The sequence below is a fragment of the Xenopus laevis genome, chromosome 7L (assembly GCF_017654675.1).
Source record: "Xenopus laevis strain J_2021 chromosome 7L, Xenopus_laevis_v10.1, whole genome shotgun sequence".
Lineage (NCBI taxonomy): Eukaryota > Metazoa > Chordata > Amphibia > Anura > Pipidae > Xenopus > Xenopus laevis.
The window spans coordinates 79443480-79515568 of NC_054383.1; the positions used below are offsets into that span (position 1 = coordinate 79443480).

At 37.2% G+C, this 72089-nt stretch overlaps 3 protein-coding genes across 6 annotated transcripts in view; 2 read left to right on the plus strand and 1 right to left on the minus strand.

Moving 5' to 3' along the window:
• Positions 1-365: 365 nt before the first annotated feature.
• Positions 366-46164, minus strand: XB5896631.L (glucuronokinase 1 L homeolog). 3 transcript variants are annotated; one of them, XR_001932259.2, is made up of 24 exons: positions 45817-46047; positions 38383-38489; positions 34660-34704; positions 33503-33656; positions 30465-30536; positions 29860-29948; positions 26999-27155; positions 25504-25581; positions 24572-24663; positions 22831-22936; positions 18427-18506; positions 17031-17099; positions 16145-16205; positions 14347-14363; positions 12198-12255; positions 11286-11378; positions 10428-10488; positions 8628-8741; positions 6112-6169; positions 4490-4558; positions 1702-1765; positions 1466-1524; positions 911-982; positions 366-826 (listed from the first exon to the last, which is right to left on the minus strand). XR_001932259.2 is itself a non-coding variant. In XM_018225754.2 (23 exons), exons 2-23 carry the CDS (start codon positions 38418-38420, stop codon positions 737-739), a joined length of 1737 nt encoding a protein of 578 aa, XP_018081243.1. In that variant the 5' UTR covers positions 38421-38489; positions 46075-46164; the 3' UTR covers positions 366-736. The 3 variants fall into 3 exon arrangements, 2 of the variants coding, with proteins under 2 accessions (XP_018081243.1, XP_018081242.1); XM_018225754.2 differs by lacking the exons at positions 1466-1524; positions 45817-46047 and adding an exon at positions 46075-46164; XM_018225753.2 differs by lacking the exon at positions 1466-1524.
• Positions 46165-53909: 7745 nt separating this feature from the next.
• On the plus strand, positions 53910-54953 carry LOC108696418 (methylosome subunit pICln-like). The gene has a single exon (XM_018225755.2). It carries the CDS (start codon positions 53954-53956, stop codon positions 54683-54685), a length of 732 nt encoding a protein of 243 aa, XP_018081244.1. The 5' UTR covers positions 53910-53953; the 3' UTR covers positions 54686-54953.
• Positions 54954-55220: 267 nt separating this feature from the next.
• The window catches only part of crtam.L (cytotoxic and regulatory T cell molecule L homeolog), a 25754-nt gene continuing 8885 nt past the window's right edge, over positions 55221-72089 (plus strand). Inside the window, exons 1-8 of one of the 2 annotated variants that reach the window (XM_041568522.1) lie at positions 55221-55462; positions 58926-59063; positions 59665-59817; positions 60251-60394; positions 60491-60652; positions 62748-62816; positions 68911-68991; positions 69695-69796. In XM_041568522.1, the coding sequence (XP_041424456.1) occupies positions 55414-55462; positions 58926-59063; positions 59665-59817; positions 60251-60394; positions 60491-60652; positions 62748-62816; positions 68911-68991; positions 69695-69796 (898 nt within the window). In that variant the 5' untranslated portion in view covers positions 55221-55413. The remainder of the gene's footprint in view (positions 55463-58925; positions 59064-59664; positions 59818-60250; positions 60395-60490; positions 60653-62747; positions 62817-68910; positions 68992-69694; positions 69797-72089) is intronic. The other variant, NM_001093302.1, reaches the window with a different exon arrangement.

The window sequence follows — 72089 nt, forward strand, 5'->3', positions numbered from 1 at the left end:
CAGCCTATCACCCTGAAAAAAGGAAAAGACTTCAGCGTTTTTTGGGACTTCGCCTGGTCTGAGGTGGCAAAGGCAAGTCTGGCGTAACGTTCAGTAAAATCCACATCTTAGTGAATTTGTGGAGTTACGTCCGTTCACCAGAGCGAAAATTCGCCTGGCATTAAGAGTGTGAAGCAACGCTAGCGTCTCCTTCACTAGCGAAGTGACGCCTACGCCTGCTACGTAGTTACGAAATGACGTCACTCTGGTGAAGTTTTGCTAGCGTTAGTCACTTCACCCTTTAGGGAATCTGCCCCCAGGAATCCAACAAACAGGAAAATGTTTGATTTCACTCTTTGATTAAATCCCCATTTTGTACACAAGAAAGCTTTTATTAGCTCCAGGACAATGACAAATGCGATGTTTTATAGCAGCACCAAAAAACCCAAGACTTCCTTTCCATTGTGGGTAATGAGAATCACCACAGGTAAAACACAGAGAAATTGTGTAAGAAGTTTTTACTTTATAATATTGACTAAAAACTAATTCAGATTATTTATAGACAATGCATGCAAAAATTTATATTTTATTTACACATTTACAGTTGTCTCTTAACTGTTTTAATCTTAAAAGACTGAAACATTTATAAGGACAAAGCCATACAACTGTCAGAGCATATCTGTCAGTGTCGTGGAAATGCTGTAAGATAATAAAGACAATGCTATGCCAGAAGATCTTTTTTTGTGCTGGAAGCTCTTCACTTCTGCTCACTTGTGCTTCCTGGGCAATAGGGAACAATCTGACAGAATACAAAGCCAGCTTCTTGAAATGCTTTCTTCAGCTCACTCTAAAATTCAAAGAGAAGTGTATTATTTTCACAAAACAGACAATTAACTAACCTTTACTGGATGTAAAAATGAAAATCCTGTACCATTTTTTTCTGATCAAAACATAATCCAATAACTGCCCCGCCACTGCCAGGAAGCTTTACAGCTGAACCATGCTAGAAAAGGAGAGTAAACATTTCAAATTAACAGATTAATCTATCATATATCAAAGAAACAGTCAGATTGTTATGGCTACCACTTTTAGAATACAACCTACAACTTGTTTGATATACAGTAAATGAGATCTCTTTGGATAACCACCAGGTGGCAACAAAACATTAGATAAGCCATTATATATACTGTTTATATAGAGACTGCTGCTACAGCTACAATGGCAACCTTTGTTGAGCTCATATAATGCACAGTCATGGCCATGGGGGTGGCCATATACAACAGGAATAATATCTGGAGGTTTGTGTTTCAAGTTTGGCACTTGATAAAGAGGGAAAACCCTGAAACAATTATAAATCCCTTTTTGCTGAGTACTAATAATCACCTTTTTTGTTACCTGCCCCATGTTGTGCCCAGTAGTCTTTATTTTATGCATTCACCTAACATATAATACAAAAATATCTTAAGGTACTTGAATAAAATGGTACCTATGAGTGCTGTAGATCAGTTGTGTGTTTAGATTTAGTGTTGGAAGATCTTGGCGATTCTGTATGTATAAAAGACGTATTAATGTGTTGGTTTATAGTTTACAGAGGTTCAATGTCCACCTGTTTCTGTAATGGGACCAATTTAATGTATTAATGACTTTGAAACCAGTATGAAGACCTTTTCAACTGGCACCTGTGGCGTGAGTATGTGTAAGTTAAAACCCAACGGCTGTTACCTGTTTTGCAATTTCAATCATTTTCAGATTTCCCGGACCTAAGCATGCATCTGTAAAAATAGATCTGAACACAGAAACATAGTTAATGAAAGAAATCTTGATAGTGACTTAAAAAACACAAACTGATACATTTCTGGAAGTCATGAGAGAACAGACTCTTACAAAGTCCCACAGGATATTATTTCTATCCCTGGTACTGTGTGACAAGGTATCTGGAAAGAACATATTTAATACTGCCCGAGTAAAAGACATTCTATTGAAGACTTTGCCTTAATGCAAAAATATGAACAAGATTATGCTTTTAGGCTACAAACAGGCCACATATCCCTTTTCAAAGGCTAATATGGAACTATGAGGATTATGCACTGGTATACAGCCTCTGTTCCACATTACCATGCTACCTGATGTGTCCCCTCTGATTAGTGTTCCCAGTGTTGGGATGTGGAGGCCTATCCTAGCAACTTGTTTGTATAGCATCACTGGTTGAACAGCTAGGAACAGTGTGGTCACAGGAACAATCATGCAGGAATAAAGGGAAGACAATGAGCCTTACAAGGATCTTCTTTAGTCATGGAGAAAGGGGCAGAAACATGCAAGATATATAAAAGCAACAGATCAGTGGCCCAGGTAGGGCTAAAGAGGCTTTGTGAAGATCGGAGAGAAGGTGCAGGAAGTGGGGAAAGGACCTTCTGAAGCTATGAATGCAATCTGGGCCATGGAAGAAGTGATTATAGACCCCTAATCCCTGGGATGGTACTGCTGCCTCTAGTCAGACAATGGCCACCCTGTTTAGGTAGATGTTGTCTTTAGAACTGTTCTTTTCACATTGCTTTAGTTCAAGCTCTCCAAAATTTAGTTAGGGTCTTAGATCCTCATAACACTACCTTGTAGTATTACGCATAGTTCCCAGAATATCTATGACAGCAACAAGAGTCCCATGTTAGTCATATTTCTTATCAATAGGGCTCTCTTGGTTACTATAAATATACTTTTTCCTGCAGAGTAGTATTTATTTACATTATTTGTTTGTATCGGCTATGAACCAGTATAGGGTGGTTGTTTCTGTTATTATGTATAATTAAATCCTGAGCTGATTCTGACTTGAGACCCCTAAAGTAGCATTGTAACTCACTCATCTGGCCACTAGACACCCCTTCCCCCCAAAGGCATTTCAAACTGGTATTTAAACATAACAATGAACTAAAGGACATAATAAGAAGGCTGTAGCAAGCTAGTCTCAGACATTGGTACCTTAGGAAAGTCTAAAACTTTGAATGAGTGTTTAACACGTTCACAGTGGAAATAATGGAAATAGTGACGTATTCACCTCTTGATCCTTTCAAATGAAAAGAAAAAACAAAAGTGTCTGCTGTATTTCTATATAGTCACATAGGGGATCTCTGGTGTCTTTAAAGAAAACATAATGTTTAACATAAATCAACACATGTGCAGAATATCTACTTACACTACGATTGGAGAAGTGGGACGAGGGGCAGTCAGCATTCTGGTACCTAGGGCAGTTATGGATTGAAATACATCCCTGGGTGTTCCTTAGGGGTAGGTTACTGGGTTTCCTGGCAGGGCAGTGGTGAATATATCTATATATCAAACATTACAAGCTAGGAAAGTGGTACGAGTATAGAATGATGGAAGTCCCTAATGTTAATTCCAAACTCAAGATAGGGTTATTTACTAAGAAAATTATTATTGTTTTAATTAGAAAGGGAAAGAACTGTGAAATGTTAATGATAATGGAATAATCTTTAGAGATATTTGTCATTATATATTTTTATAGTGAAAACAGGTTCACATTTAACATTAACAATAGTATAAAAAGATACACCTGGGGCATGTTCTGTACCAGACACAAAACAGATCTGGTTGTGCAGTTTTAAAGCAGCACTGGCTGGACACAAATGATATAAATGTCTTTTCCTTCTCTATGCAGTATGAGGAGACATACAGCCCTGCAACCTTCTCTAATAAGCATTGATTCTCTTATTTCAAAACAGCACAGAGGCTGCTGGGAAAACTATTAGAGGAGTAAATAGCAACTTTAGGGTGGAACACTATTAGGGGCACAATCCTTTTACAGGCATTAAAACTGAGAGTTAGAAAAAGGGCTGGAGGAGATAAGACTTAAAATCCATGAAGGCAGAATTAAATTCAGGTCAATGAAAAGATGGTTTAAATTGTTTGGTTGCAGGACATCTTGAAACAAAACAAGAGCAAAACAAGAAAAACATCCAACCCCTGATAATTTTCTTTACCGAACATATGGAAAATGTGCTGAGCCTGGGAACCGGGAAAGTATCCAAACAGCAATTATTTTTATTGGTTCAACTCAAACTGCCGCTTAATGCTAATGCCTGCAGCTTAGACTGTTCTCCATGATAGCACATTACTCTTCTATTGTCACACAGGGTGCTTTTGCCTTTGTAGTTGGTTTTCTGAATTTTGAAGATTCAAATGCACCAGTTGGCATCAGGCTGGAATAGCTCTGCCCACTTCAAACTCCAAATCCTTGTGGTTCAGTAGTTACTTATCATAATGAAAACTATTTTCCATAAATAATAATAATAATTTTCCATAAAACACTGGTTTTACCCAAATTTTTTTCTACATGCATCATGCAGAACATATTTAGAGTGTGCTTGGTTGGTAACTATTAAGTATTACTTTGTATACTGTACTTTAACCCGACCCCCAAGTTTTATAGCTGAAAACAACATATTTTTCTTGCTTTTCACCTTTTCCAGAATACAGTTGTATACATTGTACATTTTACCTCCTTAATTGTAAGTTCTTATTCATTAATTCTGCTAATTCGTGCCAATTCTTCTGCTCCATAGCATCTCTGATAACAAAACACAAAAGTGGTCTTACATTGCAGAGCCATACTAAAACAGAAATAGTATTGAAGGAGGGCACTCCAATTGTAAACGTTTAGCCAAATATCTTAATAAACTTATTAGTGCAAGAGTAACGGCTCCTACCAACAGAGCCAGGTATATTCAAATAAACATTTCTGCACACTATATTATTGACCAAGACACATGCGGGATGCCAAAAATTACTTTATACTACATATTGAATCAATACCCATAATTTACATAGCAAATAGTGCATAATGATACTTAACAAACAAAGGGCCAGATTAATTTGAATTTGGGTGTCACAAATTTTTCAAAAGGAGGCATAGAGGCTTACAATGAAGATACAATGGCGTGTGGAAGCATACCTTAAAGTGATACTGACACTAAAAAATTATTATTCAAAATATTAATCTACATGAAAAGTTACCTATAGGTCATGTTGATCGTTTTTTACTAATAGTTCTGCTTTTGTAAGTAATTGTTACTTGAAGTTCCTAAACCTGACTGTTTTGTCAACCTGACTGTCCCTTCTCAACATGTCAGAGTTTCTAATGCTAACAGACTACTGAAGCTCAAATATGGCATCCCCATCATAGAGGAACATGGGGGATCAGATGGATAATGTAAAAGCATCTGCAAATATTTTTATGGCAAAATTATAGATAGCATGCGAAGACAATATTATGATAGATGAAAAAAAGGTTTAATTTCTAGTGTTAGTATCTCTTTAAGGGGCAGATTTATTAAGGGTCAAATTGAAAATTCAATTTTTCTAAAAAAAATTATTTGGTCAAAACTCTCAAATTCGAACTGTGAATTACCCAAACTCGATTTATCATACTCTGGCCCGAATTTGACTATTCGCCACCTAAAACCTGTTCGTGTACAAGTCAAAGGGAGAGGTAAATAAATAACCCCCCAGTCGAATTTCGAGTATATTCGAATTTAATAGATAATAGTTAATAGATAGTGCCTCCAAGTGTCTGGGTCAGTAATATAGTATGCTGTGTGTATTGGAGGCAAAACAATCCTATTGGGTTTATTTAATGTTCAAGTGATTTTTTTAGTACACTAAAGGTATGGAGATCCAAATTACGGAAAGATCCTTTGTCCAGAAAACCCCAGGTTCAGAACATTCTGGATAACAGGTCCCATACCTGTAATTATAATAGGTGCTCACAGTCCGGTGGTGTGAGCCAAAAACATAAACGAGGGCATGTAAAAAAGTTGTAAATGGAAAAATATGTGCAATGTGAAAATAACTGCTTAGTGCAAACAATTTTACCTTGTGTGTGAATTCAATAGAGCATTTGCAAATGCTACAAACATGTTCAAATTGGTCACTAGAAAATTCATTTTGAGTATAGATAATTCACTAGTCGAATTTGACAGTTTAGAGTTGTAGACCATAAAAAAAATTCGAAAATTCGAATTTTCAATTCTGTCCCTTTATGTTGAAAACACAAAAGGATGTCACCTTTTACTACATTCATTACATTTTTCCCAGAACTGATAGCGCCTAAAATGTGCTTACTTAGCTTTATCTGTCAGCTCTGCAAATAACTGCATTGCCTCAATAACATCTGGATCCCCTGAAAGCAAACCACAGAAATATGAATTACGCATATTTTTTAAAACCAAAGTGATAAAGTGGTGTATAATAATATAATTCCCTTGAGCAAACACAAGTCTCCCCAGCACACAGGAGTTATTTTTCTGGTTGGGCTTTTTGGGGCAAAAACTAAAATTTTCAAGATTTATTTTTACCCAATGCTGCAAAAACCCTGAATGTGAAAATCTCAAACCTGTCAAGGTCATGTAAAAGTCAATGGTCCCTCAGAAATATGATCTAGTGTGGCGGGACTGGCTGGAGGCCACTGAGGAGCCTTAATGTTAGAGATGGCAAGATATCAATGGCATTTATATCTATATCACCTACTTAAGTGCCCTAGGGGCATTAGATCCAGAATTATACCCGAATTAAAGTATATACAAATGTACAGGATTCAAATATTTCAAATGCTGATATACTGTGTGATATGTTTACAATAAGATGGAACCATGCATAATACAATATTTGTTTGTTTGTTTATTGTTTGAAAATGCAAAATAAAAACCTTTTAAAAAAAGTCAATGGTAGATATCTCTATCCCAATTTGAAGATATTGTGGTTTGCGCTGGGTTTAGCCCGATAATTAGTGATGGGCGAATTAATTTGCCAGGTGCGAATTTGTGCAAAAATGGGCGCGATAATTCGCTGGTGTAAAAAAAAAAAAATGGACGGTGGCGTCAAAAAACGGCCACCGGCGTTGAAAAAATGGACACAGGCGCAGTTTCGCAAATTTTGCATGCAAATTTTTCAGCCAAGCGAAACGGCGCAAATTCGCCCATCACTACCGATAATCTGAAAAATTTGGGGTTTTTGAAAGAAAAAAACTGATTTGGGGGAGGAAGTCCTAAAAACTAGTACCGGTACAATTCTGGTTTTCGCTTGATTTTATTATCCCAATCTGATTTATTTGAGTTAGTTTAATAATAAATAAGGCAAAATCGTGGATGGGAGTTTGGTCTAGCTTTTTTTATTTAAAAAATTCGATAGAATTGTTTTTTAGTAAATAACCCCCTATGTCTCACAAATGTGCTCAAATTAGTCCACTGCTGTCCACCATCAAAAAAACTCATACTTATATCAACAATGATAGCAAAAAGAGCACATTCCACAGGACCCTGCAAGACTTGAATCATGTTGTTTGAATAAAGAAGCTGCATTGCAGCATAGGTGACATGTGCAGGGACGGTTGTAAAATCAACTCCTATTCTCATCCCAGGATAAAAGCTTGAGATGTAATCTGCTAACATAGTATGGTTAGGAACATTGCTTTTTCTTAGAAATGTAGATGGTGTGGGAAGGAGGGGACACAGAGGGGATCTATTTGATTTTTATGGAAGGACTGAAAGAATTTCTCTTCCCAATGCAAATCCGTAGAGGCGTATTTAACATCAAAGTATAGAAGGCAAGGTTACAGGATGAATCATATTAGAACAAAAATGAGCCATAAGTTTACCTACAGATCTTTGCTTTTGTTTTCTAACTTGTATGTGACTATTGACATCTAATTGCTGATTGGTTGCCATGGACAACATCACTGGTGATGTTTTTCACCAATGTTTTACACAGCATGATAAATCGGCCCATAGTTTGTTTACACTTTGTATACACATAGATACATTATATACATTATTAGAAATTATCCAAATTCTATTACAGGCTCCAGCAACATCTGCTAATAATTCTTCAACTTTGAACCTAAAGTAATTTTTTGGATACTTCGACCATTGAATAGGATACTACGACTTTGAATTTACTTCAATTTCGATTCAAAGTAAAAATCCGTCGATTGATCGCTTAAATCGTTCGATTTTTATTCGACCGCAGGATTGCCAAATTTGTTGAAAAAAACTTTGAATTCGATATTCAAATTCGAAGTTTTTTAATTCGATGGTCGAATTCCGACGTTTTTTGTATTTCGAAATTCGACCCTTGATAAATCTGCCCCTAAATGGCAAACGAAATCATATATTTTTTCGAAAGAAAAAGTGCCGAGATTCTTCTTCATGAGTGACAACAGAACAGGTCCCAGCATGGGTCTATAAACCTCAAATTAACAGCATGCCTTGCCTTCCGCTGCCTGTCATTTCGCATAGAAAGCACTAACCTATCAAATATTTTGTCACATAGCCTCTCCTAAATGGGAAATTTAATACAGAGACCCACCTCCCAAATATTTTCAGAATGAATCAGCCTTACAATTAATTCATTTTATCTATGCTGTGAATAGCTGTAAATTAGGGTTAAAGAAAATGACAATTTCAGAGGTACAACACTTTATGCTTTATTTTGACATTTTCTGTGCTATTAGTTAAGAGATTTCAAGAAGTGTTTTTCAATAGAACTTCTGAAAGTGCAGTAACAAAAGATGTCTGGCACTTTTTATTGACATCTCATATATTTAGACGCACACAATAACAAGCAGAGTAAATGCAACTTACCGTTTAGCCACCTCTGACGGACATTGCTATGAATCACTCCTGAATCACTTGGATCTCTCAAGTAAGCAAGCCAGAATGGAGGTGCACATTGAATATCCATTTGCACATAGTTTCCTGTATGGCACAATAATATTAAAACACATGGTAGACAGTGATCAGTGCAACTGTTTTACAAATACAATGGACCTTTCCTAAGGTAAGACCTTATAACATCTGGAAAATGTTCAAAGTATTTGGTTTTGCAAAAAGGCTTCAGCATTTTGTCTAAAATACCTATTAACTTTTTAACATATCTGACCCGAATATTTGAAGATTATTAACAAACAATTCATGGAATACAGTCTTTGACTTATGCAACAATACTTTTTTTTTTTTTTAACATGAGTTCAATAAATAGGGCTTGTGCTAAACATACTTTTTGCCAATTGTTTTAATCACAAAATGTCTATGCTTTTTGTTGTTTCTTGAGCTAAACAGGGCAAACCAAACAGGAAGTAAGGCTACTCCATCTTTGGTCCTTGTGAGCTAAACGATTACATAAAAGCCAATTATAAAGGGGGATTGTCTGTGCACTAATAATTTAATTAAAGGGGACCTGTCACCCTAAGAGGTAATTCCAAATTATTTTCTATTTTGTGTTACGTAAAATAAACTTTATTGACAGTTTTTTTTTTTTTTTTAACAATGTTTTATTGAGTTTTCATAAACACAACAGATTATGGTTTACAACATATGAAGTATGTCAAGATAAGCATAGAAAAAGAATATACAATGCTGCATGACATACCAAGGAATTAAACAAATGAGTACATATACTTAAAGTCAAAGAATCCAAAGGGAAATAGATAACAAAGCATAAAATAAAAGGGAAAGAAATAAAAATAATTAAATAAATAAATAAACCAAAACCTCACTCAGTGGTTTTACAGATATAAACTTTATAAGTAGCACTATCAGATTTGCAATATCTCTAAGATTTCAATTTCATGACTAGGATCAATTTGTTGGAAGAAAAGAGACCAGTTATCTAAAAATCTGCACTTTAAATGAGGGTTATTTATTTTTATCCATAGCGCTTCCTGCCAACATAATTGATGCATCTGTGATAGAACATCTGTCATGGAGGGGGAAGCTTCTGAGAGCCAATATAGAAGAAGAGATTTCTTCGTGGCAGCAACGAAACGAAGGATCAAATTATTGAAATCTTTAGTATTGGATTTATATTGGTTTATTCCAGAGGTAAAAGAGGAGCCTATATTTAAGAGAGCAAAGACTGGAGACAATGTAATATGTATCTTTAACTTCAAACAAAGAAAATCCTTTAGTCTTTGCCAGACCAACTTGACTTGGGGACAACTCCATAAGTAATGGAACAAATCCACATCTTCATGTTTACATTTCGGACAGTATGAGATGTGACCTGAACCATTACCCTTACAAAATAACTTCCCATAACCCAAATGGATCAGTCTGTAGTGCTGAACTCTCCAGTTTTCTGAGGAAAAATTTTTGTTAAATTTAATAATGGAAGAAGACAACTGGGAAGGAGTGATTACGTAGTGTAAGTATTTTGTATTGACAGTATTTAACAATATATAAATTATATATTGACTGCCTATATTATCTCTACTTTTTTAGCACCCCTTTTCTATTATATTTCCTTTTTTCTTTTTTTTCCTGTTTTGATTGTCTATTTGTTATCTTATGGATATGTATGACATAGTGTATACCTTTATAAAAGGTTCAACAAAAATATAGCATTTCTCTTTTATAGTGAAAAATAAAACAAACAGTACTTACCAAACCCATGTTCATCCATTAAAGATCTGTTGAAATCCATATAAACAAGACCCTCGTAGACCTTTGAAAAAAAATGGGGGTTATGTTAAACCTTAATGGGGTTCCCCATACAAAAAACAGTTTTTGGCATAACTAAAGAAATATTTAAAACAAATTTTGTTATTTGTAAATGTCATTGCAGGTGAAAGCAGTGTTTGTTTATCCCTTTCTTTTCTCTAGGCCTGAGTTTTAAAACTGTATCAGGAGTCAGTTCTCTTCGTCTTTTTATCTTCTGGCATGCAACATAATTTTGAGTCAGAGCCAGGAGTGCAGAGAAAGTGAACAGCTACAATGCTACCGCTTGCAATAGCAATTACATTTAAAATAACTTAAAAACATTGAAAATTGTTAATGACTGTATACTGGATACTATCTCATCTAGTATACAAGAACAATATTTGACCAGACTAAAAATATATCAATAACTTTATACAAACTCATTTGACTTAATTCACTGTTTCAGTGTCAGAGACAAGAACAACAATTTATTAAAAATCTTCACGAATGTTACTGATTTTATAAAAAAATAAAATAAAAATAAAAGATTTTACAATTGACAAAATTCTGAAGATCCACTTCCCGCTGGCATCTATGGCATTTTTTCAATACTTTTTAAAATAAAAAAAAACAAAAAACCATCACAGAATCACGTGTTTTTGAGGTTGCAACTGCATGTAACTTTTGATAAATTCTATAATTAAAATTTAAAAAAATGAGATTTGATAGTGTGTTCATTGTTTATTTTTTTTCCATTAATGAAGCTTAATGAAGAGATGTATTTATGTATAGAAAGAACTATTATCCACATTTTATAATTACCTGAACAACTCGATCCTGCAGGCCAGCAGTTATAAAAAGTTCTTCTTTTTCAACTTCCAGGATGAAATTTGGTCTTATTGATTTCGGCATATCCTACATGAGGTATATATATATAAGATATTAGTTACATAATATCATTGTAAAGCATAGGGTATCAGACTGGGACTCTTAAGGAGGATACCCAGCAATATATCAAGGGTAGAAGGATGCTACGTTCAACTTGATGTACAGAATATGTCCACAATATCCGAACACCTGGCTGTCTCACATCTCATTTTCCAAACCAAGAGTATTAATATGAAGTTGGGCCTCCCTATTATTGTTTAACAGTCCCATAAGGCTCTCCACTAAATTTTGGAACAGTGACAGTGAGATTTACTTCTCTTCAGCCGCAAAAGCATTAGGGAGGTTTTACTCTTTTATTTTTTATTCAGGCCTTGCAGTCACCATTTCAGGGTTCTGTGAAGTCCAGACATGTTCTACAATTTTCATCTCACCACACACACTTCACCTTGTATATCACATTCTGAAACATCAAATAGCCTTCCCCAAACTGTTGGCATAAAGCTGGAAACACTGAATTATCACTGTGCACTTTTAATCGAACCAGGGCCCCCCAAAACAGAAAAGGAGGTAGCTCTATGACTGACTGTTCACTGTGGACACTGGAGTCCAATGTGTTGTACAGTGTAATAAACCCACAAACCCCCTTGGCTTAAACCCTAGGGAGAAACTGTGACTGGCTTATTAGGTTTCATTTTAAAGACTTATCTTCCACAGTGTTCCAAGTTTGACTAGTGACTTTATTTCAGCTTTTCAACAAAGTAAAAGCTCCGACATTACATTTACTGACTAAATGAAAAATAGGATGTATTGAGGTAGCCATGACAATGAATACATATCGAGACTTACATCATCAGTTAAATTATAAAATTTCATGAGGCATTTCAGTGTTGCGGAAACAATTGCACTGAAAAAGACAAATAAATATTTCATGAAACAGTAATACTAAAAACAACACAGCATATGTAAACAAGAAAATGTATTATTTCTCTAAATATTCCTGTTTACATACAGAACATTCACAGTAAGTGGTTCCATTCATCTCCTGAAACGATCTAATAAGACTTCTATTAAAATAAAATACCCTTTGACAGCAAAACCAGTTATGAATGTATTACTAACATTTGCAGAGGAATCAGTAAATCATTATGTATGTCTTTCAATGGCCACTGAAGGGCTCCTAAAAGTGCCAGCTTTACAGTGGAGAATATTTTCTGAGAAAAAGAGCAATCTGTATGAGGAAAAACCCTTATCAGCACTCCTTTAACCTACATTCATCTGGACACCTGCAGCAACAAGAGACAGACATCATTCGTAATTTTCTATAAAATTCTCATATAAATGAGGACTTGCTGCACATGAGCTTTTAAGGAGAACAACAGCATCCATGATATCAGGGTAAATTGTAATGAGAACAGATGTTTAGATCATTTTATGAAAAGGATGATGCCGGTAAGCCATCTGCAGTCTGTGAAAACAGAGAGGAAATGCGGTTTTCCCTGATCTCAAAATAAGGGCGTTTAATCTCAGAAATAAAATAGCTAATAATAATAGGAAATGATAGTTTCAGTGATATACATTGAGCAAAAGTGGAAGAATATTTACTGTAAATAAATCTTGCTCACATTAACAGATTAACTATAGTCCATACTGTGTTAATTATGGGATTAAACACTACTAAATAATTAAATTGGAATACAGGAGAGCAGAGGAATAAAGAAAGAGAGAGAAGGTGAATGATGTGACAGAATATTGGGGATAAACATTGGAAAGAGGAGGTCAGAAAATGTAAAAAAGAATATGGGAAGGGGAATAAAAGAATGGCTGTTAACTGAGGTAAGAAGGGAGAGCTGAAGAGTAGAAGAGAAAGGATGAGGATAAAAAGTAAAGTGGATAAAAAGAATTGAAGTGTAAAAAGAAAACTGAAGACAAGGGTATGGAGAACCAAAATATAGGACAAAATAGGTCAAGAGTGTAAGAAGAGAGCAAATTAGGAATGGAGGGAAGTAGATAAAGAAGAGAGGGGAGATAAAATGAACGGGGAAAAAAAAAGAGAACCATAATCAACTGGAAAGGGGGAGGCAGAATAGAAATGTATAGGGTAAAAGAAGAAAAAGCAATAAGCATAACATAAAGTGGAAAATAAATTTAGAAGAACAGAGAAGACAGCACAGATAAAAGACTCAAGAAAAAACAAGAAACGGTGGGGGCTTGTTGTTTTAATCATAGTTTGTGAAGCCTACTTATTTTTGGGGACCTACTTGGCAAAGTATCTTTAAATTCAAGTTATCTGGAGATTCCTAAGCTTAAGTAACAATGATGTGTTCATAATGGAGCTTTGTCCCCAAAAGGGTGAAGATTTGAGAGGATATTTCATTCCCTAGAATAACTGCCTCAGTCAATGTAACACCAAGTTCTTATTATATGAGCATCCCCCTCCCTCCCCCTAACATGAGCATCATTCAGATAAGTGAAATTGGGAGTGACAGGTGTTGCAGGCCACAATGGGGGCACGTTTGCTCCCTGTTCCAAATTAGGAGAAGTTTGCAGCCATTGCCAGGGTGCAAATGCTTTTAGAGGGGTGTGATCCATTAGCACTCATACATAAATGACCCCTATTGTGTTATGAAAAATAATAGACCTTTGTCAGACTTTATTGAATCAAATATGTTCTGGTCATACAGGTTAGGGACCTGTTTCCTGATAAGGGGTCTTTCTGTAATTTGGATCTTCAAACCTTAAATCTGCTAAAATCATATAAACCCAATAGCATTGTTTCCCCACCAATAAGGATTATTTATATTTTAGTTGGAGTCAAGTACAAGGTACTGTTTTGTTAATACAGAGAAAAAGGAAATGTGTTTTAAAAAGTCTGAATTATTTGTTTAAAATGAATTCTACGGCAATCAACTAAATATGTCATGAAATGTCACAATAGCAATATACAAAAATTCATCTGAATACCTTCCCAAATACAAAAAAAAACACAATTTATTACCTGCTTCCAGCCAAACCCTGCAAAGTAAATATAAACATGTAAATATAAAGTCTGGATAATACAGTTAAATATGCTCAGTGCAAATAAAATTTGATCTGTATACAGTAATTATAGCATAAAAATGGTATTATCCTAGCTGGATTGTATGTCCCTTTTGTCATTGTCCTTTTTCATATCCTTCTTTTGAGATTTTTTGAATCAAGTCATAATGTTGAAAAGAAAAAAAATGTAGAGAATGATAACAATGGTGCCACAGACCATTTCATGAGGAGTGTGCTATTAATTAAAGAGCCGAATTTTTAGCTAATGTCCTATCTACATGGAACATTGCTGGCTACTTAGATGCTTTTAGATAACTAGCCCTGCATGTGGACTTGTAAATCTACATGCTTACTGGGGATTAAACTTAAAACCATTTCAAATAGAAGGCTTGCATGCTGAAAATAAATCCTAAAGGAGGCACCACGGTGCTTTAAAAGGGTCTCTTTATCCTGTCAGCAGTGATTGACAGCTACAGAGGAACATACTGAGTATTGATTTATAGACAAGGGGAAGAGACTAGACGGCTAAATGAAAATAGCAATCTTGCTGTGCCTTTATGACACTTGTTTCCTCGAAACCAGTTAAGAACCCTGTAAGTTTGTAACCAACATTAATAACAATATCAGTGAATTATATGAACACAATCTATACTGAAAAGGAAAGTCTAAGAAAAATATTAAAAAGATATATATCAGTTATTTTAGGGATACTTTAATACATATAATAACATTTGCAATGATACTTTTACTATAAACATAATAAGAAATTATTAGCAGTCACTTGTACACAGGCCTTTTTTTGTGAACTTGATACATGGGTTTTAGAATACTTTGGTGCATGAGCTAACTTATTCCATAATATTGTGCCTGGTTGTACCCAGAACAATGTGTAACCAGGTATTTTGCACACTGTTATAATAGCAATATTAAATTTGTTTCTGTACAAGGTACTGAGAAGGTGAGCTCAGATAAGAGAGGAGGGGACCTCCAACTTTTCACCCAGTGCAATGCGGGCAGGGCCGTGATGCGGTGGGGGCGGGGCCATGACATGGCGGAGGCAGGGCAGTGACATCGGGGGTGGGGCTATGACACAGCGACCGGCGATTGGCTGGTCCCCGAGTCAATCATAGGAAATGCTGCCTGGTTTTCGAATTTGGAAAACAGGGCAGGCAGGTTTGACCTGTGCAGCCTTTCAAAAATGGTGCTGTCTGGGTCAAAACCAAGCAGGTGACAACCCTAGAGGTTTTACAAACATGGTTGCCACTAGGTTTGAATTATGAGTCCAATGTGACATGTTATACAAGATAAACAAGAGGTTATAATATCTCCATGATATGAATCTGGAACCTATTTAGGGTCAGAAAGTCTATAAAAATATTGACTCCTGATTGAAGGTGGAAGTTACTTTAATGAGGCTATGTTTTATGTTATAGTATATGCCAGTTTTGCAAACCATTTATGTTATAATATATACCAGTTTAGCACTCCATTTTAAAATATATATTTTCCAACTTTGTCTAAAAATATTTTTTTTCTCAGTGGTGCTTGACAATTTCATCTGTAATACTCATCAAATGCATTTTACAGAAAGTGAGAACTTTTTTACAGGAAGTATGGCACTTGGGATTGCTATTACAACATAGAGGGGATTTTTTAATCCACACCAGGTACATGTAGTATGAGAGGCCTGTAAAAACAATAACAACTATTTAGTGCTTTTTAAACTGAGTTTAGAAAAGGTCAAGCAAAATACTCACCACTTGCCTTGGGATGTTGACATTGTACTTCAAAGTAAAATTCTGTTTAGAAAGGGCAATTCTAAAGAAAAAAAAGAAGGATCCAGAGAACATCAATATCTAGAACCATTAATGTTCCTTTGCTTTGTCTCTACAAATGTGCCCAACCTGCTTGTCATACGAAATTGTGAAACTTTTGTATTTGAATAATAACTATAGATTAGAACACTTTACATTAAATAAGTAAAGTGTGGACAATTATTTGATTACTGTAATTTAACAAGACTTCTAAAAAATATATTTTATTAAAGGTCAGCCATGGGTTGAAATGATTTTTGCAGCAGGCTTAATACAAAATATATGTACAAAGTACAGAGAAAACAATAAACACACATTATATTATAACACAATAAAGTGACCTTTTTACCAAATCCCTTTTGGATTTAGCAGGGAACTTATTTATAATGATAATCAACAAACAAGTAACAATGTAACAGATTGTTTGGTTTTCTTACATACCGGAGATGCTTTATTTTAGATTGTGTACCAAATTATTAAGCAGTTTATGCATATCTCACATAACACAACAAATACTTGGCATCTGGTATCAAGGCCTTACGCTAACTGTTCATCTATAGATCAGCTAAACAGTTTGGAGCTTGATCAAACAAGTAGATTGAAAACACACAAAGAGGCAGTTATTTAATAAAAACTATTTTGATCCCATTACTGCATGTGACATTTCATGTAAAACTAAAGTGACTCCTATAGTGAGACACAAACAATAATTTAATTGACATTCTGTTGGAGCCAAAATATAATTGTGGACTGTGCCACTAAGCTAAGAAACTAATATTATTAAAATATACAACTCTATGCATTACTTCAAACACAGCTTTAATCTTACCCTTTTTCAGAACAGAACTGATAAAACTTCTTGCATGTGGCCTGCAACAACCTCAAGCCCCCCAAGTATCTGAAAGTTAAATAAGAAAACAAACTTTTAATTAAAAATATGGAAAAATTAAGGATTCACAGTACAGGTATGGAACCTGTTATCCAAAATACTCAGGACCTAGGATTTTTATATAATGGATCTTTCCGTAATTTGAATCTTCATACCTTAAAGGGATGCTGTCATGGGAAAAATAGTTTTTTTTAAAACGCATCAGTTAATAGTGCTGCTCCAGCAGAATTTCTGCACTGAAATCCCTTTCTTAAAAGAGCAAACATATATTTTTATATATAATTTTGAAATCTGACATGGTGCTAGACATATTGTCAGTTTCCCAGCTTCCCCAGTCATGTGATTTGTGCTCTGATAAACTCTTTACTGCTGTTCTGCAAGTTGGAGTGATATCACCCCCCCCCCCCAGCAGCCTAACAACAGAACAATGTAAAGGTAACCAGATAACCGCTCTCTAACAAAAAAACAAAAAAAAAAAAACAGCTCCCTGGTAGATATAAGAACAGCACTCAATAGTACAGTTACATTGAGTATGAGAAACAACAGCCTGCCAGAAAGAAGTTCCACCCTAAAGTGCTGGTTCTTTCTAAAAGCACATGGACAAAATGAACGGAGATGGCTGCCTACACACCAATATTACAACTAAAAAAAATACACTTGCTGGTTCAGGAATGAAATTTTATATGGTCGAGTGAATTATTTGAAGTATATACAGTATATCCAATAGGATTGTTTTGCTTCCAATTAGAATTAATTACAGGGTCGGACTGGGCCCTCGTCTCTTGTGGGCCCCACCAGCCCAGATACCTCCCCCCCCAGTCTGACCCTGATTAATTATATCTTAGTGTAAAAGGTACTGTTTTATTATTACAGAGAAAAAGGGAATCATTTTTAAATATTTGGATTATTTAAATAAATAGTCTATGGCAGACAGCATTGCATAATTTAGAGCTTTCTGGATAACATATTTTTGGATAACAGATCCCATACCTATACTATTTATTTGTGAATATTACCCACTATGTTGTAATATGGCTATGATGGGAGATGAGCCACCTGATATCTGCTCTACTACCCTCCACCCTTCAATTAAACGGCATATACAGGCTCACTGCAACTACATTACTTGCATCACTGGTTGTGGTTCTTCATACTTTCGGCAAACTATAGTACAGGTATCTTAGAAATAATTATTACAATAAAATAATTATAATTATTAAAAAGGTTGTTCACCTGTAAATTAATGTTTACGCTTACATGTGAAGGAACAGTCAACCCATTAAAAAATATAACTAGCAAAAACACAATAGATAAATACAATGATGTTACAGCTCACCCTTCCTTTCTGCTTATGTAGTATAAATCCAGTAAACTACCAAATTCAGTTGGATCATTTAATGCATGTGGAACCAGTACCTGTTTTAATGTAAAAAATGAAAAAGGAGTTTTCATACAAAACATGAAACTAAAGCAGGGAGCAATTATACTGTAAGTAAAAATGTTCTTGATGTTCTCATAGTTGAAAGAAATGTGGCTCATTTAATTTCTAACTGGAAAACGTTCAGGCATAAAGAGGCAGGTTCACTGTGAATTGGGGTGGAGGGGGGTTTGCGCCTCGTGAAGCCTATACCATGTTCGCATTAGTAACAGCAGGTTCTGGAATTAGGGTATATTTAATTAACATATTTGACTAACTTCTGCAGTCAAACCAGAATAGGAAGATAATGAAACTTCAAAGGATGGTTTAATTTTTTAACAACTGAAGGCACAATTCACTTACATGGAACTAATGTGGATTAAAGAATAGTGAAAAGAAGGTTTTAACAGATGCTCTAATTAGATTAAGTCTAAATCCCAAATCATCAAATAAATACCTGAATAGTCGTTGATTAACAAGAGAAAGAAGCTGCATGTAAATTCATGCACACTTACAGTCTCAGAATATCAAGTAATGGTCAACAGCATGCATGGCTTACAAATAAGGATTATAACATTATCCACAATTTGTTCACTTTTTTAGGTTTTTAAGAGGTTTATTTCAGTAGAACATTTTATGCTAAATGCACAAACTAGAACTTTTACAATTACTGTTGAAATTATATATATATTTAAAAAAAGGTTGATAAAGGTCCTAATGAGTATGCTGGTCCTACCTGCAAAACGACACATAAAAAAGATTTTTAGTGAAGCAGTATTCAGTTGTATGAAATTAAATCAAATGTGAAAAACTGGTTGTGCAAAAATGTGGGTACCCTTGAAATTATGCTAATTTGAATGCATGCTCAATACTGATTACTGGCAACACCAAATTGGTTGGATTAGCTTTGTTAAGCATTGAACAGGTGTGTCCAATAATGAGAAAATGTATTTAAGGTGGCCAATTGCAAGTTGTGCTTCTGTTTGACTCTCCTCTGAAGAGTGACAGCATGGGATCCTCAAAGCAACGCTCAAAAGATCTGAAAACAAAGACTGTTAAATATCATGGTGTAACACAACTTTGGGCTAAACAGACCAATGGGGTTAATCACCATCTAGTAAACCAGAGCATGGGTTACACTTGACTCTAACACAGACGGTAGGGTCTTCACAAATTGGAAAAAGTCATGGTGCGGTATAGTAAAACTACAACTCCCACAGGCAACGGTGCATAAACCAATGAAGAAATGGGTGCCAGGATCCACAGGGTTTTGTACTTACAAGCCACAGAGGCACCATCAAATAATCATGACTACAACATGTCTATCAAAGATGGCACAGGGGAACTTTCTGAGGCGATAGCGTAACACCTGGATAGATACACCCTCAGGATCACAGCACAGTGACCTGGAACCTCACACAGAGGATCAGGGAACTCGCTAGCCCTAATTCCCTATTAGGTTGTGTACCTACACTACAGGCCAGTTTTGCCTGAGGGGAGAGCTACCTCCTTGTTATCCCTCCTAGTTGGAGCCAGGCTGCTCTTGCTACTAAACCTACCTATCTGACTCTCCTAGAGAGTACTATAACTGGTAGTATTCTCTAGCTGGTCTCATTCACAAGGTCCCTGTCCCCGACTTTACTATCTAGATGTACTGGTCCCACTAGGGCAATGTGGCTTTACTGGGCCTTGTTGTACCCAGGCTTCCTGGAAACATCCAGATGGGTCAGCAACCAGAAGCCAAAGATCCACCCCCTTCTCACTCTCTATCCAAAATTGTGACAGGATGTTGCCACAACATATTGGCCAATAGCATAACTATGCAAATTACAACTAGCTACATATACATCTGCCCAGCAACTAGGGAAATCAGGAAGTGTACAGATTTAAAGCCATAGGAGCACATTAACCCTATGGGTCCCTACAATGGTTTAGGGGAAGGCTACAAAAAGGTATCTCAGAGGTTTAAACTGTCAGTTTCAACTGTAAGGAATGTAATCAGGAAATGGAAGGCCACAGGCACAGTTGCTGTAAAACCTAGGTCTGGCAGGCCTGGCGGCATATGCGGAGGATTGTGAGAATGCTTACAGACAACCCAAAGATCACCTCCAAAGACTGTAAGAACATCTTGCTGCAGATGGTGTATCTGTACATTGTTCTACAATTCAGCTCAATTTGCATAAAGAACATCCGTATGGCAGGGTGATGAGAAAGAAGCCCTTTCTGCACTCACGTCACAAACAGAGTCGCTTGTGTATGCCAAAGCTCATCTAGACCACAGTCATTTTGGAACAAAGTGTAAAAAAAATTTAGTTATTTCCATTCCAAGAAAAACACCTGCTACCTACTGTCAAATTTGGTGGCAGTTCCATCATGCTTTGGGGCTGTATATATATATTCTTTTTAGCGTCACTAATGGTCGGGTATAATCCGTTATCACTGTCTCACGCGTAATATGGCATATATTTGTTGTTCACGGGCAGGAAGAGTCACGCATATTTAACTATTACGGCAACAATTACGTCACGAAAAGGGGTTAACCTTTGCACTATCAAGCTGTACACGTCACTTCATGGTTTGGCGTTTTTTTTGGCTATTTAAACTTGTATGTTTGTACACAGTATTTTTTACTCCTGAAGACGGCTCGAGCTACAGAGCCGAAACGTTGAAAATAAATTTTGACACTTTGTCTTTATATTAAGCCCTGGTTGGTGCGGTTTTTTCTTCTAACTAATATTATTATTGTTTTGAACCAGCACACAGGCATGTGATTTTTTCACCGTGTGCACCAGCCACACACTGCCTTATATATATATTTACCATGTCAGCTTGTAACATACAAACATACTCATTTATCAACATTGGGCAAAATTGCCCATGGGCTGTTACCTATAGCAACCAATCAGATTGCTGCATTCATTGTTTTGCTTGCTGCTGGCTTTATAAAGCTAATCACTGATCGGTTGCTATAGGTAACAGCCCATGGGCAATTTTGCCCAATGTTGATAAATGAGCCCCACTGACTCACATTCTAGCCATAGATTTCAATGTCCATCAGTTACTGGCGATACTATAGGAGCTTACTCTGCCTCAGCAGCCATAGATCTATAAGACCAGCAATCACAGGTGTAGGTAGATCTCTGTATGGTGACTTGCTGTAGAACTTTCCTATGCTCATTTTCACCTGCAAAATGCTGTGCTATGCTCCTCGCTGGGGCAAGCTAAGGGGGAGAGAGGCCCATCAAGCTTACGGTATCATTTATCCCTGTAGTGCGTAAAGTGACCATAGAGAATTATAACCCATATTGGGGAGTCTGTAATAAAATACACTAAGTTTGCCCAGGAGCAGTAACCCATAGCAACCAATCAGCAGGAAGAATTTACTGGTCAAGCAAACATCGTATTGGTTGCTATTAGTTACTTCCAGGGCATATTTAGTGCCTTGTAACACATATGGGAGTTTATGTTTTTTCACCAAAACACTAGGATTTGAGTGGAAGAGAATAAAGAAAGGAGAGAAGGAAAGCATTTTCTGTGTGCATTCAGTCATTGGCTGGTTGCATACTAAATGAAGATTTATTTTAGCTGTGTTTGACAGTGTTGCCCCTTAGTAAGCACACAAATAAAAAACAGAAACCTGTAGACATTCGTTCAGTTACTGTACCTGTACTAAAATTCTGGGCCAAAGCAGATGAACACGCTTTAAAAATATGAATATAATATATATAAGAAAACGCATAAATCATTTTACCATATGAGCTGTATTGCAATAAGCTATGATCAATAGGGCAGCATTCAAAAAGTATAAAAAGAAGCATATGTCAGGAAGAAGAGTCATTAGCACTGATTAGAATTCTATAAAGGTATCAAAAGCGCCTCCTCACACTCTGAGGCAGAATTCCGATTAAGCCTTAAGCTTTGAACCAAGCTAAAAGCAATCTTTAAATGAGGACATCACTACCACAAGGACATACTCTTGACAAAGAAACAATGCACAGTTAACGTCTAATTCCAAATGTCCCTGGGAGACCATCATTTGCTTTAGAGATTTTATTATGCAGAAGGATTCATCTTGCTTTGATAAAATACAGATTTACATATTTGTCACTTATTTAGTGCTTGTTACAGTAAAAGAAAAGTCTAGTAAAGCATATTCGCTTTCTGAGTGTTTGATACAAGCTGCATCACCAAACAACAAAGAGCTTCTCATTTCCTGTGAAGAATGAATGCACTTTTATCTCATTTAGAAGCAGATTAAGCGTGGTAAAAAAAAAGGCTTACATTTATATACACACCAACACAAAAGGCATCATTATTAATTACCAGGTTTTTGCTCTCAGATATGGTGACTTCGGCCCAAAAGTTAGCAATTGACATCGAAATTGTCTTTCCAAAGTAGCCATCAGATGGATTCCCCATTACTCCAATTCTGTTAAAATACAATGCAGAAGCAAGAGGTATAAAACACTAAGGGGGTTACTTTTCAAAGGTCTAATAAAGTTTTTTTTATACCTTTAATGAACTCAACTTGAATGGTTTCTTTTTTAAGAGAAAATTTAATTTTGCTGAAACATCATGCAGGCTATTAACATCTTCAAATGGTTCAAGGGACCTCTGCCATTGACTCCTACATGATCTCGAAAGGTTTAAGATGGTGTATTTTCAGATTCAAGCTATTACCAGGGTCAAATTTTTTCCAAAAAACTCGAAAAATTATTGTTTTTTTAACCCGTAAATGTGAGTTTTGACCAAAAAAAATAACCTTGAAAACTCAAATTTTCATGGAAAACACAACTCAAACCATAATAAGTAGCCCCCTAAAGTTAGCTTCCAATGTTGAAAATATAATTGAATACAGTGCTGCTCCTCTAAACAATTTCCAACGATTCACTGAAACCTTCATTTTACCTGCAATAACACCTCAGGTTAATGTGCAAAGTTAGCAACTTTTATACTCAACAGGACCAAAGATAGGAAATTTATCAACTAATTCCCAATTCAAGTTAAATTAAAGCACTCATACCCTTGCTGGACATATCCATAATATCAATATGATTGGTGTGAAAGGCTTCCCTCTGACATTTTTTAAAAAAAAGAAACTATCTGCTGTATTTATACTGAATAGGTTTATAGAAGCTTCATAAAATGGAACCTTCCTACATCCCCTGGATTTCTGGAAACAATTGAAAACATTACTGGGTAAAATACAGCACCCATGTTTAGATGTTGGCCCTAGTGCATTGGAAGTCACGTACTTACTAATTTTCCTTGCAGTTGTTTTTGAGTGATTTATAATAATCAGTACAGGGAACCCCTGACCTTAGTTTAATGGGAAAACATCAATTTATCCCTCACCATCCCCTATATGATATCGAAGATGTGGAGGGGATTTTAAAAGGTATTAATATTGTATTTTAGAACTGCAACATACTCAATGATGGGCAGAGTCAAATGAGTCTGCGAACTGATCAAGTTCTGATCAAGGTCAAGTTTAAGACAGCCTCTTAAGGACTGTTTCAGACATTACATATTGCAGAATATCTTCAGCACATTAACAAGCCTAAAAATAAAAGATAATGCAAGAAAAATCCTGGATTTCACAAACTTGCAAAATTTTACATATTTGTGATTGTTTTCTGGAGTGCACTTTAAAGCTCTTAGGTCTTACTGGTTATTAATTTTTACATTTATATTATACATAGTGTACATAAAATAAATAAATAAATGTCACATTGGATAATGGTCAGGTTGATGAACTCCAAAAAATAATAGAATACATAGCAATTACCAGGTGAATGCTGGTAACTGGCCCTGGGGCAAACCAGAGACATTGCGGTGACAACCCTGTGCTATAATATTGTAGAGTACATTTTAGATCTGGATTAACAACTAGAAAATAATTGATAGAGAGGAAAGTTAACATCAGGGGTGTCTCAGCCCTAGCTGCCACCATGAGGCAGTCACCCCCATGCTTAACTTTTCAGCATTGGAACCGGGCAGTTGCAATCATGCTCCCTACACTAGAAGAGACAAAACTTCAATTAATTTAAATCACATACTGTACCTTGCATATGCTCGACAAGTGATTGCTTTAACGTTAGGTTCATTTTTTAATGAAGAATAGTGAGCTAGCCACTTGGTGTAGTCCGACAGCCCCTAGTAAAAAAAAAAGTAAATGTTTCATATAATTCAACAAATGCAAAGCATCGCAATAGCTAAGTCAGACACTCAGCAAGTGTATCTGTATAATGTCAGCATGACAATGTAATTATTTCACTTTGTGAGGTCACACTGGTCTTACAGACAACACTTTAAGGTAGGTAAGGGAAGACTTCCCAGCCTGGTGAATTTTACAGAACAGAAGTGGTGGGAAGTGGAAGGTTAAAGGAGAAGGTAAGACTAAAATTATGTAAGCTTTATATTTAAATACACCAGTAAACCCTCAAAGTAATGCTGCTCTGAGTCCTCTGTCAAAAGAAACACAGCATTTCTTTACTTCTATTGTATATACATGGGCTTCTGTATCAGACTTCCTGTTTTCAACTTAAAACCTCCAGGGCTAGGGCTTGAGCATGCTCAGTTTGCTCCTCCTCCCCTCCCCTGTAATCTGAGCCCAGAGTTATGAGTGAGCAGGAAGAGACTCAGGCAGGAAGTGATGTCACACCAAGCTAATATATCAGCTGCTATCCTAAACAAACAGAGAGAGAGAGAGCTTCTAGAGCTGTTTACTTGGGTATGATAAAGCATTCTGCAGAATAAATATAGTGTTATAGCTTGCACTATTGTGGCTAAACTATTGGCAATAAACTGCTTCTCTAGCTTTCCTTCTCCTTTAAGGCACCAGGTGTGCCTTACAAAGTGGCACCCTTCAAAAGATTTAACTTTTCTTTAGACTACCTTACATAAACACATAATTTGCTTCTCCTCTGCCTGACAGTATATGTATAAACACAGCATACAGCACAGTTTTAAAGAGATACTGAGGAAGGTGCTTACCACTTGCCCTATCAGCTGAAAGCCAGTAGGTAGTTTCATTCCATACACTGGAACCTTAGCAGTGTTTATAAGCCATTCCTTAAGATAAAATAAATTACATTTTTATGTTCCAATACATCTTGGAAATAATATGAAAAAATTAAGCAGCTGTAAAGAGCTTATTGACCTTGTTTGTTTCTTATACTACAGTCAGAACTTTGCTTTCATTCTTAACTTGTAGTAGTGTGACCAAAACTAGCTATTAATTCTTTGATAATGGCAACTTCACAGGTGCTATTTAGAGCCTGTATTAATAAATATTTTTACCTTTCTGTGTTCTGCAGTAGACAACACACGCCAGGGGCTTGGGGCAGGTGCTTTATTAAAAATAAATGCTAATAAAGGTCAAGCAAATCACAGAATGATACTGTAATAGCCTTCGTTGTAAGAGTGAGTTATATGTAAGTCGGATGTTTGTAACTCAAGGACTGCCTGTGTATTAGGGATGCAACGAATCCAGGAATCGGTTCGGGATTCGGCCACGATTTTGGCTTATTTCAGCAGGATTCGGCCGAATCCTTGTGCCTGGCCGAACCGAAGCCTAATTTGCATATGTAAATTAGGGGCGGGTAGGGAAATAACGTGACTTTTTGCCACAAAAGAAGATTTTTTTCCCCCACTTTTTTCTTTCCTTTCCCTAATTTGCATATGCAAATCAGGATTCAGATTCGGTTCAGTATTCGGTAGAATCTTTCACCAGGGATTCGGCCGAATCCCAAATAGTGGATTCTGTGCATCCCTACTGTATATGGATACTTTTTGCCCCAACCATCAACTGTAGATATTGTAATAAAAACTATGCATATATATTCTAGGCTTAGGTTTGTGCCACCAGACTTTTCTTACTTAGTTTAAAACAATCCGATTTACGCTAATTAATTGTCAGCTTAGGGATCCTGGAGCCTCTTGAGCATGTTACTGAGAGTAAGAGACATTAAAAAAGTACTGGCTTTATCTTACAGGAAGGATTTATGTTCTAGAACTAGAATTTTCAGAAAAAAACAATGACCTAGATTTGGGAATTAACATTAAGGGCAATGGCACAATACTGGAATCAAAATTGTGTGCCCTTTCCCTATAAGAGCTTTGTCTCTAATGGGAAATTACACTCCCTGCAATTATGCTAAACACTACTATGTGATCCGTTATCCATAAATGTTATCCAGAAAGCTCTTTTTTAAGAAATTATTTTCTTTTTCTCTGTAATAATAAAACAGTAGCTTGTACTTGATCCCAACTAAGATATAAGTAATCCTTATTGGAAGCAAAATCAGCCTATTGGGTTTATTTCATGTTTATATGACTTTTTAGTAGACTCAAGGTAAGAAGATCCAAATTAGAGAAAGACCCATTATCCGGAAAACCCCAGGTCCCACGCATTCTCAATAACAGGTCCCATACCTGTAATAGCATTACACAAGCAGAATTTCAAGGCAAATTTTTTCTAATTACTTACCATATACTTTCCTAAAACTCTGTCTTCTGTAGCTGGGAACTGAGTTAAAAATGTTTCCAGTGTATGTAGGCTCTCTCGTTGAAAGCAATAAAAGACAACACTTGCCATTCTAGAGGAAGTTTCTCCAAACTGAGGTTTTTCAAAAAAACGTTTAATCCTGTTACAAAAAAGTAATATGTCAGAATAAAACACACATTCACACAAAGTATTTGTTCCAATTTCTGCTGTTGGACTACAGTCATATGAAAAAGTTTGGGAACCCCTCTTAATTCTTTGGAGTTTTGTTTATAATTGGCTGAGCTTTCAAAATAGCAACTTCCTGTTAATATATGCCTTATGGAAACATTATTTCAGCAGTGACATAAAGTTTATTGGATTAAAATATGCATCATAACAAAATTAGACAGGTGCATAAGTTTGGGAACCCCAACAAAGATATTACATCAATACTAAGTTGAGCCTCCTTTTGCAAATGTAACAGCCTCTAAACGCCTTCTATAGCCTTTGATGAGTGCCTGGATTTTGGATGGAGGTATCTTTGACCATTCGTCCATACAAAATCTCTCCAGTTCAGTTAAATTTGATGGCTGCTGACAGCCTGCTTCAAATCATCCCATAGATTTTCAATGACATTTAAGTCAGGGGACTGTGGCGGCCATTTGAGAATATTGTACTCCTTCCTCTGCATAAATGCCTTTGTAGATTTCGAAGTGTGTTTAGGGTCATTGTCTTGTTGGAATATCCAACTCCTGCGTAACTTCAACTTTGTGACTGATGCTTGAATATTATTCCGAATAATTTGTTGATATTGGGTTAAATTTATCCGACCCTCGACTTTAACAAGGGCCCCAGTCCCTGAACTAGCCACATAGCATGATGGAACCTCCACCAAATTTGACATTAGGTAGCAGGCGTTTTTCTTGGAATGCAGTTTTCTTCTTCCTCCATGCAAATCTCTTTTTGTTATATGTTAATTGAGCTTTTGCATTCAACAAGCCACTCTGTTTGTGAAGAGAGTGCAGAAAGGGCTTCTTTCTCATAACCCTGCCATACAGATGTTCTTTGTGCAAATTGCATTGAATTGTAGAACAATGTACAGATACAACATCTGCAGCAAGATGTTCTTGCAGGTCTCCGAAGGTGATCTTTGGGTTGTCTGTAACCATTCTCACAGTCCTCCGCATATGTCGATCCTCTATTTTTCTTGGCCTGCCAGACCTGGGTTTTACAGCAACTGTGCCTGTTGCCTTCCATTTCCTGATTACATTCCTTACAGTTGAAACTAACAGATTAAACCTCAGACAGCTTTTTGTAGCCTTCCCCTAAACCATGATACTGAACAATCTTTGAGGATCCCATGGTGTCACTCTTCAGAGGAGAGTCAAACAGAAGCACAACTTGCAATTGGCCACCTTAAATACCTTTTCTCATGATTGGACTCACCTGCCTATGAAGTTCAAGGCATAATGAGCTAATCCAACCAATTTGGTGTTGCCAGTAATCAGTATTGAGCAGTTACATGCATTCAAATTAGCAAAACTACAAGGGTGCCCAAATACTGCTTCACTAAAAATCATTGTTCAGAAAACACCCCAGTACTCAGATGTTCCTGGGAAATGAAAGACATACCACTGTTCTCTTTTTTGTTGAAAGTGGAGTAAATTATTATACAGGCAGAGAGGGGTTCCCAAACTTTTTCATATGATGTTCTGGAGGCTTTTGGCAGGCAAACACCCTGAAATTCTTCTATGGCAACGATCGTCTATATTCAATATATGAATTATAATGAAGAGCCCTGAATGCACCATTATAGACATATACACACACAGACATATATACACATACACACCAATATGACATAATGGGGTCTTGTAAAACCACAAGCTCAAACACCGTGTTTTTTTCCCCTTAATTCCCCATTTTTGACAAGAATTCCAGCATTGTTGCAGTTGCAATGCTTCTGATGCAATTGCGCTCCAACTTTGCTGTAAATTGGACACTATTGCAGTGAAAAGTTTTTCAAATCCGGTCAACATCATTTAAAGAGTTCTGCATGAGAGTGACGAGTGTCCCTGATTCTTTAGACGCAAGTATGCTACACCAATTGATGCAGGGTGCTGAGGGAACCCTAGAGCTACCATCTGATCTGAAGGTGCTCAGTAGTTCCAGGGTTCCTCTGAGTCAACAGGTGCAACTACACATTTGTCAAAACAAGAGGCAGGAATGACTGAGCACCACCGAATGTAATATATATGGAAGAGCACATTTTGACACGCGCATTTAATGAATGGGATTTTACAAGTAACTGATAGTGGGGAAATTTGCAAACACGCAACTGCCATTTCAGTCGTATATGACCCCAAATATATGTTATGGTTTCCAGCCACAATGTATATCCATGTCAATGTATATATGTCTATAAGATTGGCATTATAACTTACAGCTGGTGAGATACAATAAGAAAAGTACACTGGACCTAGTTGACTTGGCACCAAGCTGCCCTCCTTGCGCCTTCCTCCACCAGTTGCCTCTGTCTTCATTTACAGGTGAATATTGGTTATGCTACTTTGTATTGTATGTTGCATGGCAAAAGATAATTACTGTTTGTCAAAGTGCTCTCTTCCCACACACGGGCACACTTGGGTAGAGTAGGTACTGTACAAAGGCAGCAAAAATTCCCTGGATTATGGGGTGACAGAGGTTTCAGCAGCAGTGAGACTTTTAAGGCCACAGGGGAGGGAAGAAAACATTGGTGCTCTAATTTATTAGACCCCCTACCTCACTGTGCCCAAGGCATTTGCCTTATCTGCCTTCCCCAAATTCTGTGCCTGACAAGTACTGCGGTCTTGTACATTTCTTACCTAAGTGTATCTGGACAAACTTCAACTATTCCTCTTGAAGATGTACTCTCACTTTCTTCCAACTCATAATAAATTGCAAGCTCGCCACCCTAGAAAGAAAAGTTTTATTATCTGCTGCATTAAGAATAGCAATGTTTCAAAAGTTATATTTATTTCTGTAAGTTTAGAGTGTTTATGTACCTTTTCTAAATAAATCCATCTGTGTGTGCTCATGTCAAAATGGGGAGTATATTTTCCCTTTAACTTGCATAAATTTTCAATACTATTATTTTGATTTAGACTGTTCTGATCAGTGTTTGACCATGTCATCCTCAGGGCAAAATATTTTAGAAGAACACTGGGGATTATTTTTCAAAAATTGAGTTTGTACTTTTTCTCAAATATGCCTGGTTTTAAGGTAAATAAGAACCTAGCAAACCGTTACCTGCTGAAATACCAAACTGGTAACCAGCTGAACAAAAAGCAAAATAACTGAAAAATAAAAAACAATTGCAAATTGTTTGAAAATATTAAAGTATACATCATACTAAAAGTTCATTTAAAGGTGAACTACCCTTTAAGCACCTTGGCCTTACAAATAAAGAAATCATCCAGTAACACATTACCTTTAATTGAAAGAATTTAATCACTTGGGCCATGTCGAAATTCTGATCAGCACACAACATGTCCGCAGCAATCTACAAAGATACACAATTAATGATACCGTGCATTGCTGAAACCAATCACTACATGATTATTTTCGGCTACAAAAAATAATGCTCTCTAACTGTCTGAATACCCATTGTTTTATTGTGCAATGGTAAAATTAAAATGGCCACAGAACTATATAAAATGTATGTAAGTAACAGCAAAATATTGGGATTTAGTGAAGTTATAGCAAATTTTGTTCCAGATTTTTTCACACTTGTAAATTACACATAAAACTGGAAATGAAATAGTTTTATAAAATGTCACAGATGTGTATGCTTTATGAATTCTGAATAATACATTTGGATGCTGAAGGAGATTTAGGTGTGTTATGGCATTTGCTTCAGAGCTTTGTGATATGGCGATATAAAGAAGTAAATAGGAATGATGGGGAGAAAGCTATAAGGGACTGATTAAGGTGAAATATGTATGGAGAGAACACTAAACAAGTCTGTTGCACTTGCTCTTCAAACTCATTTTTATTTGACAATCACACGTTCGTTCAGCCATGATGTGTTTGCAGGTAAAATTCAAATCACAGAAAGCACTCGTGATACTTCTATTTTTCATTTTTATTTCAAAAGAATACACACACATCACACAGTGATGGAACAAATAAATACATCTACAAGGCAGAGAAATATAAGTTATGAAAATCTGCTTACCTATTCTTCACTTTTTAACATTAAACAGACATTTGAGATGTGCTCCCTCAACAGAGTACAAGCCTAGAATCCTGATAAGCTACAGTGGCAACAGAAGGTTTCTGGTACAATATTTAACAGCCGATAAAAGAACCTTAACTGAGGTTTTCTCTTGTTATATTGTGCACTTGTGCTATATATCTATATATCTATATCTATATATATATACACGTATATATAATGATTTGCAAAGTACCTGCACTTGTACGCTGTTCAATGGTGGGTGCTTCGTCAAAGTGTAGTATACAAAGTTCAAATAGGACCAGCTATGTTTACTTATCACATGGCTGTCCCATGGCAGTTTTTTTTATATAAACTATAGTTTTGTTTCTGAAGCAAACACATCAGTGCAGGGCAACAGTACATTATATTGTCATTCCTTTAAAACACTTTAATTTTTTGTTGTTACTGTTCCTTTAAAGGGCATGTCAACCATCCCCACAAAAAATCAGAGCAGCCTCTTTTAAATATTTAGATATCTGCCACTGATTCCCATAAAAATTGTAGCTGTTTGATCCTATGTTTTTCTCCTAACCACCTCTCCTGAGCTCAGCTTAACCATTAAAGAGCTCAACCCCAGCAAAACTTTTTATCAAAGTATGTTGTGCCTGCGTAACCTGCATTCTGCATTGCATGGACTTTTCAACATACATGTCCTGTTTGCAGATGATGTGTCAGAGGGAAAATGGCTGCCGGGTGAATCCTGCTATTTGTTTTTGGAAAATGTGATGGTGCTGGCAAATGGAAGGGGTATATGCAGTACAAATGATTTTGGTTGGATGGGGAATATATGCCCAGTTTATATACATGGTAGGAAAATGTAGGCTTTACATGTCCTTTAATGAATGTATGTTCTAGCATCTATTTGCTGAGAAACAATTCTTTGTTAGCCAAATGAAAGAAGTACAGACTGGGCACACAGATGAGTGCAAGTGTATCATAGCTAAATTAACTTAATGAAATTAATGGTATCATATCAGAATTAACCAAGTTAAATTAATTGGGCAGGGCTCATGTTCCCAACTGAATGCTGTGTTGTGCACTTTGCTCCAGACCTAAAGGGGGCATTAAGTATCAGTGTCGAACTGGCCCACCAAGCTAGCAGAAAAACTCCCAGTGGGCACAGGTGTCAGTGGGTCCTCCTGCTCCTATGCATTTGGTCTATTGTTTGGTCATTACCAAACAATAAACAAGAAACTCGAATAGTATCTTATTTAAGAAAAAACTCGAACATCTAAAACTCAAACAAATATTGTCAACCCAAAAACTTGAATCAAATTAAAATTGACTAAACTTGAACTGAATTTTTTCTCCAAACAAAACTTTAATGTCAGGAAGGCTATTAACATCATCAAATAGGTCACTGTACCTCTGCCATTGACTTCTACATCAACTTGGGAGGTTTTAGGTGGTGTACTATCAAATTCGAGTTGTTCCAAGGTATGATAAATCTCGACATCGAGTTTGGATTATTCCCAACTTGAATTTGTGAGTTTTGACCAAAAATCCAACTCGAAAATTTTAATTTGAAATTACAATTCGAACCTTAATAAATCTGCCCCTTGGTGCATGGTTCTGTATATGCCAAGAATTTGTGTCCCTTATAACACCATTATCTGTAAAGACCTTACTTAAAGTGGACCTGTCACCTACACATAAAAAACTGCATAATGAAAGTCCTTTCCAAATTAAATATTGAACCCCAAATTTTTTTTTCATTAAAACATCCATACCTGTTATAAAGGTGTTTAAAAATCTAAACTGTCAATCAAATATTGCCTGCCCCGCCTCTATGCCCGTGGCATAGAGGAGGGGCAGTCAATTACTTTCACTTTCCATTCAGCACTTCCTAGATGTCACTGCTCTCCTCACATTCCCCCTTCCCTCCTCAGGCTCTATAACTGTGTACAGCACTGCACATGGACATTAGGTCCCTCATTCTGGTTCATACACGAGATTTTGGGGTGACACACAATTTCCCTTAATAACCGTGTCCACAAAATGGCAACTGCCTGCTTGCTGTGCTTGTATAATTCCAAAACAGAAGGAAACAAAATTTAAATAACAAATACAGTGTATGTAAAGTTTATTTTGCTCAACTAACATGATAGAAAAGAATTTGAAATTATTTCTTAGGGTGACAGGTCCCCTTTAAATGGGCCCTTTCATCTCTACTTTGGAAAAATGACAAAGTAATATTTTACAAAGAAATAAGCAATTACTGCTGAAAGGATGCATTGCAGAATACTGACCAACATGATGTCATCATTCAATTTCTTGCTGGAAATGGCAAGCTCGAGATCTGCAACTGCCCCAAGTCTAGTCTCATAAGTAGTAGTACCATCATTAATGATATTTTCTACAGGGAAGTCATTGGCTGTTGCCCATCGTTCATAGTGCTTATACCTGTAAAAACCCAAATTACATTTCATATTAAAGTGACATACATCCATTGATAACCTATACCTTGATAGACAGCTTCAAAATCATCCAATATTTAGTCGGAGTTTGCTAAATCAAATACAGCTATAATGAATTTGTTATCCACAAGTTAATACCCCTTAACAAGTAATTACACCTTGTTGCAGAGTCAGCTGCTTTGGTAATCTCAGTAAGGAAGTGCCGTATCGGTGCATGCGCAGTAACTCTTGTGTGTGGGGGAGAAGGAAGGGGGGGCTATGGAGGGTAGGGGGGTTTTTATTAGAAAGGGGGTTTACTTCTCCTTTAATGAAACTCAGGGATTCTGCTCAGCAGGGACAAAGCTAAGAAATGTATCAATTTAGAACAGTTTACAGAGTCAGTGACTCCCTCCCAGAGCTGCTTTACAAAGACATAAAAAGGTAAAAAAACAAAACTTTACACTTCAATATAAGAAAAACAGTCACAAATAGAAAATAAAAAGTAATTGGAAAAGTCTTTATTTCTGGTGAACTATTTGAAAACAACTGAACTGAAAAGAAAAAAGTGTTTGAAGATGAACAACCCCTTTAAAATGTTTTTTAAACATGAAAAATTGGATTGCTTTGCCATCAACATGGATGTATGCTAACTTAATTAAGATCAAGTACTCTGTACTTTCATTTCAAGTACTTTTATTACAGGGAAAATGTAGATATTGCTTATAAAGCATTTGAAGCTTCTAGAACAATAGCAAAGTTTATTATATTTGTGTATTAATTTTATGAGATAATGGAAAGCAGCTGTTCAAACATGAATCTGCAAACTGCAAATTAAGAAAATCACTGCTATAGCTCCATCTGTAAAAAATGATATTAAAAGGAAAGTTAAGTTCAGATTATCTAAAATAGATTAACCTGCAAACAAAGGAATTTTAGGCTGATTATCAGTGCAAAAACAATTCTAGAAATACTACCATGTCATATTTAATTTCATTGTTTGTATTGCTTACTTGTCTGCATTTGTCACCAGGTACACTTCGCTGAAAAGTTGCCTCCTAAATAAAAGATAAGGAAAAATTAAAAAATGCCAAATAAAATAAAATGCTGGCCAATGGCCTCTCACATCCCAAACCGTATGCTTGCTAGGGCATATGCCTGCTAGGCCATAAATAATCCAGAGCATAGGGTGCAATCTACAACAGGGAAACAACGGCTGACTTGCTGATGACAAATGCTTAGTGCATAGAAAAGTCTATCTGTACACATTAAATTCATCATCTTAGCTAAAAATTTACAATTTTGCAATATTCAACTGGAACCGGCGCTCCTATGGCTTTACAACAGTTTATTTAAAGTGTAGTTTTTAAAAAGCAATCACATAATTTTTACAAAACTGAGTAACATTTGGATATTGCATTTGTAATACAATGCCCAAAGGGATCAGTTCACTAATCCGATGATCTTTCCCACAAGATAATATCACTTCATGCTCTGTCATTTCATAAGCTTGATTCAACAAAGCTAATACCGTTCACAACTTGTTAGCCGATTAAGCAGCTCTGAAAATCTTGTTTGCAGTGTTTAATTTCCAAACAGAATGAATTGAAAAGCCATAACTAGAAGGCTTGAGGTAGTGCCCTATTTGTTTCTTCCATGTACATTTCAAATTGACTGTGTATCTGACATGTTCTACATCAGATCCATGTAATTTATGCTAATCCTCTGGCCAAACCACTTAGCCACTCCCTGCATAATTTATACCCAATGCTACACTCTCCATGGGTACCATATGTGTCTTCCCATCTGCTCTTACAGTACACTTTAAAGTCACTGGAATCTATTGGAAAAATTACTCCAAATCACTGACTTCTTTTCCATCTTGCTGCAATAAATTCTTATTAGAGTAAACTGAAGGAAATCTACTTGGAAACCTACTGCACAAAAAAAGGAATTTCTATATTGCTAAAGGTATTTTTGAATAGGAAAACTGGAGATACAAACAAAAGTGGCCTATTTGCCAGCATCTTTTGGTTCATAAAACAACATTGTATGTCAAAGTTCTAAGTGTAAAACACATTCTGTTTCTACTATTATGCAGAGTAAACTGGATTTGTCCACATTCGTGTATACATTGTGCCTGTTTAAGGCGGTGGGCAAACATTCATGGTGCAATCTGTAATCGTGAAATCGTGAAATAGATTAAACAGCAAATTTGGAGTTAGCAAAGGTAAAGTTCTGGGTTGACGTCTAAACTAATAAGCTCCAGCTGTGTCTCAATTATAATCCAAAGCATCCTCTAATAGCTGAAGGCTTTCTACTCAAAAATTCTCTAACTTTATCTCTGCCTTCGGTGGGATTCTAGGAGTTTTAATTTATCAGCCTTGGAATACACAAAGGTTGGAAAAACTGCACCCAATTTTTATTCATACTTATGTTATGTAATGTAAATCTAAGCCATCTTCAATATACATTAATTATATATTTTGGCTGGATTCACTCCAAGGGGCAAATTTACTAAAGGGCGAAGTGGCTAACGCTGGCGAAAATACGCCAGCATGACGTCATTTTGGCACTTCGCCGATTTAATAACGGGTCCTGACGTAATTATGCTAGCGAAGGAGATAGATTCTAGCGCAACTTCACACTCTAACGCCTGGTGTATTTTCGCTCTGGTGAAAGAGCGTTACTACGCAAGTTTTTGTTTTTACTGAACGTTACCTCTATCGCCAGACTTGCCTTCGCCACCTCAGACCAGTCGAAGTGCAATAGAGAAGATAGGACTTGGTCCGAAAAAAGTTTGAGTTGTTTCTAAGTCCCATAACACTGGCGTATTTTCCTTTTTACAGGGTGATAGGCTGAAAAAGATTGCACATTTTTTTTTTTTTTGGGTACCCTCCTTCCCCCTATATTTCCTTACATATGGCACATAAACTCTACTGTGGGCTCATGTATAGGGCAATATAACAACTCTATTTTCTTTTATTAAGGTTCCCTGGGCTTGTGTAGTGTACTGTATTTGCTGCAACATGAACGTCCATTAGCGTAGCGCAACTTCACTATGCCTGCCATAGTAACGCTAGCACAACTTCGCAAGCGCTCGGTGCCGGAACTTAGCGTTGTCTGTGCGAAGTTGCGCCTGGCAAAGTGTGGTGAAGGCGCCAAAGCCGTCGCTGGTGAATTTTCACCCATTAGTGAATTTCCCCCCAAGGATGAAGTAAAAGATACAGCTCTGAGTGTTTGAGGCTGGTAGCGGGTTTCAGGAATGTATAACTTGCATGGGGGGTCCCTGGTGCGCAGCCCCAAAGGGTCCAAACTACCCAGTTTGACACTGTTGAATAAGTGGACACCATACATATTGTCTGAATCCAGTCAGCAGCTTATATAAGTCCATTAATGGCCAACAAACAGATAACAGAAATTGACATATATATACTGCTTTCAGTAGCAATTACATTTACAAATAATTTTAAAACCACTAGACATGTTTATTTAAAGTATATTGGAAAGTTGCTTACAATTATATTTTGTATATATATATTATAATTATATTATGATTCATAATTTTAAAAATCTCAAAGTAACACTGGCAATAAAATAACTATTCTTCAAAATATTCATATACATTAAGGGGCCCATTTACTATGGGTCGAAGTGGATTCTAAGTGAATTTTCTAATTCAAAAACTTCGAAGTAATTTTTGGGTACTTCGACCATCGAATAGGCCAAATTCGACTTCGATTAGAATTGGAAATACTTAGAATATTCGACCATTCGAAAATCGAAATACTGTCTCTTTAAAAAAACTTCGACTTCGACACTTCGCCACCTTAAACCTGCCGAATTGCTATGTTAGCCTGTGGGGACCTCCTAGAACCTATAGCCAACAGTTGGCTAAGTTTTTAGAAGTCAAATTTTTTTTTTTTTGAAAATCGTTCATCGATTAAATCGTTCGAATCGTTCGTTTCGAAAGATTTCTACGATCGATCGATTTTAATTCAATCGAAAACTGCTAAATTTAATTAAAAAAAACTTCGACTATCAAATTTTTTCAATTCGATGGTTGAATTTCTAAGTTTTAACACTTCGAAATTCGACCCATATTAAATCTGCCCCCTAAAGTTCCTTACGTCATGTTGATCATTTTTCGCTGATAGGTCTGCTTTTGTAAGTTATTGTTCATTGAAGTTCTCAACCTGTCAACGTTTCTACTGCTGCACAAATATGGCAGCCCTCTCATAGAGGATCCAATGTACTTGAATTACAAAGCACTAAAGAGGAAGTGGAGAGTAGCCACAAAATGCGTATAGCAGATGGCCTAAAGTCCTGTGTGTAGAGGACTTTTGATATTTGAAAATAAAGTGTGATTTTAATCAATTGATGAACTCTTTGGTGCTCTGTGAGTATATTGCATGGATTATGGTAAATTGTTCGTACACGTACACGTGCAGCAAAGAGGGACTATGCTAGCTGGTTAGTGCTCCCATAATGATTGTGTTTGGACTCTCATAGAGGAACATTTTGTATAGCCCCCAGTGTAACTTTTCTTTTCCTTTTAAATGCTATGTCATTGATTACTTACTACTACAAGCACATATCACATAAAATGTACTATTTAGGAGCACATTAAAATCTGTGGATTAAAAGGACCACAATTGGGTCCAGGATCCCAACACATTAGGAATAGAATATTGGGCTTCAGGTAAATAGCTAGAAGTTTAAAGTAATGTACTTACGTGTTTACAGCCTTCCACCAAAAATCCAAAATTTTCATACCACCAACACCAGGCAAAAGTGCTTTGGGTACATCTTCCAAGAAACTGTATAAACCACTCTGGTCATTCTACAAGGAAATAAATATAAAATATATATAATTATTTTTCACCAAACAAGCATTGTGCAGTCAGACCACTGATTTCATATGGTGTTTAACTGCTGCAGAAAGACATATCCCGTGTCACTTCCCACTGACTGAATTAAACTACAAAAATATCACTATAGCATATATATTTAATTCAATAAGTGACAACAGGTAGTAGCTGTGGTATTTTCAGTCACTTTTAAGCCAGCTAAAAAGCACTGGATGAAAAACATAAGACATAAGATAACTATAAGACATAAGATAACTATACATGGTGAGATCTTTTTTGACGTGGGCCAACAGATCAGATCATACTGTGGGGCTATGGAGACCTGTTGGGCGAGAAACGTATAAATGCACCACTGAGGTCCTCATCAGAGTCCTCAACCTGATACATATCTGTCCCCATATATGGCACAATAAGCTTTGATTGACCTGTGTATGTACAGCTTTAGTCTGAGAATTATATGCTATATGGAGGCAAATAAACAAGTGTAGTATACATCACACTACACTGCCATGAAGAGTGATGTTGGACTCAAACTAGTGAGGTTACATTGAGGGCTGTCCAGCCACCAGAATGTGAATAAAACTATACATTGTATTTGGGGAATTTACGGGAATCCATGTACAAGAGAATGACTGGTCTTTCTAACATGCAAGAAAGCAGCACAAATCATTTGTATGCTCATCAGTGTTAAGTCAGCAATTTTATTAGTGAAACTAGGATTATGTCTCAAAAGCAGGACAGCTTAGTAGATATTACATGTTTGTCAGACCCACTGTAGGATAAAATATGCTGGCCACAGTCTAACCCCTGTGAGAGCATTGATGCCGACTGCAGCTGAGAAATCCAATGTTGGCATAGCTATGAAACTGATTTAATTGAGTCCTCGGTATAGATTCAATAAGGCCCAAGCATCTAGAAGATTCTACCAGTTCATATTCTGCTGACCCCCATGGCAATTAAAGCAGAGAACAGCATCCAATGCAATAGGGAGCAAAAAAGGCTCCAAATGTTGAGCTGAAAAATAACTTTGGTACAAAAATAACCTCCTCATAAAACTTCTTATTTTATCTTTCATTTCACAGAACAACATTGCTCTTTTGAATTTATTTTGACTATTACATGTCTGCATTTAGTGCTGTTAAAACGGTTGCATGCATTTGGAGCTTGAATTAAATGTACTGCATCTGTGCAATGTGGTTAGAAGTAGCAACCACATAGTAAATAAACCCTCCAGGATACAAAAGTGTCTGCAACAAGCTGAGAACATGTCATTTTGCTTTCTGCAAAAAGAAAAAACATTCCTTATATGCAAAACGCTACAGGGGTGATGTGCTAAGCAGCATGGAGTGGAATTCATTTGCACCTCTTGGTTGAATTCATAAGGGGACAAAAATAAAATGGAATTTTATCCCCACACACCAATTTCAATGAGCAAGCTATTAAAGGAATACTGACAGAATCTGGGAATTCGGCAATGCAATGCCCAGCTCAAAAATACTAACCCAAATGTGTTGAGAATTTTTAGTCTGTTTGCTGTGTACTCCCATCAGCTCTAGCATTTCAGGTACACAGAGGCTCTCATCAGGTCCGGAACAAGATTCAAAATAGGCCCTAGCATTTCAATTACACAGAGGCTCCCATCAGATTTGGGACGAGATTCAAAATAGGCCCTTGCATTTCAGGTACAAAGAGGCCCAAACATCTAAGGTATCTTACAGCAGCATCTCTGGCACTTCTCAGAGACCAAAGAGTGCCTGTCTGTAGTGACCACAGAGACCTGCTATAAGCATGATACCCATAGAATACCCACAAAGAGGTTTGGGTTTTCAGGCAGAAAGCCCCCATATCTTGACTGAGAAGGCAAACCTGGATAAAGTGTAGTTTGTTATATCTCCCACCTTCCCTACCCTGGCCCGGTTTATCCGCCACCAGATTAACGTCACTTCCAGTCCATGGAGACCCAGTTATGTAGGTCTTGGGTCGGTAAGTAAGTTAACCCACTGCGGAAAGAGTTGGGTAGTGGGTCAGGGAAAGGGGCATAAAAAGTTGGTGGGTCCTGGTCAGGTCTGCCTGAATAGACCTGTCCAGAACTCTACCATTGTGGGCTTGACTTTTCTAGAGGAGACCAGTAAGCCATAGTCTCTCTGGCCTGAAAGAAGTTTGGAAAATATGGTTATAATGCTATCACCAAAATATCCTGGGGATGGCAATGCAGAATTTTCAAAATCTTCTTAGCATTCCTTTAATTATGGCCTTCGTTAAGTAGCTTATAATAATAAGTGCTGCGCCAACCAAATGCTGCTGGACTGCAATTCCTAACATATGCCAATATATTAGCGAGAGTTAAAGCATGCTGAAGCCCTCTATTATCACAGATCATTCTAAGAGCAAACTCAATAAACATTTTCCCAACTCTCAAGGTGCAGAAGCAGCTCAAACCAACGAGAAACCTTCTTGCTGTGTGCATACAACTCCCTGTTCTTTTTCTGTTGATTATTATTCTATATTTATACAGTGCTCACATATGCTGCATGCTATCATTCCTATCAGTCTCTGCTCCAGGAGAGGTAATGGTAAAAAACACAAGGGTCCGAGGATGCAGACATCAAATAAATTATACATCAGTCCAGTCCAGAAGAACATAGAGCATATTTCACCCAACTGCCAACTTGTCCATTAAGTTCAGGCTGAAAGCAGAATGTAAGATGCTGAAACATGTCTAGAAGGACATCATCACGGGAGGTCTTAACACTACTGATTTCAAAGTGGATAATTCGGTTTTTAGAAGGCACACACCCAATTTCAATTTAATAGTGAGGTGCTTGTCCCATAAAGACCGCCAATATAGAGTCTCCAAAAATAATCAAACAAAAGATAAATATAGGGACTGCACACTCAAAATTGAAAAAGGCAAAAGTTTATTACATTTACAAAAAATACACTCACATGTTCAGTTATGGCCCAGTATTGGCCCTACGCATTTCGACCACAAAAGTGGTCTTCATCAGGGGAAAAATCCATAAGTTATTACAAAAAGGATAAAAAGGCCTTGTAATAATGTAATAAACTTTTGCCTTTTTCAATTTTGAGTGTGCAGTCCCTATATTTATCTTTTGCTCAAAGTGGATAAAGCTGACCACAGACGCAAAGATCCAAACGTACGAATCAATTGTACGATCGGACTTCCCCATCTCCCGACCTGCCACTAACCATTCCGATCAAATAAAGTAGTAAAAGAACAGAACAGGCGATATTCTGCCCCTGACAGCAATCGTACGATAGGTATGTCCGACAAAGCTAGTGACAGTCTCCCTCTGAAAATCGTACGATCGGCAATACATGCAGAGATATTACCTGCAGCTGACAGAAATCTTTTAACCTGTCTGAACGACCAAACGACCGATCTCCGCCGGACGAAAAATTTTGGGACTCTCCACACACGGTCTGAAAATCGTACGAATCCTCGATTCGTACGATCAGATCTTTGCGTCTGAGCAAGCAAACTATGGCGAATCAGCTGCCCCGCATCCGCTTCTGGACTGCCTGCACCCGGAAGCATTGTTTCAGTTCGGGTGCAGGGAGACACGGTGATTTTCGGCGTTTAAATTTCTTTGACTTTTTCATTCTACCTGAAACCTGTGCTTGAGGATAATCTGATAATTTAGTAGTACACTCTCCCCATAGGGCCTCAATTATGAAACCAATAATCACTTGGGCCCTGCTAAAAAGTAGTATAGGGATGAAAAAAATCACCTGCACTTGCATGAACATGCCCTACTCCTAGCCAGATCCCATTATGCTGAAATCCTGTCCATGAAACTGGACCTTGCAACATGACAATGATCTTAAATATTCCAGTAAATCCATTAAAAAAATGATATCTGAGTGAAAACTGGACTTCATTTTTCCAAACAAGGAAATGGCATATCTGTTTACTATTTGTTGAATACATTATTTCAAAGTCTATATTTTTCAATTCCGTTTCATCATCTTAAAATACATTATTTATTCTTAAATAAATTAATTTTACTCCACATATGTTAAGAAAAAAAACTTTACATGAGGTACACTTTTTTTTTAACAAGTTGGGAGTGAGTTAAACCTAATGGAATATTGCCTTGTTTCAACCCAAATTAACTATGCAGGGATATTTCTACCACGAGATGAGTATTGTGTCCTGGCGGGGGGGGAGCTTTTTCAAAGCAAAAGTTTATCAAGCTTCCACAAAACAAAATTATATTTAAACTGGAGTTTTTGGCCATGGGGTTCCCAATAGAACACAGTTACTTCTAAGAGCTATATAGATGGCCAGACACTTCTGAATATTACTAATGGTTGGTGGTATTCAGAAGTGCCTGGTCTCCCATATAGCTTTTAACAATAACTGTGTTCTGTGGGAACCCCCAGTCAAAAGATTTTAAATAATTTAAGGTCTAAAGAACAAAATTATTTAATTAAGGATCCTTGGTAAATTAAGTGTTAGTTTCTTTTTGAGAACTTAATTGTTTGAATAGATCAAATGAGAGGAGTCAGGGGAAGTAGTTTGCCAGTATCTTAATACATAAAATGTGTCATTTTGCTGTGGGCCCACCACCAAGGAAACTTTGTTATTACGTAAGTATGGCGTCTACCCCTTGAGTATCACATAGGAGTTTTCACAGCTTTACCACAGACCTTTTTCTAAACTACTGTCAAAGACTCAAGCCAAAAGTGTTAACATTTTCACTGTTCATTTTAAGTAAAGCAGATCTCGGTAGATTATCAAGAGCTTGTACACACAACTGTAGCTAAATATTATTTTTGAATAAAGTGGTTCAAATGGCACTGTTATATTTAGATTTTTTTTGGAAATTGCATGTGTGTAGTGTAGTGGCAGTAATTAAAAGTACAATGGGACTGTGTGCTTTTTAGAGAAGTGGAGTGTTCGACCAGTGTGCAAATAAACTTGTCTAGCATGTGTGAAGCTCAACTGCACTATGACGGACAAGTCTCACCGCAAATCTCTCAAATAAATCCGTATATACTACTACAATAAACTCTTGTCTTTATTTCCATTTTATGTACAAATCTGTAAGTAAATGGCACAGTGCATTAAAGCACTACTGACGCGTTTCGTGCCTTTACTATTGTAAAACTCCAGTATATTGCAGGTACAGCTTTATAGACATCCCTAAATTAAAACCTTCCCTTAAAGACATTTCTTAAACATGTACATACATATCTTTGTACAAATCCATTAAATTAGATAAGTCATATAAAAACATATATAAAGCAAGTTTTAAATTCCAAGATAAACTCAAACACATATTATACAAATGTAAATCCTTTATACCTTTACAGTACAATATAACTAAATATTTTATTTCCCTTTTTTTAAGCCATACTGGCATCTCTGTTTCTGAGATAAACATCCACCATACCTCTTCCTATATTTTAAATTCTATCTATATCTGTTTTTCTCTAAATTGATATATTCTCTTTATGGAAGGAAACATACCTTTTATTTCCATTATGTACATTCAAACTCGATCTGCTATTGCTTTCCTCCCTTTACAAGCTACATATTCTAAAACACTATCCTTAAAGGGATCCTGTCATAGGAAAACATGTTTTTTTTCAAAACACATCAGTTAATAGTACTACTCCAGCAGAATTCTGCACTGAAATCCATTTCTCAAAAGAGCAAACAGATTTTTTATATTCAATTTTGAAATCTGACATGGGGCTAGACATTTTGTCAATTTCCCAGCTGCCCCTGGTCATGTGACTTGTGCCTGCACTTTAGGAGAGAAATGCTTTCTGGCAGGCTGCTGTTTTTCCTTCTCAATGTAACTAAAGGAGTCTCAGTGGGACATGGGTTTTTACTATTGAGTATTGTTCTTAGATCTACCAGGCAGCTGTTATCTTGTGTTAGGGAGCTGTTATCTGGTTACCTTCCCATTGTTCTTTTGTTTCGCTGCTGGAGGGGAAAAGGTAGGGGGGGGGTGATATCACTCCAACTTGCAGTACAGCAGTAAAGAGTGATTGAAGTTTATCAGAGCACAAGTCACATGACTTGGGGCAGCTGGGAAATAGACAATATATCTAGCCCCATGTCAGATTTTAAAATTGAATATAAAAAAAATCTGTTTGCTCTTTTGAGAAATGGATTTCAGTGCAGAATTCTGCTGGAGCAGCACTATTAACTGATTCATTTTGAAAAAAATGTTTTTTCCCATGACAGTATCCCTTTAATTCTTGGGTAATGGCACATTGGGAGATTTGCGTTTAAATCTGTGCTGCCAGGCAACAATTCTCCCCAAAAATGATTTCCTACCAGCAATGAATGAAATTCCTGCTGGGAAACATACAAAATTCTTTATATGTTTGTTTCATTCCCTGATGAAAGTTATAATAAAAAACCTGAAGTTGGATTTAATAAACCTAAACATACACAATGCTTTATTTTCCAAAGTTGCTCGATGTTGTCACGTGAGGAACTTCAGGCGACTTTGGAAAACAAAGCACAATGTACGTTTTCCCAATGATGACTTACTTTATTGCTGGTGGGAAAGCATTTGAGAAGATTTATAGTCCAGGGTAGCACAGATTCATATATATATATATATATATATATATATATATATATATATATATATATATATATATATATATTTGTTTATATTTCCTTGATGAAGTTTCTAATATAGAACCGAAACGATATATATATATATATATATTTGTTTATATTTCCTTGATGAAGTTTCTAATATAGAACCGAAACGATATATATATATATATATATATATATATATATATATATATATATATATATATATATATATAAATACATATTGGTAATGAAAAGGGAATAGCTAAAGTGCTGATTTTGTGAAGTTTACCTTCATGAGCCATAAATAAGATCTAGAGAATGGATGAAATATATATTTCATATATATATGAAAAATATACAAAAAATTGGATAAAATATAACCATCACTAACAATTTGGTGAAAAAAAACTGAACTGTATATAGGCTAAAAACGAAAAAACCCTGCAAACACACCCATTTGCAGTTTTTATATCCAGTTAGTGTGGTGTGCCCACAGCATTCCTTCCCTGCTCACTCACATAGTGGGAGCAGCCTATCAGGCTATTTTCTCTCTTTAGTAACTGCACATATAATGATTATATGACATATTCTGTGTACCCACCAAGCTGTACTTTCATAAGACAATTAACCCAACTAAACTATATACAGCATGCTTCAAGCTACTATTACTGCTGCTGTAAACACTGTTAGTAAGAGTAAGAAAGGACCTTAATGTGGCTTTCCAGGAGTGTCCCATGTCCTGCCACTAGCAGGATGCAAATCATTGCGCGGCTTTGCCCTGGAATGTTGTAGTGAAGCGCAAACAGCAGTACAAGCCACTCAGAGTACAAAGTGCCGGACTAGGGCGGTGCAGAGGTAAATGACCTGCCCCTGCCCGGCCGTTTTGTATTTACTATTACACTCCTCTATGTAGCGCAAGCTTACATACGCACACACATTCAACAGAAGGCCTAGTCGAAACTCACGGTTTTCTTATTTGTCCCACACAGTGAGGCCGCGCCTCCTACATGACACGCGTATGTCCCCGCCCACTCTCTCTGGCGTTCCACTGAGGTCTCAGTCAGGGGGCGGGCGGTGGAAATGTTAAAACTGCTTTCTCTATAGTGAAAATGGTGTACAAAGTGCGCTTTTATTTTAGAGTGGAGCAGTAAGTGTAGGCGTGACGGGCCTGAGGGAAGTTTACGCACGATGTAACATTTGGTGCAGCTTCACATGAGACAGTTATGCTACTGTACAGTTTCTTGACTGGACTGTGCCCAGCGGTGCGTGGAAATTCCTGTTTTATTCACAGCTACACAAACATTACTAGCAATTGGTTTTGCTGTGGGGTTCAGTGGCCGGTATTTACTAAAGAAAGGTGCAAACGAGAATTAAGAAATTGTTCCCAACCAAATAGTATTTATAACTATGTTTGTGTCTGTATATGGAGAATAATGAAGATTAGAGAGGCTTCCCTAAACATTGACAATATAAACTGCAACATACACAGAACACAGTAGAGATGTGCTGCTCAGGAAAACCCTTAACCTGTAGCTGACCTTAAAGGGCACCTGTTGGGCAAAAATAGTAACTCAACCCAAGAATTAAGAAAAGCCCCTACCTACTAAACAAGATAGTACCCTGTCCCTGTTTCCCCTTGCATAGTTTAATAGTAGGGATGGGCGAACTTGACCAAAAATTCGCCCGAAGTTTCACGATTTCGGAATACGAAGCGCCACGTGTGCATTGCTGCAGGGGGAAGGCAGTTCGGGGAGATTGTCGCCCCGAAGAAGAGCCAATTTGTCGCTGCGGCGACTAATCTCCTCGTGTGAACTGACCCTTAGACAGGAATCTTTTTAAAAGATTTTCTTTATTGATTTTTTTGCCTAGGGAGGGTGTCATCCACTATTTTTTTCCAGAAGCCAAGTGTAGGAGGTCAGGAGCTTTCCAGGTCAAAAGAAGGGCTTTCCTGGCATAATGGAGCAACTGCTGTAGGCACAGTCTATCACAGGAGGGCAAGGTAAGTCCTTCAAATAGTCCAAGGAGACAAAATTCCGGTGACCTTATGTTAGGTAGTCCCAAAAATGTATTCATGTAACTAAGTATTGTGGCCCAATATTGTTGAACCTTAGGACAGCCCCAGAAAACATGCAAGTAGGTGCCCGCTTCTGCATTACATTTAAGACATACATCTGGATGACCCTGATACATACGTGCCAGCCTGTGTGGGGTTAAATACACTCTGTTTAGGAATTTAATGTGAATAAAGCGATCTCTGATACAAATATTGGTTTCTGGAATTTGTTCAAGTATCTCTGCCCATGTTTCTTCATCTAGTGATGGAAAATCAGAGGCCCATTTTCTACACACTTGATGTATGGGTTCAAAGTTCCCTTGAAGCACAATTGCATAGAACCAACTAAGGGGCTTGGTCAATTCTGGTCTACGAAGGTAATGATCTAGGGTAGACTCAGTTATCTGTGGGGTCCCTTCTGGAAATTGGGCCTGCAATGTGTATCTTAATTGTAAGAATATAAAGAACATCTGGTTAAGAAGACCATATTCCTCCTTCAGCTGGACAAATTGTTTCAGTTCACCAGCTCCAATTATATCCCCTAGGTATTTCACTCTGGCATTAGCCCAGAAACTAACCTCAGGCAAGGATCTGAATTCTCCTAGGGGATTATTACCCCAGAGAGGGGTCCATTTGGACCAGGTGTGAGATTTTTTGTGCCCTGACACCACCATCTTCTGAAATACCTGGACTACCGTTTTCGTAGGGGGGGTCATTGGGTACAATGCAGGTAAACCTCTATACAACTGGTTGGCTAAAGCTTCATAGGAAGAGATGACTGCCGCTCTACTACTGTGCCCTGGTTACTGGGGTCCGGATGGAGCCACCACCATGCATACACCAACTGGCTAGCATAGAAATAACTTTGGAGGTCAGGAAGGGCTAATCCCCCTTTCTTTACTGGGGCCTGCAACATTTGCATGCTAATCCTTGGCCTCTTTCCTGCCCAAATGAAGTCCCTGATATATGCCCCAGGCTGCTTAAACCATGCTTTCGGGAGTGTAATTGGTGCATTGTGGAACGCATAAAGGAACTTTGTCAGGTATATAATTTTAAAAATATTGACCCGACCTGGCTGGGACAAGGGTAAGTTGGCCCAATACTTTACTTTAGTTTTCAGAGATCTAACTATCGGGGCTAAATTTAGTTCTATATATTTCTTTGGGTCTTTGTGGATTATGATACCCAAGTAAGTGAATGAGGAGACCCATTGAATTTGTGTGTCTTGGTCTCTGTTTGCACGTCTGAATCTATTGGGAATATAATTGACTTCCCCCAGTTGACCCTAAGGCCTGAGAGTGTTCCAAACACATTAATTTCCTGCAATAGTATTGAGAGGGAGTCTTTCGCGTTGGCAAGGTACACCAGCATGTCATCCACATAAAGCGAGATTTTCTCTTCCAGCCTCTGTAATTTAAGTCCCTCAATATTAGGGTTGTTTTGAATTCTGATGGCTATTGGCTCTATAGCCAGAGCAAAGAGCAGAGGCGACAGCGGACACACCTGTCTCGTGCCCCTCGCCAATGCAAACTCCTGTGATAGTTCCGCATTCACCAATATTCTGGCTCTAGGCGAGTCATACAGAGATTTAACCCACTTAACAAACTCATCTCCCAACCCATATTTGGTCAAAAGTGTCCATAAGTAGGGCCACTACACAGTGTCAAAAGCTTTCTCAGTGTCCAGTGACACTACAACTCTCACAGTGACATTGTGTGTGGCCGACATACTTGTGTATAGGTGCCTTATGTTAACATCCGTGGCCCTACTTGGGATGTTTGCAATCTGTTTGCAAGTATTTTGACTAATATTTTTATATCCGAGTTTAATAAGGAAATGGGCCGATAGGATGCACACTTTTCCGCCGGTTTCCCATCTTTTAATATAAGAGTAATTGTAGCCAGCTTGGAGCTATCTGGTAACTGAGCCCCCTTGTGATTGCATTAAAAAGTGAACTGAGCTTGGGTCCCAAGAGTTCTTTGTTAGCCTTGTACCACTCCATGGGGAGCCTGTCTGGGCCTGGGGTCTTACCATTGGGGAACATTTCTATTGCCTCAACCACCTCCTCAGAGGCTTGTTAAGACCCTCTGCCTCCTCCGGAGGGAGCCGAGGCTGAAGTTCCCCCTGTGAATACTTTTGGACATACGCCAAATTAACCTCCCTCTGTGCAGCTGCCAGGTCTGCTTCCAGTGACTCACAAATGCCTTGCCTGCGTCCCAAACTACTTGTTCTTGGGTGGATCCCTGATTGAGTGCCCAGTATTCTTTGAACTGTGTTTCGAAAGCTTCCCTGACCTGCCCATGACTAATCCACTTTGGAGGGAGTCTCCATTGCTGCGGTTTACTCCTCCCACCCAGCTGCAAATCTATCTGGAGTGGAGCATGGTCGGAGCAAATTCTTGAAATAAAGGAGACAGAAAGACAGGGAATCTTGGGGAGCAGTGGGGGAGTGTACTTTCCCAGTCTGACCCACACCCAAACCTAAAGTGCAGTCGTTTGCCAAATTTCAACCCGAACCTGCCCAACCAGGGTTCAACCTGCACTTCACTAACCAACTGCTTCTGTTACAGGCTACAGCTTAAAAGGCTTCACTCTCTACTAAGCCCGTCTACTACATAGTGGGGGGAAAACAGCAGGAGGTAAACAACTATTTTTTGGTGTAAACATGAAGATCCACAATGCACCCAGATATCTATCTGACAAATGAGATTGTGCCATGTTATAGAATTGGAGAACTACTCAGCAGCACACTGTGGTAAAGGGCAAAACAGCTGTCTATGGCGTTTTGTGGCTTCTAAGATTCAGTCTGTTTCAGTCATAGACTTGATCAATGACCCTGCTCCATTCTGTAGTATCAGAGAATACTACTACCTAGGCAGCCAGGACATCCACCTTGTGACAAACAGCAAGCTCAGGACTCAAGGGCACAGATTGGGGATAGCCTATTATCCCCCTACTTTTGCTCCTAGGCATTCACCCTTTTTGCCTACCCCTAGATCCAGTCCTACCTTTGACATTCTGGCATTCAAATGTATTGGAAAACTACTGTTTAGTTAAAATCTTTACTTGTTAGTGCATCTTTGTAATGCCCATCTACAACACTTTTCAACTTTCACCTAAATTATCATGTTGTTGGTAAATCTACAAAATTTCCATTCATGTAATAGACTTTTCTTGCCTGAGGTGCAAGTGCTTTTCACTATTAGACATAGTCATATAACATTTTCATTTTTTAAACAGCCCATGCCATATTTCTGGTCTGGTCTTGTTTAACCCCACTGGTACAAAGGGATAAAGCAAAGCAAATGGGCTTATTATTTACTGCATGTTTCAAAAACTGTCACCTAGGACAATGCCATATTTGTAGGAAAACTTGTTTCCCTGGTCTGTCAGAAAGCAGTTCTGACTATGCACTTGATCGTTTCAGTCATGTTTGAGTTCAAAATGTACTTACCTTGCACAATGTAATTTAACCCTTTTCACAGATGTTTCACAGTCTGCCTATGGGTGCATACCTATGGGTGCATGAAATATACTTGTGCAGTTAGGCTGAGTTTATGTTTGATTGGATGTTTTTATTGTTCTACCTAAACTACAATGTTACAATCTAACTGGTCTCTCTAACTAGGCTTGCATGAACAGAAACCTTGCATATTATCCATGTACTGAAAACCGAAATACACAGCTAAAATCTGTCCATCAAAAATCACTAGAACTACAGGCAAGCCAGCTTTGAGGTCTTATTACTGGTGGCCCACTGATATGAGAAGTTATTTCTTACTACATTTACCTCTCTGCAGTTCTGAAAGGTTAGCACCCATGGTGAGTTTTAATAATTACTGGATCTCATTGGATGTCACGGCTTATGGCTCTATTAAAAACGATAACTGTTAGGGTGAGAAGTGCCAAAAGGAGCCAATGAAAAATATATCTCAATGAAAGAAAACAAAGAAAGGGCCTGTGTGTAGTGATTTTATATCAAGATGCACCAGATGATTGATTTTGTAACTATTAAATGCTTCTGATTGGTTGCTATGGTTTTCTAGACTTTGCAACTTATATTGCATCATCCAAATGTAGAGCTCAATGCTCAATTAAGGATCGAAAGACAGAGCAAAAGCTTAGCCCCCCCCAAAAAAACTTTGCAGTTTAAAAAAGTCATAATTTTCCTTTTTATATTAAATGGACTAGATGTCTGTTTATTTAGTAGGCAGGGGGTTGCTTCAAATTTTGTATAGGTATGGGAGACTTTTTGTAATTTGGATCTCCATACTTTAAGGGGGTTTTTTTTTATCAAAGGTCGAGTTTTAGAGGTTTTTTATACCTCAAATGAACTCACAACTAGAACTACATGACTACTACATGACCTCGACTGGTTTTAGCTGGAGTATTTTTGTATTAAAGCTATTTCCAGCTTCGAGGTATAATAAATCTCGGAAAAATCTGAGTTTCTTTACAAAAAATGTGATTTTTTTTAACCCGAACATTTGAATTTTTGACTGCAAACGACCCTAGAAAACCTAGAATTTTTCAGGAAAACTAAACTCGCCTTTGATAAATTACCCCTTAGTCTTCTAAATATAGAATTTAATTTAATATTAAATAAACCTAATAAAATTGTTTTGCCTCGAGTAAGGATTAATGATATGTTAGTTTGGATCAACTACAGACTGCTTGTTCAAATATTACAGAGAAAAAGGAAGTCATTTTGAAAAATTAAATTTTTTTGTTTAAAGTGGTATGGTCTTCCCTTTCCAGAGCTTCTGGATTACAGGTTTTCAGATAACGGATACTATACCTGTAACTTAATTTAAAAATAATTGGGTATCTACTTTTATTAATAGCATTTGAATGCTATTTTGCTCTGTGCACTTGCACTTGTCATTAAACGAGTCCGAGTTTCTTATGAAGCGTCAGAGTTCAGGGCAAAATTTTCTGATCAAAACTGATAGGAATGTGTCAGTATTAGTATCCAAGCACTTGATAGTGATCTTTGCTAGGAATGTGACCCTTAGGGTAAGGTCACACCCGGCGATAAGTCGCTTGCGATTTTTAAAAGGAAGTCGCGGCGGCAAGGCGATCGTCTTTGTGCAGGAGGAAAGTTTTGAGTGACTTTTACCAGGAAGCGATTATCATACCATAGTGCTGTGCACTATGTGTTCTCTCTGCGTCTTGCCTCGCATGTTTTGTTTGTCTATATATTGTCTCGTAGCGTTGTTACGTAGCGTCATGACGTCAGCGTCAGAATTTCCATATTATCACTGATACTATTCTCTGTGTGTATGTGCTTGTGGGAGATTTCTGTGCTTCTCTATGTACATACTATTTCTCACCTATTGCTCCAAAAAGGGTCTCTGCTAGTTTTAAAGCTACAGGCAATTTCAAATCACACTGTGTACATAATAGCTGGCAATTTGCATGTGCCTTTATGTGTCAACAAAACGAACGACTTGTTGCCAGAACTCGCTTTTAAAAATCGTAAGCCATACTCTAACCCCTTGAAAGATATATTGGCTCCAACCCAGTGTACGATTCTATGAATCCCATGATCCCTGGCATCTAATCCTTTTTGGAGTGACAGCATAAGTACTGCATGCTAGGCTGGGGGTGGCTTGGGAGCACTTCTGTAGCAAAGTCATGAGTATTCATTCCTAGTGATACCTGTCCATTGTAGAAACATGTCAGAATCACTTTATAGTATAGAATATAATAAAGTACCCCCTCATGTAAAATATAAGGATATTATAAGTTACTGAGGCGTTTCATGACCTTTATACAGGTCATGGAACTCCGAGGTAACTTCTAATATCCTCATATTTTGCAATGAGGGTACTTTATTTATTATAATACACAAGTTTCAGTGAGTCGTGTGACAGAAATTACATCAGAACTCACCGTTTATAACTGATGACATCAGAACTCACCGTTTCTAAGGATATAATTTACAGGATATTCATAGCTTTTGTGTATTATATATATATATATATATATATATATATATATATATATATATATATATATATATATATATATATACCAGTCTCATGGGTGTCCGCACTCTTTTCTCCTGTTTTGCTGAGGTGCACGGTCAAATGTTGTAATGTATATGATGAAGGGTCAGCACACTCATTTGTAGATCAATCAAACGTGATTTTATTCAACACAGCATTGTGTCCACTTGGGGACCTTTATCCTTGATAAAGGTCCCCAAGTGGGACCGAAACGTTGGACACAATGCTGTGTTGAATAAAATCACGTTTGATTGATCTACAAATGAGTGTGCTGACCCTTCATCATATATATATATATATATATATATATATATATTCTAATAGCAGGCATGTTCCTCTTGTAATTCTCATATGTAATAAATGATTTGGCTTCCCACAAAAACATTGACTGAGGTTATTATGAGGTTATTGACTAAGGTTATTATGAATCAATGTTGTAAGAGCATGACTTTGTCCATTTTTACCTGGAAACATTTTATACACCTGGACTTTTTGTCTTGGTACAAAATAAGCCACCCACAAAGGTGCTTGCACTTATATGCCCACTTTTAAACTTCCATCGGTTTGCTGGTTGCCCAGAGCAAGCCCCAGGGTATAGAGTTGCAAGTGATCCCTGGAGCTACAACTTTCTATTTTGGAATCAATCGGCGCAACTGAAAGAAAAGCAACCCATGGATATTGTTTCCCGGAGATATAGTCAGTATTTCTTAAATAGTAGTGGAATTCGATTGCAGAGAGTGGAGTTGTACCACGTGGTCAGGTATTCTGCACTTTAGAGTCGATGAATCTCCTCAGCAGCTTCTTGCCTCCCGCTGATGGGGTTCGACGTTTGCAGCCAGGGACTGAGGCTGTGGTGGGCGGCAGAGGTCTCGGCCCTGGAACCCTTTATATTGCTGAGAGTCGCCTGTCATGGCTGAACGGTTCCGGCCTTGGTTTCTCATTAGAATATCCATCAATCAGTCTCCATGCAATCTCCAGGGACACGGCCGCTTATCCTGAGGAGCATCTCTACGTCATGGTGAACTCCAAGCTCGCAGACAAAGAAGACAAGGGAGCTCATATGGCTGATCAGGAGGAAGAAGAGAGTGAGGATGATGATGATGACGATGATGAAGAACCTATTACAGAAATACGTTTTGTTCCTGGAGAGAAATCTGATTTAGGAGAGATGTTTTCAGCCATGTGTGATTGTCAGGCCCTCCATCCTGACCCAGAAGACGCAGACTCTGACGATGACTATGAAGGAGACGAGTATGATGTTGAAGCTCATGAGCAAGGACAGGTTGATGTTCCCACATTTTACACTTATGAAGAAGGATTGTCTCATCTCACCACAGAAGGCCAGGCCACACTGGAGAGGTTAGAAAACATGTTGTCCAACTCTATTGGCAACCAGCACACCATGGCTGGAGTACGGACAGAAGGACCTGCACTAGAGCCTGAAGATGGAATGGATGTAGAAAACACACAAACAGTGGCTGGCCAGTTTGAAGATGCAGATGTTCATCACTGACCCATGGCTACAGAAAGGTCTCATTTCCACATCAAGACTTGACAGACTTACTGATAATTCCAAGTTCAGATCTGTAAGGACTTGGGCTGTGTGATATCTGCCAGTAACAGCCCCAGTTCAGTTTTCCTTAGACCATTTAAAAAAAATAATGCTTCAATTTGTTGTGCTAACGCTTTACTGATTTACTAGCCATTTTGTTTGCGTTAAAGGCACTTACATTCACTGTGGGCAATTTCACGTGGATTCATTAACTTAAGCACTTGGCCGTGAAGTATTTGTAACCGTTCTTATTTTGTTAAAATAAATCTAGATTTTTGTAAAAAAAAAAAAAAAAAAAAAAAAAAAATAGTAGGTGAATTCATTACTGGTGCTTAACATATAATTTAAGTAGTGAAATGGAAATGTCACACTCCTTCAGTTCAGTTACTAATTAGTACAAGTTAAAAAAAAATCCCATGTGAATGTTAAACAGAAATATAGGGGCTGACCAAGACTATGTGTCATGGGGTTGAAGTGTTGTTGTCGTTTGGAAATACCACGTATGGTCAAAACCACACACTTTCACACAGTGGAAATAACTATACACACTAGTTCACTAACACACTAATGTAATTGGTCTCAGAATACTTCCTTACTCCCCCTTAAAGCTCTTCAGTGTGAAAGTGCTTTCACTCTAGAGGAAATACAGTAAACCCAAGTAATACAGCAGTGTGTCGCACAAAATCCTCATGATTGTAATTGGATTTCTTTGCATCCTTTTTATTTTCCCTCTAAAAGGTAAGTTTTTCTCTATATTATGCTAAAATTTCTTGGCTCTTTAATTTTTATTAGACTAACTGTATTGTGTAAATTGTTTATTGTATATTGTTTAAAACATTGATGTTTTTTTCCAGATAATATACTTTTTTTTTAAAAAAAAAAACTTGTGAATGTCAGTTCAATAGTGTCTATATTGTGCTCCAGGCAATCAGTAAGTGACTGCACAATGCACTGTGTACAGTTATACTGTATATGGAAACATAAATTGTACATGTATGAATATGATTATGGGGCTTGTTGCACTGTTATAGAAAGACTTCACAATTTTTTTCAAACCGTAACTATTGCAGTACAATGTTTTTTCCCACTTCGCCCTCTCCATAAAGAACTTTTGTGTTATCTTCAACCAAAATATCACCCAGTTCAAATCCCAAGGGAGAATGATGAATAAAATTAGTGAAGAAGTCATTATAGCAATAATTACTATTCCTATACTTAATAAGGTTTTAAAAGTATTTACATGTGAATTCATGCTCATGTATATTGACTGTTGACTGTTATTTACATTGTGTTTCCTACACATTTTATAGATGAAATAAGCCAAGTGAGTAAATAGAAAACAAAGGATATGGCAGCAGAGAAAAATGCTGACCCAAATACATATTAGCATCAGCTTCAGTCTGCAGTTAGGCAGTGACTACATAATTTATATTCTTTAATGCTTCAACGTTATAAGAATACAGCCAAAACTATGTAAAGTGGTACAATATGCGGTTGCCACCAAACCTAAGGCAGGGCTTACCAACTGGAGGCCAGCGGCCAGACGTGGCCCTCCAAAGGATTTTAAGGCCCCCTATCCGCTTAAAGGACAACGAAAGCCCAATAAACATTTTGTTTCAAATGAAAGGCCTAGCTACAATAAATAAATAAACTCTTATGAATTATCTGTAATTGCATCTGTTTTCATGCACTACCAGATTCCAAAAATAGCTCCAATTAGTTCAGTTGCACTTACCCCTAAAGCTAAGGGCTAGTTCAAATGCGCAGGATTGCGCCTTGTCTTTGCGCCTGCGCCTCAAAGTTGCCTCAGTGAGGCAACTTTGGGCAACTATAGAAAACGCATTGCCGCGTGTGCATTAGCGTTTTCATTGCAACAAATGGGGAAAAACGCTGAGGCAGTTCGGGAGATAGGTGCTCAAAAGACAAGGCGATTAGTCGCCAGGCGAAAAAATCTCCCCGAATCTCCTCGTGTGGCCTTACCCTAAAGCTGCAAGACCGCAATCCTGCGCATTTGAATCTAGCAGGAAACCAGTACATGAGCAGAATTTGAAGCTATAGGGTGCTTTCATATGTATGCATCATCAGTATCTGGCAGGCAAGGATGCATTTGAAAGTGCACAAGAGTGTTTTATGTTTGGCAGCATGACTGCATGACAGATTGGTGAAGACAAAGAAAAAAACATGGCGGCCGTTAAACTGTAGCGAACAACTTTCTTAAACTTCAAGTAAGTGAAGGAGGTACTACTGAGTGAAAATAATTTAGTGACTCAATGGGGCAAATTTACTTACCTTCGAAGTTGCGCGAGCGTTGGCTTCGCCGCACTTCGCCAGACGAAGTTTCGCCAGGGCGCCACTAATTGACTAAAATCCAAAGTTGCGCTCAGGGAGGCAAAAGGTAGCAAAGTTGCGCTAGCGTTACTTCGTCAAGCAAAGCGAAGTTACGCTAGCGATGCCTAATTTGCATACGGTGCCAAGTTAAGGAAAATGGACGTATATGTAGCAGCAAATACATAACACTACACAAGCCTGGGAAACCTTCATAAAATAAAATAGAGTTGTTATTTTGCCCTATATATGTGCCCACTGTATAGTTTAGGTGCCATATGTTAGGAAATGTAGGGGGAAGGAGGGTGCCCCCAAAAAAATGTAAGATCTTTTTCAGCCTATCACCCTTTAAAAAGTAAAAGACACCAGCATTTTTTGGGACTTAGGAAAAATGTCAACTTTTTTTGAAGCAAGCCCTATCTACTCTATTGCACTTCGCCTGGTCTGAGGTGGCGAAGGCAAGTCTGACGCAAGAGGTAACATTCAGTAAAATCCGCAAGTTAGTGAATTAGTGTAGTTACTTCCGTTCGCCATATCACAACTTCGCCTGGCGTAAGGGGGCGAAGTAGCGATATAGTAGGTCCACTTCGCTAGCGAACTTACGCCAGCACCCGTTAGTAAATCGGTGAAGTAACAAAATGACGTCACACTGGCAAGTTTTCGCTAGCGTTAGCCACTTCGCCTTTAGTAAATTTGGCCCAATGCAGCAAAGGGGTGTTTATCATATGGGACCCCATAGACTTCACTGTATGATATCATTTTAATTCATACTGGCCCTTGATCATGCTAAATGAGGAATAATTGGTCCACTACATGTAATAAGTTGGACAGCTCTGACATAAGGCATTCTGGTGAAGGCTACTAGTTTCTCACTAGTAAAATGCCCTGTTTGCTTAGGTTAGTGTTAGGCTGAGGGTACACAGAGCATAAAGTCTTTTTTGTGGCTGAATTTTGTAAGCAGGCAGAGAGAAGCAGATCCTTTCCTATGTATAGCTATAGGCAGGCACACTGTGCAGCTACACTGAGTGGAGATCGACCAGAAAATGCCTGCTTTCTAGTTTCTCGGGTCAGTCTCAGCTCTGTGTATCTGCACTCTGGCCTATGTTGTCCCTGTCTGTGGAGCTACACACAGTAGTGAATCTGATTTTCTCTGTGCAAAACGCAGGCAGAGAGAAGCAGACCGTACACCCTGTGTGCCCTCAGCCTTACACAAACAACCAATGGTTTAGTGATACTTGGCAGCTGAGACTATTGCTGTGAACCTCCCTGTGATCCACCAAACCAGTTGCTTTGAAACAGGGGCACTCATACTGATGTTGGGTGTACGTTTAACAAAGGTATCACATTAAAACCAATAGCCCAATCTGTGTTTTCTACACCTCATGTAGAAACCACTCTTAATCCACTCTGTCTTGAGTATTTACTGACAATAGCAGGATTATAAATGGAATAATAGGCATTTTTCAAGAGATTTAATTATACTGGAATTTAGAGAGTGGCCTCATAATGGTAGTATCATAGTCACAGGCAGAGAATGATAAAGGCTTAGAGGTGTAGACCATGAGTAAGTGCCCTATCTAGCATGTAATATGTAAGATTAATGTGGATATTATTCTTTAAATTACATTGATTTTACCAGTCAGATTGTGGAATCTATTAGATGCATGCCCTGCTCTTATTTGTTACAGTGAAAGTTTAGGTAAGCTCAGCCAGTAGCATTTTCTGAATTAGGAAAATAATTATACACTTGACTTGACAAATACAATATACAAATTAATGAGTTAAGATAAATACTGTATATTTTTTATGAGATTAGATAGTTTAAACATCTTTCTTAAAGTAACCTATAATGTAACCATTCTGTTTTAATTTACAGCGGAATTTCATACCACACATGTATATGTGGAGGAAGGAAAGGCAGTGACTTTAAAATGTGTGTTTCCTGATGATGACGAGTCTCCCCTGCAGTGGTTGACTTCAAGGGGCTTTGTTGCTTTTTTTAACAATCAGAAAGGTAGGTGTAAGTACAGCAGTTTTCCAGTGCAATGCTATTCTAAATTAAAGTTAAAGAAATGAATAGCTAGCAAACCAATTTTTAAAGAAATGAATAGCTAGCAAACCAATTGTGATACTAGAATAATCATAGACACACCCTTATATTCATAGCTTTAATTTTTACAACACAACATATATAAAACATAATGTTTTGTCACTGCCACATTAGTGTTATATATTCACTTACAATTTTGTGTTAAGTCCAAGTATAATGATAATTTCTCTGTGCATCAAAAACATGTTGGCAGTTAGGGATTTACAGTATAAGTGAGGCTGGCAAGTAATGTTCCAGTCCAACATGATTGCCAGAATGGCATATAATTGCTCCACTAGACTTCTGGTTTTCAGGATTAGTGGGTGTGTGAGATATTTGACATTAATGGTAATAAATGTCAAGTATCTCACACACCCATTATTTTCTGAACATCTTTACTGTACAATGACAGGGCCCTCTTTTGCTTAATAAGTTAAATGATATTACTTTATATAAATTATTTACAATTTTTACAGCTGAGATTTAGGTTGTGACAGACTTTCATAATAACTCCTTTTTGTTGCAGTATTAAAAGACAGAAGATATGGGCTAGTTCACTATTCAAAGAATGAGCTTATTATCCGCCTATCAAATATAACAATGCAAGATGAGGGCATTTATACATGTTTGTTCTATAGCTCTCCATTGCAGAACAAGACTGTCAATATCACTGTATTAGGTAAGTAATACACAAAACTGTAGTAAACTCAGAAGCAACCATTTTATAAGTCGAACCGGTGACGTTTCAGGCAATTGCTAAACATCAATTATTTTTCTGCTTCCCCTGAAATACCAGGAAGAGAAGAAATGATGTGGTTCTTAGAGAGCTTCAAGCTTGGCATCCCAGCTATAAGCCATGTGCTTTTAAATGAAACAATTTAACTTCACATGGTAGCCCTGAGTGACAATAAATGCTTCTTAAAGATTCCAAGTCTGTCAGATTTAGTTGAACTGTACCAAATTTGTAATAATAATTGTAAAATGTTTAAGGTAGCATATAAAACATACATTTCTTATCATTCTCATTAATTAAGAAAGCAACTTGTCTCCAAATGGAAAAAGAATACTCAAAAGCTGGAAATCCTTCATTAAAATTAATATATTTTCATTAGGTATTCCATCTAAGCCTGTGGTGGGTTTCTATCGAATTGCTGGAAAAAGTCCAGAAAATCATATCATCCTAAACTGTTCCACCTCTGGAAGTAAACCTCCTCCTAAAATATCCTGGTTGATTGATGACAGCATGGAAGTGTTTGGTGAGTGCCTTACATTTAGCCAGCTCATTTTTAGGAAGATGAGTTTTTCATAACAAGCTAGATTATTGGTATTCATTTTCTCTGTTTCTTCTAAAGGTAAAACTAAACACAGATGTGAAAGTAATGGGAAAACATGTAATACCACCAGTACTTTACGGATCAAATCTTTTAAAAGCAGTGCAACAGTGAAATGTATAGTAAGGCACAAAGCGCTACGAGATGGGAATCTTACCACGTCTTTCATTTTCCAGAATCTATGTAAGCAAATAACTGTGTTGTGGATATACCTGTTTGTGAAAAGTTATATTTTAAATGCAATGTGGTTATCTCAGATTTGTTAATTTATTTTTCTCAAGTAATCATCAGTATTATAATATTAATCATCATCATTAATAAGGCCAAAAATGTGTATACAGTATGATTTGTACAAGTACTGCAAATTAAAACCCCTTCCAAACTTTCAAGCTATTATTTTCTATAGCTGCCAGAAAGGAGTTCTGGTGCCTTAAGCAAAGCATCAACTCCCCCCCCCCCCCCGCCTGGTTTTGCCTATATGCTGTTACCCAGTCAGGGCAAAAATTAAAAATATATTGTTCTTTTTTCCCTCTTCCTTTCTTGTCCTTTTTTCTTACATTTCATAAATTCCTCTAGTTCCCTGATCTTTTTCATTATGTTTATATCAACCAGACACCTTTAACCTCCCCTTGTTCTATTTACTCATGCTTCTCCTTTTTATCTTTGTCTCAAGCAAGCATGTCACAATCTACTCCCCATAACAATGAACACACTAACCCTCATTATCCCCACTCTCACATGGCACTTTCAACAGTTTTTAAGCCTCATTTTTTATTCTGAACAACATAATGCTCTACTGCAAGTGTAGGACCATGCTGCTCTTAAATATTACCATGCAGAAGGCTTTATGCTGATCTCCCCCCAGACACTGTTCAATCACGAAGCACAGTGACCGAACGATAGCCCCACAGGCCCAAATTGCCTACCCCTAGTTCCAGGCTGCTGCCCATACATAAAATCTGAGATGTTTCACTGATAACATTGTATATAGTTTTGGTTATTTTGATTGTTAGAGGGTTTACCAATAATTTTGTTTTTTTGGTGCATATGGCCTTTTGAACCCAGGTAAAAGGAAAACAAGCTCACTGATGAGCAAATATCATGCTATTCACCTATAGATTCAATCGGTTCAATCGGGCCGCACAAATTGCAATTGACCCATAGATTTCCTGGTTTTTCTTGTGAGGAGCAAGAGGAGGTCAACCAAGATATAAAATACAAAATGTTGTAAGTTTAAATAGAAACAATCAATGGGATCAAGTAACTGCTTCTAAGAATATATTTTAAAATGTGAAAAAATGTAATGCTAGCCTTTTTTCCCCTAATATTCTAAATCCGGTAAAAGAATTGTTAATAAAATTGTGATAAAAGAAACAAAATTGTGGTTAAAAAATACAATGAACTTCCACCTTTAATACCAAGCTTAATTGTCTGTAATACATCATTAAGTCTAACGTGAACTACTCAAGATGCCACTGTTTTTTCAGGTCCGTGGCACCTCTCTCTACCCTGTACTATACGTATAATTTTACTGTCTTACTCATCTGTTTTAATACTCTTTTATCATATGTCTTTTATTGTCATCTCTCTACATTTTCCTTTGACCTGATTAGATGAAATTATCCTCTAAACTGACCTTTAATATCAGTTGAAACACTAAATATAGTATGTGAAGAGTTCTCCACTTGACCTTAAAAGGAAAATGGTACTAAGTGACAATCACTGAAAAGCTTTCTTGGTACATTCAGGCAGTTTGCTATACAAATGCCTTATGCAGGACCCCAAATCAGGCTATGTCTCCTTCAACGGTTTTTAAAGCCAGGCAGCATAATAAGAAACGAATTCTTTGCAATTCTTGCATTCCTATTAGAATTGCAATCATTTTAGTGGGAAATTGCTCATGTCAGGTATCCAGAGAGAATTCTTTAGAGTCTAGAGTTCAACAAGATAATTTTTTCAGTCACTGATGATTTGAGAAAGAGTTGTTTACCTGGATTTGTTTATTTGGAGAATTTGCAGATCCACTGTTATTTATTTTATCAAACTTCTTTTCTAACGTACCTCTACCAGCTTTCTAGCTTACCTCTACCCTTGAGCTGAATCTCTGTGCAAACTCCAGAAATTGTACTGTAGTTCAGCAGAGTAGGGCTACAGGTGGGATACTATTTACATAACTAATGTAAGCAGTGGTAGTGTACAGGATACTAAACCCCCTCATCTTTTATAGGTTAAATGAAATATGAATAAATCTGCTGAATTTGTTGTATTACTTTTGCAGCACACACAAGAGAAGCAGAAGTCACTTCAAGGAACTTAATTGCCTCTCAGTTTCCTTTTCCTATAACTGGTATGTGTATTTAAATATTTTATATATACAGTAACCCAATAAAAAAGTTGTAGTCTTGAAACAGAAGCTACCCTGAATACTTGCAGGATTACATTAATCATCACATAAAATAATCCATTGGTTTCCATTTTGATGTTCAAAACAGTCTCAATGTTTAGACTGATTCCACTAGATGGCACTGTGCATCTGAATTACTATACACACATTGGAAAAGTACCACAGGTATAAAATTTGCAGGAGCACCTCATGATAAAATATGATATTATGTATCTACTATACATTTATAGCTGTACTCTGATACAGTATTGGCCAACTTTTTTCAAGTAATGACTTATTTGGGGCCAAATAACAAGAAAATTGTGATCTTTGGATCTTACAGGAAACAAACCAGATATGGGAGAAAATATGAAAAAAAGTATCAAGTTTTAACACAATGGTAGCCCGCAAGGCTAAGCAATGTTTGCATTGAACTCATTAAGTGGACTAGAAACAGAAATTCATAAAATATTTTCTGATTCCTGCATGTTTCCATCAGATAAGACCCAACAAAGTGTGTGGTTAAAAGCTTAGTATAAATGACTCAAGTTTAAATCTTAGAGGTAATGCTTAAATAAATTATTCTATGCATGTAGCAATAAGACACAGGTTATTGATAGTTATCAATAAATGGGTGTAAAATATATTCCATATTCACCAGTTTAGCCATATTCACGTTATATTGACTGTCCTTCACAATTATTGCATAGCGCTCTCCTTTTCTAGATTCTCATATGCCTTTGTTGTTGCCAGGATGTCAGGAAATATACAAAAACAAACATGGGGGTTTAAGCTTTTTAAATCAGAACTGAGAATGGCTTGCTAACATTTTTAATGCTGCTTGTTTTAAATCTAGTACAATCTAGTACAAGTATAGGATCTGTTGTTCAGATACCTGTTATGTAGAAAGCTCCAACTTATGGGAAGGTTGTCTCCTGTAGACTCCATTTTAATCAAATCATTTAACATTTTAAAACATATTTTATACATATTTATTCCTTTTTCTCTGTAATAACAAAACAGTATTTTGTACTTGATCCCAGATATAAGGATATACAGGTATGGGATCTGTTATCCAGAAACAAGTTATCTAAAAAAACCAACTCAGAATTACAGAATGGCTGTCTCCCATAGACTTCATTTTATCCAAATAATCCACATTTTTTCAAATTATTTCCTTTTTTCTGTAAAACTGTACCTTGTACTTGATCCAAGCTAATATATAATTAATCCTTCCTGGAAGCAAAACCAGCCTATTTGGTTTATTTAATGATTACATGATTTTCTAGTAGACTTAAGGTGGGAAGATTTAAATTATGGAAAGATCCTTTATCTGGAAAAACCCCAGGTCCCTAGCATTCTGGATAAAAGATAAAACCATCATATTGGGTTTATTTAATGTTGACATGACTTTAAGCAGATTTAAGGTATGGAGATCCAAATTACAGAAGGATCCCTTACCTGAAAAAAAACCCAGGTGCATAGCTTTCTGGATAATAACTCTACACAGTTAGCAAGTCTATATTATCCCCAGTGATCAGTTTAAGCTGTGATGCCAAGGAAGGATACTTAAGGGAACAGTTCAGTGTAAAAATAGAAACTAGGTAAATAGATAGGCTGTGCAAAATAAAAAGAAATGTTTCCAATATAGTTAGTTAGCCAAATGTGTAATCTATAAAGGCTGGAGTGACTGGATGTCTAACAGAACACAACTTCCTGCTTTTCAGCTCTATAACTCTAACTGAGTTAGTCAGCGACTTTAAGGGGTGCCACATGGGACATAACTGTTTAGTGAGTTTGCAATTGATCCTCAGCATTCAGCTCAGATTCAAAAGCAAACAGTTATGACCCATGTGCCCCCCCCCCCCAAGTCTCTGATTGTTTATTGCCTGTTAACCAATCAGTGGAAACCAAGAGAGCTGCAAAGCAGGAAGTAGGGTTCTGGCTATTGTGTTATAGACATCCAGTCACTCCAGCCTTTAGACATTTTTTGGCTAAATAACTATATTAGAATTTTTTTTTTATCTATTTACCTAGTTTTGATTTTTACACTGAAGAATTCCTTTAAGGAAGTAAGAGGCTTCCTGAGTTAATAGAGCCCATTTACAAACAGTGCAAAGTGCAATTTTGAGTACTATCTGCTACGTTTTTTACCCACAGTGCAGGGTTTTCCCAAAATCTTGATGCATTAAAAACATGTGCAGTTGTGCTTCGACTTAAATGCAATGCAGTTGTGCTGAAAATTGATAGTGTCGTTTGGTACACATGGGCGTTTTGAAACACATGAGCGTTTCAACCTGTGTTCCCTTACTGTGGATCTCTGTTCCACCACAGGGGAACCCAGGAAGAAACCCAGCCCATTATTCTGGGTCTGTCAGTTCTCAGGTAGAATGTAGATGGAAAGCAACAAGATGCACTGCAGGAGAACATGGGTTGAATTGACCTTGTGTAAAAGCCATTAAGCAGACTTTATGCTGCTGAAAATGTCTGGGAATGGTTGAATACATATTGGCTGCCTTTATTGAATTCTTTAAAGTACCATAGTGGCTTCAAACTATGTTATTTCACCCTGCAACAATAAAAGATGTCAATGGTAAAAGTAGGATGCATTTTACAGGATTAATTATAATGGTATTGGCATCACAGTCAACTTGCATATTTATAGAATGAATTAGCTTTCATTTTCTGTAAATGTGCTAACTCTCAGATAGAGGCATAAAAAAACACCTGGATTCAATCAATTGCAAAATGAGAACAGGACTACTTAGCATAATATAATTAATGGTAAGGTTAATTCTATTAATGGACACAGATTTGGGCTTTTTGCAGTAAGGAAATGCATTTAAATTACCCTAATTAGAACCTTAAATTATTTATTATAAAAAAATATTATGGATCTTGGTTTATTTTTGTTTCGGATTCAACCAAGATTCATAAACACCACATAATAAAACTTCGCATTTGAAAATTATGCAAGAAAAATACAATACCCCTTGTGGGAAGATTAGCTTTTGTAATGGTAGGCAAAAGAGGTTGGACATTTTACACTCAAAAAACATATTAAACACATTAAAGCACAAAAACATACGGTACATACATCTTTTACAGCTGAGAATGTATTCTTCCTGACATCTTCTTGCTCACAGTTTCTTCAGTCTCTTTGTCAGCCAGATCACACAACCTCTAAGTCAGCATTACTAATGGCGATGCCTTTCTCCAGGCACATGTGGCGTCAAAAATACAGTCTCTCTCAAAAATGATATTGCAGTCTACCCCAGGGCTGTTCCCAGACTCTGGACCACCACAATGTTGGTATCTTGTTACTCACAGGAGCTGGCACTGACTGTGTGCGTGTGTGCATGTGTGGAATAGTGTATTCACACTCTGACCATCAGGAAGAGATTAAGGGCCCAAACTAGAGGAAGGCAGCAGAAGAGGTATGCGCATATCACCCTCTACCTATGCTCTATAGGCACGTGCATCTTCTGTTTGCCCCTTGTTCTGGTGCTGCTCACAGTTCAGAGATAACTAATCTCTATCATCCAGTTTACACATCTTACCTCCAAGTCACTGCTGCACTTCCTCTAAATATTGTAACTCTCCAGACAATCACAGACAACTGTGCACTTACTTTCTCTCTCAAGCTTAGTCACTCTCAGACATCTCTCTTTGTCAGACACTCTCTGTGTCTGAGGCTCCATGGGCCCCTTGGTCCTTTGTCAGGCTTCCTCTCACACACCAGGATTGTGTCTTGTCCAGGGCCGGATTTACATAGCAGACGCCCCAAGGTCAGCTGCCACTCGCTGCCCCCGTCCCCTTCCTTTTTTTTGCTCAAATTTTCATTGGACCAGAGCAATGTGGATTGTGCACAGGAAATTTTTAAAAAAACTGTCATATCTCCTGTGCATCCCCGGTGTTTCTGAACCAATGTGGGTGTGGTTGGGCAGCATGCCGCCCAGTGTTGGACTGGCCCACAGGGATACCAGGAAAACCCCTGGTGGGCCCAGGTGTCAGTGGGCCTCTTGCTTCTAACCATTTGGTCTATTTCATAGTCATTCCCTATTACTTTATGGGAACAAAGAGGCTTAATAATGGAAGAATAGACTATAGTAGGGACTAGGGGAATAAAGAGGTTGAGTGAGGAGGTATAATAGTTTGGAAAGTGGGCCCTCTGCCTAAGGTTTTCTGGTGGGCCTCTGGCATCCCAGTCCGACACTGATGCCGCCCCCTAAAATCCTGCCGCCCTAGGCCAGGGCCTTGGTGGCCTCTCCACAAATCCGAGCCTGGTCTCGTCCTAATATCCAAGGAAGATCCCATAGTGCAGCCGTTTTACCTGCAGTAGCAGCTCTTCTCTCAGCATCCACCTCGTTACCTGAATGGGAGGGAATATTAACCCTATCTGCACTAGGTATCCCCCTCAGCCCATATCATGCACATTGCATGCACACCTTCCCTGTACATTTTTATGATATATATATATAAATGCCTTACCCTCTTTAAACAAAACAGGGGTGGTTTGTCCATATATTGCACTATATTTAAGATGGCCAACTACATCAAAGTCATCCCTGGTATGGCCAGTCCTATGCTATTTTTCCTCCCAAAGATAATATTCTTTTTTTCACTTAGTTAGGACTGACACATGTACGCTGCCTTGATGGGGTGCGTCAGCTTATGCATACTTTGTACAAACTAAAAGTGTCTCTTTTTACTAAATGTTACCTTTAAGTTGTGCACAAATAAGTTTTCCCTGGGGGCTATATATTGGAGTGCTGGGGTTAAATTGTGCAGTATGTATATCAAGCCACACCCACGTGCTCCCAATAAAAAAAGGGATGGGCTGCATTTCAGTGTGTTTAAATATATATATATATATATATATATATATACTTTATGTCCAGTGTCTGCACTCTTACAGGATTGAAGACGATTCCGGGTCAAAGTCTCATTATACAGTCTAATAGAAGGAGAGAAAGGCCCTAATGTGGGCTGAAACGTTGGATATGCATTAAAATAAAAAACATTTGATTCACGTTAAGTTGGAGTGCAGGTCCTTCTATTATTATCATCTATTAAATTATATATATATATATATATATATATATATATATATATATATATATATATATACACACACACACACACACATGCCATCTTGTTGTATAACATGACCCATTTTTTGGACCAGGCAAACAAAAGCTTGATAAGATAAAGATTGTATCAGCTTGTAGGAGCTCAGATACACGTTTTTTTTTTTTTGCTGCCAAGATTTAAAACAGAGATGTTATTCTCTTTTGCATAATAAATATGAACTTTGTGTGTAATTACAATCATTTCACAGTAGAAAATAGCTTTTTCCTTTCATGTTCAACACCTTTAATAGAACTTCAGAAAAAAGCCATTTTATCATGTCTAGACCAAGAAGATAAAAGACACACTTTCCACTGACGATAGTAAAATTGAGTGATTGCATAAATGTGAGAATGAAATGACTAATTAGTAAATTAATTGAAACTAATTGTACCACTGCTTCTAAAAGTAGATCACAGAGATTTGCTTGTTAGAAATCTCACTGTACAAGAAGGAATGAGAAGACTTGATTATTATATTAAAGTTTAAGCTGAACCAAACCTCTTATAGAATATATATATATATTGTGTAGACATGGGATTCTGTATCAGACTTCCTGTTATCAGCATAAACCTCCATGTCTAGGACTTGAGAATGCTCAGTTTGCTCCTCTCCCTTTTCCCCCTCCCTCCTCCCCTCCCTTCTGTAATCTGAGCTCAGAGATTTTGGTAGTTCTTATATGTATAATCTTCAACAAAGGTTTCTTTAGCATCTAATGACTGGGCCTTAGCCATCAATGCAGTAACGCAGGGCATAGAGAGAATGTGACTTGCTAAAACTAGCATGTTAAATAATCTACTAATATTCCAGGTTATAGAAAGTCACCATCTTAAATTAAATCATTAGTCATTTATTTGAAAGAGTATTTTACCATAGCCATAACATTCTTCTCAAATGATAAGCCAACTACATATTTTTTTTATTTTAGCGACTGGGAATACAGCAATAAATGAAGAGCAAACAAGAACCAGAGATGATAAAATCAGTACAGCCATTTATACTACGAGAGGTAAATACAGTATATATTCTATGTATTGTATCTTTCAAAATGCTAATAAAAACACAGGCAGAAATATACATATGTAGCTAATGATTAAGAATTCCCAATAAATGAGATATAATTTATAAGAAATTTTTAACAAAAGGGCATACAGATTCAATCAGTTAATCAGATTCAATACAGATTCAATCAGTTGTTAAATGAGATGAGTTTACTACCAATTGTGGGCAATTGCATTTTTGCAATTAACACCAGAAAAAGGGTGTAAAAAACAGTGTAAAAAAACCAGTACATTTATGTTAGTGTGTATTTCTGATTCAAGCATTTTACACTTTTTTACAGAAACATGTTTATGCTGAAAACAAATACAGCACTTAATAAAAGAAACCATTTTTTACACACTGACGGCAATCAAATAGCAGTGTCATGTATCTGGTTGCTGTTGATTTTTGGTTTGATGAATAGGCCCAAGATGTTTGCGAGCGGATTCTGCTCATGTTTCTATTCTTTAATCGTGTTTCTATGGTACTTTAATCACTTTTTATGATTCTTTAAAATCAATTTAGACACTTTTCAATGTGTTTTTAATATGCTACCAACATTTGTTGATGTCTTACTAAAAATAATACTTATAGTATATTCCCTATAACTACATTTTATTAGTCATTAATTAGAAGTTTGAATGTAACATATTTATTTTCCATTGTATTAGAGAATGCATCATTGTCTCCATTCTTCAATCAAAATACATCTAATACTGTGGAAACAACTGCCAGTTATAATGAAACCAGTCACAATTCTTCTATCACATATGGTAATAGCATTTGTATTCTGTAATATCATACTCTGCATCAAATATAAGGACATGAGAACCAAATGATCTAAATTTCCATTTCTAGTTTTTGGGCAATTTTCTATCATCTATTAACCTCTTTTAAAAAGTTATATAATTTAATATAATTTAAACCCCCTACTGCTACCCCATTCACCACCCTCCATTGGCCCCTTTCCCTGCTTCCTCTCCGCATAGTGTTCTATTAGTAAAAGTAACCCAGACAGAAAACTGACCTATATATGCAGAGTAGCGGAGCAGAGCTCATGGGCACCATGTTCGGTTTATGTCTCCTTTAATATTAAATGCCACAGTCATAGGCAATAAAAGTAAAGGGTTTAAAGGAGTGGACCTTTAAGTTAACTTTTAGAGGCACATTTATCAAAGGTCAAATTTCGAATTCATGTGTTTTTAAAAGCTCCCCTAAACTCCCATAAATTTGAAATGCGACCAATCTAAATTTTTTGTAAAAAAAAATCACATTTTTCAAACTTGGATGAATAAAATTGACCTGAAAATTCGAATCGAATTCAAATAAATCTGATTTGAATTTAAAAACTTGATTCTCCGAAAAAAAACTCGAATGTCAGGAAGGCTGCAAACAACTCCAAATGGATCCCTGGACATCTCCCATTGACCTAAATAACAATTTGGCAGGTTTTAGGTGGCGAAAAGTCGAATTTGAGTTCTTAAAGGGCCAGAGTATGATAAATCTTGAAAATCGACCCTTGATAAATCTGCCACTTAGTATCTTATAGAATAGCTAATTCTAAGCAACTTTTCAATTGCCATTTCTTTTCTTTTCTTTTTTTTAAAAGTTTTTGAATTATTTGCCTCCTTCTTCTGACTCTTTCCAGCTTTCAAATGGAGGTGACTGACCCAGTGTAAAGACCACATGCTCTGTTAGGTGATAAATGTATTGTTATTCTACTTTTTATTACTCATCTTTCTATTCTAAAGATGAACAACTACTTTAATATATATTGGAATGTTGCTTATAATTTATTTCTCAAGGTATCACTAGGTTACTTTTCATTTCAGATTGTACGAGACATTTTGCCTCTACCCTACTGAGCATGCTCTCTGTGAACTAAAGTCACCTGGTACAAATAATACATTAATTGCTGGCATTCTTCTGATGCTACTAAGAAATGTATCAACTAATTTGGTAGCAATTCAGCTGGCTTAGCAGCTGCTGGGAGGGTGGGAGGAAAATGAAGTATATATACCTTATGAGATGGTCGTTCTCATAAAATAAGCCCACTTATAATGTCAACATGCTTTAGTAACTTGCCCTCTTCCCTTAACCAAGCCCTCAATGCCAATTGGAAAATTATAAAAGCAGACAATACATTGGCCCGCCTCTGTCCTGATCCAACCTATGATGGGCTTCCGATGTGGACAAAACCTCCGTGACCTTTTGGTATCTAGTGATCCTGTCCACTGCTATAAAGAGAGTCAATTGGTAACCTCTTGGTTACCCTCCAATAAACCGGGGTGTTTTAAGTGCCCATCATGTTTGTCATGTAGATCCATGACACCGGGCACCAGCTATGTACACCCCTCACTGGCCATAGATATAAAATTTGCCACCACATAACATGTACTACAACACATGTGATATATATATAATTACATGCCCATGCTGGCTCTCATATGTCGGCAAAACAGATTTAATGTTGAGACTTCGGATTGATGCTCATAGATCAGCGATTGACACTGCCTTTAGGGACCAAAAACCACCAAACCGGTGGCTAAACATTTCTTGGAGGTGGGACACCGGTACCGACTTTTAAATTAATGGCTATTGACCATATACCAATGTCTGGAAGGGGTGGAGATAGATCTCGACTCCTCATTCAACGTGAAAACTTTTGGATAAAAACACTTGCATGAATGCAGGAAGTGCTTCTTTCTCATCACCCTGCCATACAGATGTTCTTTGTGCAAATTGCGCTGAATTGTAGAACAATGTACAGATACACACAGATAGCCTATGATTAAGGGAAGCTGTTCCCAAAACGCGTACAGCCTATGTATTTCTGCAGTACCCAGCAATAAAATCCTGTTTCTTACCGGAGTGCCGTCCTCCTGTTCGTGTATCTAATGTACAGATACACCTCTCCCAAAGGTCTAAATGAGTGTTGCACATACACTGTTTTTTGCCTAAAAGATAAGATGTCTAAAATTATTTTTTTACTTGTATTTATTCTATCACAGTGGATTGTATAGATAGCATTTCACTACCGCCAGGCATTTTTTGCCTTTGTTCAAT

What these genes read in the sequence shown, in the direction of transcription:
- XB5896631.L (XM_018225753.2), bottom strand. Translation starts at nt 45,873, where the DNA reads ATGATTTGCATCCTGCTAGTGGCAGGACATGGGACACTCCTGGAAAGC. An exon ending in GTTTGTCCAGATACACTTAG is followed by an intron (nt 27,156 to 29,859) that starts GTAAGAAATGTA and finishes TTTTTGTAACAG; the next exon opens with GATTAAACGTTTTTTTGAAA. An exon ending in AATGGATGAACATGGGTTTG is followed by an intron (nt 8,742 to 10,427) that starts GTAAGTACTGTT and finishes TGTGCCATACAG; the next exon opens with GAAACTATGTGCAAATGGAT.
- LOC108696418 (XM_018225755.2), top strand. Translation starts at nt 53,954, where the DNA reads ATGAATCTCCTCAGCAGCTTCTTGCCTCCCGCTGATGGGGTTCGACGT.